Here is a 71,677-nt window from a genome sequence, read left to right as displayed (position 1 = left end):
GTGTTCCCCAGGAGGCCCAGGTGGCCATCTGCCACATTCTTTTTGCGGGAGACGTGGATCCAAGATTGAAAGGGCTGTTTCAAGTTTTCAACCTGGAAAAAAAAAAAATGTGAAAAAGAAGGTATGAAGTTCATCTCTGAAGTAATAGGCTAGACCAAAGTACTAAACACAAACCCGTAACTCAGAAGCTAAGTCTTTAGAAAGTGCAGTGAGTACGAATGAATAGAAATCAGAGCAGCTGATGATCGTTGGAAAATGGTCTAGCATGAGGGGTGGTAATAAAATCATGCCATACCTTTTAACAAAATTAAGTCTTTAGTCCCACTAAAATACTTAAAAACGGATCTTCAAGTTTGTGTGGTATTCTTGGGATCTCTTCTACCCCACCCGTCCCCTCACCGACTTAACCCGAAACTGTCTAATGGTAACGTCTAGGGCTGAGGTCTAGAAATACCCATTTTCCACACCCCAAATGACCAATACAGATGTTTTGCAGAGCACACTCTGAAAAGACGTTCTCCAAGTGTATAGCTGGCTGTAGATCTGATCCCTAGATGGAAGGAAATCTTTCCAAGCATAAGAACAAAATTAAGGGTATATATGTCATTACATGATTTTAACTTTTGTATGTGCAGAACTATGTAATAAACCGTAGAGTTTGGAAAGAAACTGCAGAAAAAATACTTGCCAATAATATGAAAAGGGGGTAAAATACTTCTAACCTTTGAAGAACCTATAATATATTAAGGCCTTAAATGGTAAATGGGTCAAGAACAAATTCATAAGACAGTAAGTACCCAAAACATTTGGGCACATAGAGATTTTTTTTTTTAAGTTAATACTGAATAGTCTACAACTGATAGTGTCTTTAGCAAATTATGTCTTTTTAAATGAGAAAAACCAATTTTAGGAAAAATCATAAAACAGACCCTTTCACAAGGAGCTGGTCAGAGCACAAGTAAACAAAGCCTCCTAGAGGGTATTTTGGCCATATTCAGAACAGTGGAGGGTCCATATCCTATCACCCAGTAACTCCATGTCTGAGAATCAAGTCTCCAGAAATAAATTAAAATTCTGTCATCTCTACAAGTTATCACAACAACAAAGAAATAATCTAGATGTCTGCCAATAGTAGATTAAGTAAATTACAAGGGAAAAAAATAAGTATCAAAATGTTAAGTATTTAAATTGTCTTAACATGCAAAAGGGGTTAATTTCAGAAAACATACAAACAAGTATATACATACATTGTCAATAGAGGGTCTGTCTAGATCACGGTTTTTCAAAATTGAGGGTTGCCACTATTTCTGGGTCACGAAATTCATTTAGGTGGTTGAAATCAATTTAATAGCAAATATGGAGGGCATTATGCCAAGAAAGGATAAGTATGGTTTCATGAAACATGTTTCCCACATACAAATATGCAGATCTTTCTAGGAGTTGTGCTTAACACATATTTTATTTTATATTTTTTTTTAGAAAAACTGTTCTTGTGGGGGGATTACAGACCTTTGACCATTTCTTAATATTTCAAGTTTTCTACAACTGGTATGTAATTTTCTGCTGCCGAGAAAGCCCACTAATTTTCAGATTTAATCGTGAAGGAATTTGGATTAAAGGAAACTTGTGTCCATATACTACACGGAAAAACAGTATTACATGAGATCGTGTAGCTCCTGAGCACTCAGCCAAGTAGTGGAACTACCTATAGAAGAAAAAATTTTTCCAGAATGTTACTGTTGTGATTTTAATCTTTACAGTTTTTTCTGTTTTCCACTTTTACAGAGAACAAATTCTTTTCAGAATTAGAACAGAAAAAAAGACAAAGCGTAGAGAAGAACTGAAACTCACTTTACCTGGTAAATGCTCTTTGGATTGCTCACTTTAGGAATGATCTGCGGGTTTTTGTTACAACTCTCTTCATCCGAGGAATGGCCAGAGTTGTAGTCCAAAGTGGCCCTATTAACAGCACAGCTGATCTGTTGGGAGAGCTCCCATTCCTCCCACCTGCCTTTAAAAGAAGCAATTGTAAATGGATGGTTTTTCTCACCATACCTAAGCAGGAAAAGAAAATGAAGTATTCATTAGGGATTCACAATTTCACAAGGTTTTTTGGGTTTTTTTTTTTTTTTTTACTCTCTACTCTCTTGTACAGACCACTCACTAATCTGCAAAAAGTTATTTAAAAAAAAAAAAACGGAAATGGTTTGACAGCAAAGCAAATTAAGAGACCTTGTGACCTTCAGCTCCCACAGGGTTATAATTAATGGGGGTTATTCTGCAAGGGCTCTCTTGGTGAATTTTTCAGAAAAAGACAAGAACTAGTTTCTTTCATTTCAGCTAATGGACGGCATTGCAACTTCTCGCCCCCTTGATACTGCCTATAATACTTAGTCGTTATAATCTACGGCTGGCAATGAAGTGCAGGTGTTCCAGTCTGATTTCAAATACTGGGTCTAGTCTTCGTGCTTCCAGGCCATCCACTCCTAGCGGAAGTTTGTGCGAATCAAGTTTGCATCGGGAACCTTAACCGGCCGGTGCACTTGGCCGCGGAGGCAGGGCTGTGAGGTACCATCTCTCACAAAAGAATACAGAGCTGACTATGTAACCCACGGTTTCTGGGGTCACAGGCACACCCCCTCCCAGGAGATTACTCACCTGCAGCACACTTCAAAGGGATCCACCCACAGGGTCATCTCCTTTGGAAGTCCCAGGTGAGAAAAATCCACTTTGCTTTCAGCACAAGCTCTTTCTAGAATGGGATCTTTATTCTGAGTATTATTTATCCTGATACACCTTTTAAAAGCAGAGAAAGCAAAACAAAGATGTGGCGACAGGCGCCTTAGTAGAAGAATCATGTGTTGGGCAAACGGCTTCAATACTCACAGCTCCCCCCCCGACCTGTGACCCCCACCCCATCCCTACTCTCCCCAGCTGGATGAGTAGAACCATCGATTTTTTGACGCAGCTACTCAGACTGTGAGTTACATCATTAAGTCACTCAATTAACGGGATGAATGTTCTCTGCGTATCTTTCCTAGCGAACACAGGTTAGAGACTGTGTGATCCACCTCACATAAGAGGGTTTGCCGTGTAAGTCTTCAACCGTATTTAAACCACATAGTGCTCGACTACGGACTGCCAGCCGCTGCATCTCTTTCTTTCAAGCCCACGTTCAAGTCGGTTTGAGCCCATAACACTTCTGTTGCTCAGACTCTGCCACCAGAATCCTCGCCAGTGGCGGCGGCTCGCTTGTGACGGACGTCCCTTGGCCGTCGTCCACAGGGGCTCTCACCTGAAGGCTTGCCCTTTGGAAGGGGAGTCAGAGTGCCAGTGACTTCTGTAGGTTTCGAACAAGATCGTCATCAGCTTGTCTGCGAAGTCTTTTATTTGCTGTTTACTCAGCTTGTCATGTTTCTTCACCAGTCTTGTGACAAAGAAAACGGCTGTTGCAATTTCATCCCTCATGGCTCAGGAGAAAAGGAGGAGGTCTGCAGCCGCCAAAAGGACGAGAGGACGACGACACAGAAACCGGGTCACGCTGGCTCTCAGCATGGAATTGCCATTTGGAAGTTTACAGACCTAACATTTAAAATAGAAACCGTTTGCTTGTCTTTCATGAACGAAATAAGCACATCAATACTGACAATTAGCAAAACAGCCAGGAACACCAGTTCCTCAACTAGTCAGTTTTTAGTGTTTTCAAGGAAGACGGGCTTTTTAAACACTTTTTTTTTAAGATTTTCTTTATAAGACGGGCTTTTTAAAACTTTAATACACTTAAGCAAAAAATGAAACATTATGCAACTTAAGTTTAAAAAAAAAAAAGTCCTGATAAGGGACAGTAAGATATACCCGAGTACTGCTTTTTAAAAAATATGTTTACAGAGAGTAAAACATTTCAGGATACAGTAGTTCTAAAATGTGACTCTCAGGTCACATGCTTTAAGTAAAAGTTTAACTTAATCAAACATACATTATACTTGCCAGAAAAAGTGCTTTAGCCCCAACTGAAAATGAGCCCGTGTTGGAAGACACTCTCCCCTACACGTGTCCTGTTAGATTTAGGCTGAAGTTTATATAAGTCAGAGTCCCGGAGCCTATCAGGTGTTTAACCTTACACAGGTGTAGCCTGTTAGGGTACTTAAATAGCTTCGTCCAGGTCCCCATCAGATTGCTCCCTGGTATATGTAGAGTGAGTCCTTTAAAATCTGAAAATCTAAAAAAAAAAAAAAAATTTCCACCTGGATTTGTCTCTTCTATTTTGCCATTAAAGTCTTGTCTCTTATGACGTAGATTGAGAATCAATCAAGCCTTCTCCTCCTTCCATATCCTAATAGCCTATATTCCAGAAGTTTTGTCTGATATTAACTGTCAACAAAGAATTTTGTCTTGGATCATGTATAAAACTTACGGCAACTTTCTTTGAACAATCGTTGTGTTGACTACACATATTTTTTGCTAGAATGTTTATTTGCAAAATAAGTAGAAGAGAACTTGGAGTTTATCTATTCTCATTGGTTCTCAAAGTGTGGATCACTGACCACCTTGTTAGGACCCACTGGGCTGCTTGTTCAAAATGAAGATTCGTGGACCTTATCCCAGATCAACTGAATCAAGGCTTCTAACGGTGAAGCCTGAGAACCGGCAGTTCACGAGCTCTTCCAGGTGATTCTATACCCACTAAAATTTAAGATCCGCTGCACCTGGCGTTTAAGTCTTTAAACCCACCATAAGCGGTCACTCAGGCTCTTCATCAGTGAGAAAGAATTCACCCTCTTAAAAGGAAGCCCATTTCATTTCTGAAAAGCTCCCAGTCCCAAGCAGGGCTTCCTCGCCTTGAGGCAGCAATCCCTCCTAATGGGAGCCTGGGTTCTTCCCTCTGGGACTGTAGACTAGACTGCATCTTAGGCTCCCCTGCATGAAGACACTTCAAATACCAGCTCGTCAGCCTCTCCTGAGTCTTCTCTTTGGAGGCCGAAGCTCCGCTTTTAACAGTTCTTCCTGTAGACGCGTTCCTCGCGCTTCACCACGCTTGGCGCTCGCCTGGGGAGGAGTTTCAGGTATGTCAGTAATGTTTGCTTACAGTGCGGAGCCCAGGACGACACCCAGCGCCCCAGGTATGCTCTGCCATGGCAGGTCAGAGTGGGACTGTCTCCTCCCTTGCGGCAAATACTGTATTTCTAGAACGCAGCCTCGGGTGGCCCCCACCTTGCTGGCAGTGCGTCCAACCACTGCCTCGCACTCAACTTGCAAGTAGTCTTTTTTACTAATGCTATTGGTTTTCTATCTCTTCCTCTTCCTGTGCATCTTAAGGTTTAAGAATATGGGCTTAAGGGGGCGCCTGGGTGGCTCAGTTGTTAAGGGTCTGCTTTTTGTTTGCCTGGGGGCATGGTCCCAGGTCCTGGGATCCAGCCCCAGTCGGGCTTCTGGCTCAGCGGGGAGCCTGCTTCTCCCTCTCCCACTTACCCTGCTGGTGTTCCCTTTCTCGCCGTGTCTCTGTCAAATAAACTCAAAAATCTTAAAAAATATATATATATATATGTTTATACATATATATGTTTATATATATATTTATATATATCTATATATCTATATAGATATATAGATAGGCTTTGGAGTCTGACAGACCCGGGTGTGAATTGCAACTTTACGACTTGCTTTCTGTGTAGCCTGGAGCAACCTGCTTCCCTCCTGAACTTTCCGTTTCTAATCTGTGAAACGGGAAGGATGAGAGTGACCACCTCTCCAGCCCCTCTCCCCCTCCTGCCGGGTTGTTAACAAGATTACAATCAATAACACATGAACACGTCTTGTCCAGAGAAAAGGCAATACAGCAGAACTGTAAAAAAAAAAAAAAAAATCAGCTTAGAATCAAGTGTCATGGGATTGAATCCCAGTCCTCCGTTTACCAGAATTTAGGGAAAGTTTCTCAGTCTCTCTCATCTTCAAAATCTCATCTGTAAAAACGGGGGTAAAAAGTGTACCTATAGCCTTGGAATCAGAATTCCAGAGCTGGAATGCTTTGGAGGGTTATGGGAATTAAATACAAAATGCCTAGATTAGTACCAAGTACACCGTAAATTCTCTGTAAATGATAAATATTGCCACTACTACTATTGTCTTATGAGGCTCTTGTCCAGATTGAATTATAACGTTGCATGAAGTATTTAGCAGAGCGCCTGGCATATCATAAGTCCTCAAAAAATGGTAACCTTATAATAAAAAGTTTATATTTATCATCTTATTTAAGTCTTTTCTAATGCTTTGTGGATTCAATGGGGTATAAAACAATTGCCTACTGCAGTTTTACCTATCCTGTTGCATTGTGTTAAATTTAGACCATCACTATAAGGAATCAAGATTATTTGTGACCCAATTCTGTCATTCAATACATTCTCATATCGTTTTGACTACCTGTTACCTGTAAATTTGGCAAGAATGTATCCTGCTCATGTAATAAACAAGTTGAATAGAGCAAAGATCAAGCAGGGGCACCTGGGTGGCTCAGTCGGTTAAGTGTCTGTTTTCGATTCAGGTCATGATCCTGGGGTCCTGGAATTGAGCCCTGCGTCGAGCTCCCTGCTCAGTAAGGAGCCTGCTACTCCTTCATCCTCTGCCCCTCTCCCCATTCGTGTTCTCTCTCTCCCTGGAATAAATAAATAAAATCTAAAAAAAAAAAAAAAATCAAGCAAAGGGCTTTGACAAAATCCAAATGACTCTAGAATACATTCCAATCTATTCTAGAGAGACCATCATATCAGTATTACTCTTTTGAAATTTTACATATATAGAGAGAGAATGGACTAGAACAGAGAAATAAAAATATTTACTTTAATGTTGTTATGAACCAAGATTTTCAATGTAAGGGTATAAGGATAAAAGTGTAAAATCAAGGAAATTAGGTAAAAATCCTATAATGTTAAATCTGAAATGGTAGTATTAATATGAACTTGAGGTTTTTTTTTTCCAAAAATCTGTATTTCAGTTCTGTCCACTGAAAGGTCTAGAATCAATAAGCAATCGAAACACCCATTTTGTGGTCTCTAAATACCATTTCTCACTTTAAAAAATTCCTTGGAGAAATGGCTCATTCCAGTTCTAGTTCAGGCAATTTATTAGATGAGCCTGGAATGTATTTTACCAGAAACCAAGAAAGCTATGCAAAACAAGTGGGTCATGTCAAAAGACGTGAGCCTCCATGAAGAGCGCCCATTGGCCAAAGATAAGTCATTCTGAACAGTGTAATAGGTACTGAGGTCCTCCAACCAGTTCCCCTCTTCAGGGTCAGCACCATCATCCCCCAGCTACAGGGACCACCAGACGCTAATGGCTCAAAGCTGCATTTCTCATTGGGGCTCACTCTCGGGAACTACCTCACAGTAAAGATATCCTCCCACCCTCCCATCGCCTGCAAGGTGTGGCCTGCAGTGCAGCCTTTGACTGGCTAATGTGGGGATAAAAAACCTGGCCCCTTACAATTCTGAAGAGCCATCCCATCCCCAGAGCTCCCCATAAAATAGACTGAGTCCTCAATTGCAAAGGTATCATTGGCCCACCTGTCCCTCCGCCTGGTCCTGTCTTTCTTCCTCCCTCGTGAGTATATCTCTCAAGAGGATTCCCTAGTGAACTTTCTGCATCCAGTTCCTGATCTCAGAGTTCGTTTCTAAGGAACCCAGTCCAAGACCATTTGAACCAGGGATGTCTTATTTTTTTATTTTTTTTAATTTTATTTATTTGACAGAGATCACAAGTAGGCAGATTGGCAGGCAGAGAGAGAGGAAGGGAAGCAGGCTCCCCGCTGAGCAGAGAGCTCCATGCAGGGCTCAATACTAGGACCCTGGGATCATGAGCTGAAGGCAGAGGCTTTAACCCACTGAGCCACCCAGGTGCCCCTAGACCAGGGATGTTTTAAGGAAACAGTCTCTAAAATGGAATTTTGGAAATGGATTACTCACTTGCTGGCTGGAATAAAAGCTTCATTGCTGGTGGTAGTAGAATATGGGTAGGCATGGTTCCTGGCAACCTGGGCTGGTATAACTTGAAACTTTCACCAGTGATGGACGGAGATGAAATAGAGATGTTGTTATTGGAAATACACATAGGATTGCGCTGGCTACTGTCGTATCTTTGATGGTCAGGAGGTATGAGAAATGATCACCTAAGGACTATGGAAATGGTGGCTGAGCACCTGGGTGCTCAGCATGATTTTTGGCATGATTTTTAATGAGGCTAGCTCAGTTCAATGTATTAAGTATTTAAGTATCTATTAGATGCCCAAAGCATATAAAAATGAAATTAAGTTGTGATTAGGACCCTAATGACCTTCCACTTTCACAGTATCTTACTGATTTCAACTTTCCACGATACATTTCTTACTTCCTTTACTCCATTACAAGGGTTTCCAAACTGCTGTACTTTGGGGTCACCTGAATATCTTTATTTTTTTAAAGATTTTGTTTATTTGACAGAAAGAGACACAGCGAAAGAGGGAACACAAGCAGCAGGAGAGGGAGAAGCAGGCTTCCCGCCGAGCAGGGAGCCTGATGTGGGGCTCGTTCCCAGGACCCTAGGATCATGACCTGAGCCAAAGGCAGATGTTTAACAACTGAGCCACTCAGGCGCCCCTGAATATCTTTTAAAAATACTGATGCCGGGGGCGCCTGGGTGGCTCAGTGGGTGAAAGCCTCTGCCTTCAGCTCAGGTCACGATCTCAGGGTTCTGGGATCGAGCCCCGCATCGGGCTCTCTGCTCAGCAGGGAGACTGCTTCCTCCTCTCTCTCTCTCTCTGCCTACTTGTGATCTCTGTCTGTCAAATTAAAAAAAAAAAAAAAATACTGATGCCGGACAGGAGTCTACCCCCAGACATTCTGACTGAAGGGGGGCGGAGGGCATTCAGAGCATCGGGACTTTTAAAAGCTTCCTCAAGTGATTTTTATGGGCAGCAAAGATGGAAGAGTATGAAGAGAGCGAGCTCCTAGCCATGAAGGAGATTTCACATTTATCTTACACTCTTGATTGCTTCGTAATGCCTTGAGCTTAGCAAAGATCCTTATCACAGATTTGCATCATTTATCCTCATCTTTTCTAGCCTTTGCAGGGATAACTTCTGCGAAGGTTGTTTTGTTGTTCTTGTTTTTATTTATGTTAGAAGTAAAAAATACTTGGAAATGAGGACAACTAATCATATATTGCTGAAATAAAATTTGTTTGGGAGCTAAAGGCAACATATGCATTAGCATATCCTCAAATTTTTCCTTTTCGAATGGTTAGTGTTTGCATTTATGATACTATAGTGGTGTCAGGTGTTTAATAATGCTTTCATTCGTTCACTTTCCCGGATGACATACTGTTACAGTGCATTTTGAGTTGGTGCAACACATTAGCTGATGAGGCTTTGAACCCTCCCTAGCAATATTTTCTGCAACAGGCCCAGGCAGGCCTTGGATGTTATGAATAGAACAGTAGACCTCCTTAGAGGTCAGGAAAAAACAAATAGAAACTAAACTTCATGCAAGGCTTCCTTCAGTTACTTGTTTGGGTGGTTTTAAACACCTTTGTTAAATCACCTCCTATGCATAATGACAACTAGAACTTCTATTATAATTGAGTTCATTCCACGACTATTTCCTGACCATCCACTGCATGTGAGATGCTTGTAAATGCCATGGGATTAAAACATTTTGTTTCAACTTTCCTTTCAAGGGGTTTATAATCTAGAGAAGGAAACCAGATATGTATCCAAGTGACCATTTGGATGCAGAGTTTCGAGATACAGGATACTCAAAAATCACTCCAAGTTTCCAGCCTCAGTAACAAAGACAATAATGTTTCATTGAAATAACTGATCGGCCGAAGAGTTGGGAGAAGAGGAACAGTGGCTGGTTCAGATCCAGTGTGCAGAGTCTTAGACGGCAATTAAACACTCAGGTACTAATGCTCATTGACAGGACATGGGAATTTCGCAGGTCTAGCTGGGGCCAGCCTGAAACAACCTCATGTTTAAGCAGAATAGAAAGGGGATGCTGAAATTTGAAGACAAACCGCCTTCAGCTCAGGTCATGATCCTGGAGTCCCGGGATGGAGCCCCACATCTGGCTTCCTGTTCAGCTGGGAGCCTGCTCCCCCCCCCCTCCTTCTCTCTCGATCTCATTAGCTTGCTCACTCACCCTCTCTCTCTCTCAAAGAAATTTTAAGACCAAAAAAAAAAAAAAATCTATTTCTACCAGCATTTCTAAATAATGTCTACAATTCCCATTAGAAGGCATTTAGTCCCTTGATTAGATGTTGTCTTTTCAGGATTTCCTTCTGAAAATGCCAAATGAGTTATCCTTAATAGAACAAAAGAATCCTGTTCAGTCTAGAGATGTTTGGAAAAGGGGAGGAAGCCTGAGGGAGGTACCAGAGAAACAGGTGGAAACATGAGGTTTCTTGGCCATTTGGAATGAGGATGAAGAACAGAATGGCGAGGAAGCACATCAAAGATCTATTGAGGGAGGCAAACCATAAGAGACTTTTAACTCTAGGAAACAAACTGAGAGCTGCTGGCACAGAGGTGGGGAGGATGGGGTAACTGGGTGATGGGCATGAAGGGGGGCATGTGATGTGAGGAGCACTGGGTGTTACGTGTCACTGCCGAATCACTGAACTCTACCTCTGAAACTAGTAATACACTCTGTTAATTAAATTGAATTTAAATAAAAAATGCAAAGTGAATAAATAAATAAATTCTCTTTTAAAAAGACATATTTTACCTTCTTATTAAACCTGTAACAGAGAATCAAATGGTAGAAAACACAAAAAGGACCGAAATGATCCTGCACAAGTTAACAGTTTCCCAAATTACATTTCTTCCTTTAACATGAGGGACTTAAGCTCCATCACTAAGGCACCTTCAAGCCCCAAGGCTCGTCAGTAATGGAATAATGGTAAACCTTGAAAATCTGCTTCTACATTTGTCTCCTTGATCTTGGCTAAACTTCAGCATAAAATTGAAAATACTTATTCATTTAATAATTTTTTAAAAATTTTAAAATATACATTGAACATTACATTCATGGGATTTTTTAATATATATTAGAGATTATTATTTTTTTTAGAAGATGATCCTCTCGAGCAGGATCCAACACAAACAGTGCATCTTGGAGTAACGTATTTTATAACGTTCCCTCTGAGTTAAACTTCACAGGACAGCTTTTTGCTCAATTGTCTTTGTTTTTTTGTTTGTTTTTTAACGATTCTCCCTACTATAACATCTGATGCTCAGTAAACATTCACTGAATAAATCAATTCAGTGGTGGGTACTATTTCTTTTGATGCTCCTTTTTTTGTCTTTCGTTTCAGAGGTAGAATTCCGTGGTTCTCAGTGTCATGTAACATCCAATGCTCATTACATCATGTGTCCTCCTTGGCACCCTTCACCCAGTTACTGCTCCTCCCAGGAACCCTCAGTGTATTTCCTATGATTAAGAGCCTCTTACGGATTGTCTCCCTCTCTGATTTCATCTGGTTTTAGTTTTCCTTCCCTTCCCCTATGTTCATCTGTTTTGTTTCTTAAATTCTACGTATGAGTGAGATCGTATGATAATTGACTGTCTTATTTCATTTAGCAAAATACCCTCTAGTTCCCTCTACATCATGGCAAATGGTAAGATTTCATTTTTTTAAAGACTTTATTTATTGACAGAGAGAGACACAGCAAGAGAGGGAACACAAGCAGGGGGAGTGGGGGAGAGAGAGAGAGAGAGAGAAGCAGGCTTCCCGCTGAGCAGGAAGCCAATGAGGGATTCGATCCCAGGACCCTGGGATCATGACATGACTCAGAGGCAGATGCTTAACCACTGAGCTACCCAGGTGCCCCAGTAAGATTTCATTTTTGATGGCTGAGTAATATTCCACAATTATGTACAGCACATCTTTATCCATTCACCTGTTGATGAACATCTGGGCCCTTTCCACAGTTTGGCTACTGTGGACGTTGTTGCTATAAACATTGGGGTGTAGGTGTCCCTTTGAATCACTGTTTGTATCCTCTGGATAAATACCTCGTAGTGCAAATGCTGGGTCGTAGGGTACCTCTATTTTTAACTTTTTGAGGAATCTCCATACTGTTTTCCAGAGTGGCTGTACCAGCTTGCATTCCCACCAACAGTGTAAGACTCTCCCTTGCATATACATTCACTGGATTTTTGATGTGATAGCTGGTCTTACCATCAGACCTATTTGATTTCCTTAGCATCCCTTCCTTAAGTTGCAATATATACATCCATTTGCAAAAGCATATAGTTGTTAATGAGGAAAAAAATACAGATGTTGTAGCAAAAATCCCACTTCTGACAGAAAGTGCATTTTTTAAGTAACTGCAAGAAATCACCATTTTATAAAGCGATGAACTATTCTACAAAGAACTCTTGAGTCCCATTATGTTCAAATCACATATTAAGGAAGTTACACTCATTGTTGAAACAAAATTGCATATGCTAAAATGTTACCTGATAAAATTCTACAGTTATGCAATGTTAATTTGAACCCAAAAGAAATTAAGTTTTGAACTGCCTAATCTATTAAGCGAAACATTTACTGATAACTAAATGAATCAAACTATATGACGCTTCTTTTTCATAAAATTACCATTTTATAAATAAATACCATGCAAGTATATTTACCACAAGCCCTTTTCCTACTTTATTTGTATTTTCTATGTGCATTATTGAGCAATCATAATGTAAGTGGCATTGTGGTACAAGGACCATATATATATAATATAGTCAGTGTAGTCATATATATATATGAAATGCATCAAGTCGAAAACCAAGATAGTCCGCTGCAAACAATTCAGGATGTAAGACAATGTATATACAGTGCTTTGTACTTATATAATAAATGTGTTACATACACCAGTACTCTACTATTATGCTAATTTCAAAAATGCAATTAGAGCACTGGAGAATAATATTCTCTTACTAATGGAAGGTGCTAATTGCAGAGTGACTATATTAAGTGCAGAAGGAGTTAGAGAAGGAAAAGCTCACGTTGAGGCTCTAGGCTCCAAGGAAGATTGTATCCAGGAAATAGGAATGAAGCTTGAGATTTAAACAAGCTACAGATGAGCTAAGAGGGAAAGACAGTATGAACTTGATAAAATGTTTGAACTTGATGAAATCCTTGGTATGTGCTCTATGGATATAGAGGAAATAAAGATAACAAATCAGAATTATATGATTCTTTTCAGAGTTATATAATTCTTTAAAACTAAAGAATATAAACCCCACCTAGAAAAAAGGCTTAAGTGCCAAATGGGAAGAATAGAAATAAAAACAATAAGTAGACTTAAAGGAATGGCATAAAGTATTTTCATGCTGATGAGTGTATTAACAAGACAATCAATTTCCTGCTTTTGGCTTCATATAGTTACAGAACACATTCTAGAGCTCTTTTTTTTTTTTTTTTTTTTTAGATTTTATGTATTTATTTGAGAGAGAATGAGTGAGAGAGAGCATGAGAGGAGAAGGTCAGAGGGAGAAGCAGACTCCCCAAGGAGCTGAGAGCCCGATGTGGGACTCGATCCCGGAAGTCCGGGATCATGACCTGAGCCGAAGGCAGTCGCTCAACCAACTGAGCCACCAAGGCGCCCTCTAGAGCTCTTAAGAACAGATTTTCTTCAACTGTGTACTCTGATGACCTGAAATTACCTCTCAAAACCTGAAAAATCTACATGAGGCTTTTTGGAGAGGAGACAGGGGCTGACCAGTGGTGGGAAGCAATCAGGAAAATTCATCTGTTTCCTAATAGCCCAGAGAAGTGCACGGACCCCTCACTGCCTCCATGGATAAAGCCCTGACACAGACATTCTGGAAGAGCAGGTGCAGTCATCTGGTCAGTGGACACCTAAACTGTCCACTGATTAAACCTCCTGATGTGGTGGTGGCCAGGCAGCTGTTTCCCTTGAATTCACATGTGTATACAACCCCGTTTACAACAGCTTGGCTTCCCCGGGAGTCCTCTCTCCTATTTCTTGTGGGCTGAAGACCTACTTCTTATGCCACCCCTTACAGACTACACGGATACAATCAAAGCTGGTCCCGAGCCTTCTGCTTTCCTCACTCTGTTTTCTATTCAAGAACCCCACCCCCACCCCTCTACTGGTCCCCCGCTCTGTCCTGGGTGGACCAAGCAGATGTCAGATGTTTATTCATCCTCAGACTTCAACGGTTGCCACTTTAGGAAATGACTAAATCTCTCCTTTCAAGGGTTGCAGCCCCCAACATCCAACTCCACCAATGTCCTTTGATCACCTAAACCAAACATGCCTGAACGTAAATAATTAGCCTCTGACTAGGTTTGTCTCTCAGGGTCTTGGTTTGTCGTTGGAACCTGGAGGTTCATCTTGTTGTCTCTTTGCTTTAATCAGTCACCAGGGCCTATGCCATTTCCTTCCCAAAGTCTCTCCTGTTCATACCATTTCTCTACATCACTTCATACCTAGGTCCTTAAAATAATTGCTCAAATGGACACTGAGTCTCCCCCCCTCCCACTTCTAACCCATGCCTCTTTATTAATCTCCACAGAACAACATATCATGTAAGTCATGGGCCCCCACAGTCAAGAGAATGAGATTTAAACTCCGTGGCCTGACACCCATGTTCCTCCATGATCTATCTCCTGTGTACCTACCTCTCTAATCTTATTTCCCTAAGCAGGGACACACTCATAGCTCTCCCAACTGACCAGGTGTTATGGTCTCCATGAACTGGCTGGTATCTTTCCTTCACAAGTCCCTCGTTCTACCAAGAACATCCCCCTCTGTCTTCTTTTATCCGTGTCCTACTTGTCCTTCTAGACCCAGCTTGACCCCACATTTTCCATATGGACTTTCCTGTGTCCCTACCTTCAGTGATTTGTTTTTTCTTTTTTCCTAAATAGTGGCAATAATGAAGCTTACATAAACTGTGCAGCCACTATAAAAAACAGTATGAAGATTCCTCCAAAACATAAAAATTAAAGTACCATATGAAGCAATCATTCTAATTCTGGCTATTTGTCTGAAGAAAACAAAAACACTAATTTGAAGACATACATGCACCGCTATATTTACTGCAGCATTATTTACAATAACCAAGATATGGAAGCAACCCAAGTGTCCATCAACAGATGGATAAATAAAAAAGATGTGTATATATAGATACATAATGGAATATTACTCAGCCATAAAAAAGAAGGAAATCTTGTAATTCATCTCAATAGGGATGGACCTAGAGGGATTATGCTAAGTGTAGTAAGTCCAACAAAGGAAATACCATATGATTTCAGTTATATATGGAATCTAAAAAATGAAACAAAAAACAAAGAGGTTCATAAATACAGAGAACAAGCTGGTAGTTGCCAGAAAGGAGAAGGGTGGGGAAATGGGCAAAATAGGTAAAGGGGATTAAGAGGTACAGATTTCCAATTATAAAATAAGTCACAGGGATGAAAAATACAATATGTTGTATTCCCTAAATATAGGGAAAATATTCAGTAATACTGTGCTAACTCGGTATGGTGGTACATGATAGCTATACTTGAAGTATTTCATAATGTATGTAATTGTCAAATCACTATGTTGTACACCTGAAACTAATACTATATGTCAATAATCTTTTAAGATTTTATTTATTTATTTATTTATTTATTTATTTATTTGAGAGAGAGACCAAGCATGAGAAGGGGGAAGGGGCAGATTCCCTGCTGAGTAGGGAGCCACATGGGGCTCAATCCCAAGACCCTGAGATCATGATCTGAGCCAAAGGCAGACACTTAATGACTAAGCCACCCAGGCGCCCTGTATATGTCAATTATCTTTAATTAAAAATTTAAAAAGTAAAAAAAACTAATTTTAAAACAATAATGAAGCTTAAATTAGTATTTAGAAGTCTTGAAGTATCTATAACAATCTTGCGATTTAATATAATTACATAATATAAATATATAAATAACATATTAGTTATATATTAATATTGATATAATTACTAAACTATAGCTATTTTAATTATATGTGTACGCAAATTGTCTCTCTGTCCAATTAGACCATAAATCCCTAGACTCTGTTCTCTCAAGATGGTAAGTAAGCAACAGGTTTGCTCCTACTGCTGAAGCCTTAAGAGCTCAAGCAACTTTAATTATAAAGCCTATTTTTTAGATTGTTTCTGATTTACTAAAAGATAATTTAACATTTTCATACTGAAAGCAACAGTATTGATTAATCAATAACTACAAGAAACTAATGAAGAATCTGGTACACTCATACTAATAAGAGCACAATGAAATGGAATCAGAAGAATGAAATTATAAAAATTCCTGACAGTTCATTTTAGCTAGAAAGTCTCCTTTCATAATTGAGCAGATTCATTGATTTTTAACTCTTTTTTTTTTTTAAGATTTTATTTATTTATTTGACAGAGAGAGATCACAAGCAGGCAGAGAAGCAGGCAGAGAGAGAGGAGGAAGCAGGCTCCCCGCTGAGCAGAGAGCCCGATGCGGGGCTCGATCCCAGGACCCCGGGATCATGACCTGAGCCGAAGGCAGAGGCTTTAATCCACTGAGCCACCCAGGCACCCCTGATTTTTAACTCTTAAAAAGGCATTAAGTTGACTTCAATCTAGTCTTGTATCAACATATAAACTAGTTCCTAAATATGGTATCATGAATGTTAATAAGGTAGTCTGACATTTATTGATCTATATAAAAATCAAGACATGGTTTTCTATTTCCTGAGAGAAAATATGTATGTAGAAAATAGGTTGGGTTTTTTTTTTGTTTTTTTTTGTTTTTTTATTTATTTATTTGACAGAGAGAAAGCACAAGTGAGCAGAGAGGCAGGCAGAGAGAGAGAGGAGGAAGCAAGCTCTCCTCTGAGCAGAGAGCCCGATGCGGGGCTCAATCCCAGGACCCTGGGATCATGACCTGAGCCGAAGGCAGAGGCTTAACTGCTGAGCCACCCAGGTGCCCCTAGAAAATAGGTTTTAAAAGAAGCTTCTAGGGGTGCCTGGGTGTCTCAGTCGTTAAGGATCTGCCTTGGGCTTGGGTCGTGATCGCAGGGTCCTGGGATCGAGCCCCGCATCGGGCTCCCTGCTCAGCAGGAAGCCTTCTTCTCCCTCTCCCACTCCCCCTGCTTGTGTCCCCTCTCTTGCTGTGTCTCTCTCTGTCAAAGAAATAAATAAAATCTTTTAAAATATATATTTAAAAAGAAGCTGCTAAAGTCCAGTAATTTCTAATCAGTCTGATCCTTCACCTCTTCCTCTGGAAAAACATCCTCCAAAAGCTAGAGAAGATAGAAAATGTCCAGACGGTGTGTCCACGTGTGCTAAGAGGGTAAGTTTGTCTCCATCTTTTGTAATTCCCAATCCCATCACTCTAGTGTTTCTTCAAGGAGTGGTAACTTTAACCAATACAAATTCTCCAAAGCTAAAGCAGAAGGTATGTGTGTTCTCTACTCTTCTGGTTTTGTTCCTAATCATGAACCTCATCTCCCCTCCTTGGCACTCCTTTCCCAACACCCGAATCACCAAAAGCCCAGAAATTCAATAAAACAGTAAACAGTCTCTCTGAAAGGTACCTTCCTGGTTTTGTCTAAAACAAATGCAATCTTCTGTTTGGTCATTTAAAACACCACAAGCATTCTTACTTAGATTAAATCATGGGTCTCCCTGGTCTCCAGGCATGCCTAGACATGAACCATAAAGGGAATGAGATCCTTGGAGTTTCTGTAGTAACTACGGGCCAAATCAACAGCAACCCTAAGAACAAGCATTCTTTTAAAACACACACACACACATAACACACACACACACAGGACAAGGCCACACACAAATTTTTTTCTCGTTATTTTACTTTTTTTAGTCGCACGACCTGCAAAATAGACTGCATTTTAAAAAAATCGATTTCTGGAGGCAATGCATCTTGATGACTTTTACACACATTGTCTTTATTTTTTAAATTATCTTTGAAGAAAATCTTTAAAAATATAAGTTTCAAGGCATCTACTGCAACCACGACCTTGGAAGGCAGCAAACCAGCCCGGGTAAGAAATGCTAAGATGCAACTAATAATCATGAAACGTCCATCAGAAGAGGCATTTAATATCGTATTGGGTAAAGTGACTAACAATTTGAAAAAACAGGATTGTTTTTGTAATTATGGCCTAACCAAAACTTGTAAGTCTGCCTATGGCTAATGGAATGGAAGCTATTGCACTCCTGCATTTATGTATGTATGTCTGTGTAGCTATAAAATACATAATTGGTTCAACAGTTACCTCTAGCGAGCTCTCAGGTTACTTAGGTCTGATTCCAGCATATTGCCTGGTATGGCTTGGTATCCTGTACGTGTTAAGAAGTGAGAGGGATTTCTGTGGTGTGTTTCTCCAACACTGTGCTTCTCCCAAAGATAAGATGAACATGAAAAAATAGTTAGAAATGACCCATCTTTTTCAATTTAACTTTGTAAGTTCATCTTGAGAATTAATGTTTTCTGTACTGTACATTTTATACTTCAATATCTTACTTTTCAGTTTGGTGTTCTCAGAACACAAGCAAGTGGCAAAAAAAAAAAAAAAAAAAAAAAAAGTGCTGTGTTTCATCATGAAGGATAATGCTGTAACCCAAACTCATCCTTGAGAAGTTCTGGGGGTTTGATAATGTGAGTTTGGAATTCGTTTTGAATGATCTAGATTACCGGCCCCTAATTCATGCTACCAGTGGCATCTATGAAACCATTTCCTGGGTTTAGGGAATCAGTCTCTAACTGGGAAATTTTCCTCTGGGGAATGTAATTTAGAACAAAGTTCTTGGGGTCAATAGTGAGTGCTCTATAGCAGATGCATGAAGATAAGACTGGAGGGTACTTCCAACTGAGTTCCACAAAGGGTAGAATTAGACTATTCTTTATCCTCTCTGTACACATTCCCTGAAGGAAGAGGGGAAGCAGTAACTCAAGGAAAGAAGTATTAGTAGAGGTTTCCCAGAAATTCTTTGGAACTGTCCTCTTTTGTCCAATCTAGTCCAAATACACATAAATACATCTACATCAGATGTGGAATTGAGAGAAGAAAATGTAAGTGGTCACGAGACATTGTTTCTCTGGTCTCCCCAACCCTCACCCTGAATACCCCTCATTCAGTCTTGCTTGGAGAACCTACTGGAGCTCCCGGTCCTCGGTGGACCTTCCCTGACCAGTACAGTCCTCGTTGATGCCCCGCCCCCCCTTCTATTTCTCCCCAGTTTAACAACTTATTATATACTGTCTTCAGTGGGAAGTAATGTGTGTTCACATTGTGTGACCACCTAGATTATACATATGGAGGGTAGAGTGAATGACCTTAGGTGCTGAACGTAAAGCAGGTGTTTAAGCGTGTGAGGACCAAGCTTTGATCTACCTCAGGAACGGGCCCACTCACTATTTGATGAGAAGCGCCAACCCTCCACTGGCTGCACGACCCTCCAAGAGTGTAAGAGACCCCCAAGGGGAAGGTGAGAGCGAGATGGGACTCTCCAAGACACTTGGCCCACATGCCAGAGGCCACCCAGGCCTATCTCCGTTTGGAAAATGAGAGCCTACAATTTGGTATCAGACCAAGCTGTCTCCCCTGACCAAGATGGGCATGAAAACTGGGTGGGCGTGTGGGGCTTCTTGGGGAGGGGGAGGGGTAAGGAGCGCTTTGTCCCTCCTGCCCTATAAGGAAGAGAAGCTTCTCAGGAATCTGTGCCTCCGTCTCCAGGGCCTCTTCCCCGCAGAGACCCGCCCTCGCCCCGGCTCGTGGCTTCCTCCCCTCCCCCACCCCGCCCCTCCTCCACCCCGCCCCACCTCGCGCGCGCCCCGCCCCCTCCGCCACGGGGTTCCAAGGGCGGTTGGCCAGCCACGGCCACGGTCACTCGGCCACTCGGAGCTGCGGGGCGCACGGGGTTGAGAAAGCCGGCTTTAGGGTTTGGGCTGGGGACTGAAGAGAAGTTTTCTGGGGCGGAAAGGACGTGGGAGTGAGAAGGTGGGAGCCCGACCCGAGAAAGCCTAGAGGGAAGGACCCGAGAAGGGAACCTGCGGGGGTTGGGCCCTGGAAGGCACGGGGGACCGGCGCGGGGACGGCGGCGGCCGGGATGAACCCGGGAACACCTGGAGTTGGGGGGACGCGGCCCGGGGGTACAGGTCCCCTCCGAGCGCTGCCGGCTGGCCTTGCCACGCCAAGTGTGCGCGGGGGTCCGGCAGGGGCCTGCTCAGCCCGCGGGCCGGGCGAGGATGCCGGCTGGGCCCGGGGCGTCCCCGGGGGCCCCGCGCCCACGTCCTCGCGCCCAGGCACCGCCGGGCATCGCCCGGGGGGGGGGGGGGGAGACGGGGCCCGGAGCCCGCGGTCCCCCCGCTGGGGGCCACGGCTTGGCGCCGCCGACGGTCCGGGAGCTGCAGCCCGCGGGCGCCCGGTGCTCGGTTTGTAGGCAGTGTAATTAGCTGATTGTACTCTGCTGCTTACAATCACTAACTCCACTGCCATCAAAACAAGGCACAGCATCACCCGCCGCCCCGCGGGCAGGAGGACGCCACCCGCGGCAGCAAACGGCCAACCCCAGCGGGCGTTGCGAGGAAGCCGCGCTTGGAGAAGTGATGCGTCGGCGTTCGCTGCCGCCGGGCTGCGCGCCGGGCACGTTGTCCACCTGCGAGGACGCTGGGGCAGACCGGCGCGACGGCCGCTGCTAGATGCGGTTAACGGTCAACCACCCGGGGAGCGAGAGCAGGACGGGGCGACCCGCCTGCAAGGGGAGGGACGCGTGTCAAGTTTAATGGCTTGAACTGTGAGCTGTAATGACAATTCAGACTTCGGGGAGGAGTCCCCTAGGTAACGTTTAATGCCGTACGGGGTGATTCATTGTGCCTTTTCCATTATTTAGTAAGGTATTCGCCAACCCACCAACTAAAGGGAGCTACCATTGAACCACGAACCAGGAAAGTTTGTCTATCACGACGTATGGGGTACCAACTTGGGACTGCAGTGCGTGATGGAAGTAAACCTTTTTTTCCTGTGAGTCTAGTTACTAGGCAGTGTAGTTAGCTGATTGCTAATAGTACCAATCACTAACCACACGGCCAAGTAAAAAGATTTGGGAATCATCCAAATGAGCTGCTGTGCACATCATTGTGTTGGGGCAGTGTGGGGTTTGGAAATGCTCCAATATTACCCATTGCCCATTAACAGGAAAAAATCAGTATTTTAGCAGCTAAATACACGATGTATAACTTATATGTCTTTATAATTTACCAATTTCCTTCAGGCTCTTAACAAAAAAAAAATAAAGATATATTGGGAAATAGGGTTTTTTCCTTCACTGATATATGTCATTGTATAGACTTGTGATTATCCACGTTTGAACTGTGAGACTGTATTAATATTTTGAAAGAATAAAGTGCCATAAGGTCATCAATTGTGGTTACTAACCTTTCCTGAGTCGGCTTTCTGATGTCCATCTCCATTCCTGCCACAGTAATTACCACTTTGCTGTGGCTCGAATGGTTGGACTGTTCCTAGATTAGCGAGATCAACTCTCCTAGGAGCAGGAAAGTTATTTGCTCACACTTATTAATATTTTTATAAGAATACATTAACATTTTTCATAGTTTATTTTTTCAGGAAGGGACTGAGTCCACACATCAGATACAGTCCTTTTAAGGGCCCATTTAGGGACAGAGCAGTAAATGCACTTACGATCTAAATCCAGCCTCTTCCATGAGATTGCTCTTAAAGGATGGGACGGGGGGGCGGGGGGGATACACAACAGACTGTTTATCCACAGGTACTTCTCTGCCAATTCAGCGCCCTGGCTCCCATAGGCTAGGATGTTAGTTGCCCTATTGAATTCTCCAACCACTGTCCACCTAGGGCGTGCTGAGCTGCGGCAGTCTGGTGTGAAAGAAGTGGGTTGGGGTGGTAGGACTAAGGGTTGAAAAGCTTTATTTAGATATATGTATTTGGGGGTAAGGAAGCCGGGTCAGGGGGAGAGGGTGAAGGCTGACTGAGGTGCTGTGAGCTCAAGTGCCCCCTACTAACTCCCAACAGGACAAGAACCACCCCAAACCTGATGTTTTGGCTGTTCCTATCTCGTCGCCGGGGCTTGGACGGGTCCCGAAGCCTGTGAGACCGCAGAAGGGGGCTTCAGGTAGCCCACAGGCACGCGCTGGACCCCAGCATCTCTCCAGGAATCGAAGGGCTTCTGGCTTCTGGCTTCTGGCGGTTGCCAACGGGACGGTTGTCTGCAGGGCGGGGCTGGGAGAAGAGCGAGGGAACTCAGAAGCGTCCGGAGTTGCCATGGAAACGAGGGCGGGCGGAAGGCTTCCGAGCCACCGGGAGTCCGCGGAAATTTGCCCCCAGGGACTACTGGTGTTCACCGGATCTTCGGAACAGGACTCCACCTTGGCCAAGCAGTTCTGGATCGCGGCGTCCCTGTACCCTCCTAACGAATCGCAGCTGGTGCTGCCCCGAGGTAGCAGTCAGCGCCTGCCGGTGGCCCGGCCCTCTAGGCGCCGTCCGCGGGGTGAGTAGCTGCCTCTGGCCGCTGGTTCCTGCCTCCACCAGCAATAACCAGCCTCTGGAAGATACCAGGGCCGCTCCCACACGTCACCGCTAAACCTACTTCTAAAATAGGAATCTTTCTTTCCAAATACCTAAAAAACCTATACAAGCAGTTTTTTTAAAAATTCTCAGCAGTTCTCCCACGCGGAAAGTATCAGTGCTACACTTGTTACATCTAAAACCACATCTGAAAGTAACCCTTGGGTTATGGCATCCGTTTGGCTAAACAGAGAAGCATCTAGGGGAAATGTTATATGTTGACTGAAAGGATGTTAAGGGTGGTTGTTTACATAATCAAGTTCAAGCATGAAAGCCTCGGAGAAAGTTGAAAGCAGAATCAATATTGGGAACCAAGTTCCCAAACCTGTAAAACCTCAGTAACCCAAAGATAGGGAAACTGTTTTTATGCAATTTTAATAGGTATAGAAGGCTCAGATAACTCCCCCTTTTTAAGAAAGCTTAAATAGCTTTAATCCTATGGTCTTTCCAATAATTTCTTCACTTCCCTTTTGTATTTTTTTAAAAGAAAATTTACTTCCAGCCTTTTAGCCTTGAGAAAAACAGTAAGTTCCAAGTCTTAATGCATTTCAACATCTTGATTTCTAGATCCTTCAGAAAATAGGTAAGAAGTATAAGGAGTCATCTTTACATGTTGGTATAACTTTCTGAATTGCATACTAAAACCCTATCTCAAAGACCATCCTACTTATCCAGAGGCGAATGTCGAAATTCCCCTAACATGTTGAATAGAAATGTAGAAATTGGAAACTCTTTTACTGCAAATACGTTCTTTCCAGAGACCTTTTCTTGTCTCTGGACTCAGGCTTACTCCTCTTCTAAAGGGATTAGAGGTTCCCTTTGGCCACAGCTAATTACTTCAGTCTCCAATTATTTAAGAATCTGGTTTGTAAAATTTCAGGACAGTACATATTTGTGTTTCCCTTCCTACTCTGTTACCTTTTAACATTTATCCAAGTTTATATCAACATTATTTTAACATCATGACAACATTATTTCAGATTGAATTCCATTTTATTTCTTTTAGAGACTATGGATGTCACTGCTGAAACCAGAGAGATTGAGGAATCTGAGGAGAAAAAAAAGTATCTCCAAAAGGTAGGCCAATATTTCAGAAGGTAATCTGATTTTCATTAGAAATTCATCATTATTTTCTAAATAATCCCAGTTATTCTTTTTAAACACATATATGTAAAATATTTCTACTTCTGGTACATCAGTTTGAGCGGTTAGAGAACTTTTATTTGAATTTTAATTGAGGGTTAAAAAATTGTATTAAATTTTGGCTGTTCTCACCCCAAGGATATACAGGAATAAGAGAATCAGAGGAAAATGGGGGGAAATGAATTCACACACCTTCCATCCAGTAAAGCCCCAAACCATATACAGTGTTCTAAGAACATTGTAATACCTGGAAAAATCAAAAGGACTGACCATCTTATTAGGTCAAAATTAAAAGATCGGAGGAATGAGCCTGTCACCTAGAACCATTTTGACTAAAGGCTGAAATTCAACAAATTAGTATCATCAAATCAACCGAACAGATCTCTTTTTGGCAACAGCCCTTGTTTGCTTTTCATGACGTAGACACAGACTTAACTCTGCAGTTTATTCAGTGATTTATAGGAACACTTCGTTTGGTTAATGGGTAAGTTCCATCCCTGTAACTGTTCTTATACTATAAAAGCAAAGATAGAAGATTCAGTTGGGCCTAATGTCTTTAATCATTGGATATTCTGGCAAACTCTGAAAGACTTATCGGGAATTCTACATAGATTACGGAACAATGCATTTGTGTTTGCCAATCACATTAATTCACTTTACAGACTATTGGTGATTCCTCCAAACAAATGAAGTAATTATAAATAGCATTTGCTTCATTCTTGAGGATATTGGGAACTATGTATTTGTACTGGGACTTAATGGGTAGGATGGAAACTAATTTTTAGTAATGTAAAAATCATTCCCTTTTTGGAAGAGATTAGAAATAAAAAACTAAAGATACACTATTGTCAATTCTTATCATGTTTTGTCAAACAATTAAGATGATGTGAGTTACAAGTGGCTGTTCTGCTAATGGGCTATTAGAACTGGCTTCCTTGCCCCGGGTTCTTCTATATTAATTACTTAATTCTATAGATATTGATTGAGAAGTACCAAGTGCCAAGTACCATACTAGATGCTGGGAATGCAAAGATAACATGTGGTCCTTGATCTCAAGGAGTTTATAGTCTGGTGGGAAAGACAGTCAATTGAAGTCAAGGATTATGATACTTTATGACGACCGATGTATATGGTCACACTACTATGGAAACACATTGAAGAACATCAAAATGAAACTTAAGGAATCAAGAAATCTTCCCAAAGGAGCTGAGGTTGAAAGAATGTTTTGAGTTGACCAAAGATTATGGAAAGCAGTCCCCCACAGCGCACAAGTTAACTTCCTAAAACCCAAGTCCAGTTATGCCTTCTCTCCTTCTGTATTAGGGTGCTTGGGCTGCAGTTGTGAAATACCACAGCCTGGTTAGCATGAACAACAGAATTTTATCTTCTCCCAGTTCTGAGTGCCGAGAGTCCGCGATCACAATGCCTTCATAGCTGGTTTCTGCTCCTCTCTTCCTAGCCTGTTGATGGCCGGCTTCTCGCTGGGTCTTCACATGGCGCAGGGAGAAAACTCTGATGTCTCTTCCTCCTCTTATAAGGACACTAGTCCTATCATAGTGGAGCCCCACCTTTATGACCTCATTTAACCCTAATTACCCCCCCTAAAGGCCCTATCTCAGAATACAGTTACACATGGAGTTAGGGCTTTAACATAGGAATGGCATCGTGGGGTGTGGGGGACAATTCCGTCCATCCATCTACTTTCATTTCCCCCCGGCTCTCCAGTTCTGCAGGATTGAGACCAAATCCCCCAGCATGGTGTTTAAGTTCCTTTCCATTCTGACCCTAAACTGGCTGACTTCTCCTGCCACCCTTTCCCCAGCCCCAGTGTAGCCCACTCTGTACCACTGGTTCTCAACCACTAGGCGGGGGCACACTGGATCCTCCCTCTATGTGCTGTCGAAGTGATGAGTGGTAAAATAGTCTTTGCTGAACCTCAGTATACACATTGTTCTGTGACACCTGCCAAATTGTACATGAGGTCAAGCGGGTCCTGCCATGCGGTAAAGAAGATTCTGTTTGTTGAGAGTAGAGGAAGCCCAGAAAGCAGCAAGCCAGCAGGACAGAGAGAGAATAATCCCGCTGGTGTGCCTTGTGAGCACCGAGGAGAGCTCAGTCAGTACTACATAGCAGAGTGCCGTTCGGACGCGCCGTGGTGCAAAATGCAAGAGAATCCCACAGTAACTGAATGCTGCTAGAGATACCCTCATGTGACCGTGATGTAGAATTTGCAACGGCCCATTTAGTGAGTGTAAACCTTGTGCTATAAACTCACTTAAGCACTTTACGTATGTATCAATTCATTTTCTCCTTAAAATAGCCTCCTGCTGATTCTCCCCATTTAATCGAACCAGGCTTACGTGATTTTCCAGTTCCGGCAAGGGGCAGAGCCGAGATTCAAAGCCTCTATTCTAACTCCAAAGCCCATGAGACTCATTGTATTACGATGATTGCTGGCCGTGGCACTGTCCGGGTCTGCTGCCAAATAACCTAAAATTCAAAACTGTAGTACGAATAAAACAAGTATGAGAAACTGTTTCCAGCCGTGTGAGACCGTAGCTGTTTCCTCAACCCGCAATGCGCTTGCGTGTCTGTACCTGAACCGCTCCTCCGCGTGTGTCTCCAAGGCCCAGCTCCGGTGCCAGCTTCTCTGGGCCAGGAGAGGCAAGCTGGAGGCTCTCAGGATGAACAGCTTCCTCCTGCGTGCTGCTCCAGGGGGTCCCCTCCGTCTCCCTCGTTGGGTTCGTCCCCGACTCTGGCCTGTGCTATGGGGCCACTGTGCGTGTTTCCAGCTTTCCTGCGGGATGACAGACACTGTGCGGTAGTGGGCTACAGAGACAAAGCGAGTCTGGAGGTCTTAACTCTGCCTACAATTTGCTTACAATTTGCATGACCTCGAACAGCCTCTCTAACTCTGCGAGGCTCGGCTTCCGCAGACGTGAAAGGAGGAATGTAAAAAAAAAACTTGACAGAGTTGACTAAGTTACACGCAGCCCCTGGCCACAGTTTGCCTTCAACAAATGTAAATTCTCTTCTCCTCTAGGAGGTTGGAGATCATTTCTTATTGCTTAAGCCCAGTGCCTTTCTGGTTATTGGAATTTAGTATGTATTTGTGGATTGAATAAATAAATGCATAATTGAATGAATCAATGAGCAAACATATGCTCTATACAATGATATTTTCATTTTGCTTTGCCTTTCCTACATGTATCCATCTGGCACATTTTTCTAGGTTGATAATTTTTGCAAGAGTACTCCTCGGAGCTAATCTGTTTGCGAGTCTGCTTGAGGAGCATGTGAGCCCATCACCTCTCTTCTCAGTTTTGCTTTTGTCTCATGGGTCTTTATGTGCCGGGAGGAACTCTGTGGCTTCGTTATGAAAACGTAGAGTCAGTATTTGGATACCTCTGTTTTTCTAGGTCTGTAGCACTCTACCTGCCCTGCTGCCCTCACCATTCTAGAAGTTTTAGCTTGATGGCAGAAAATAAGTGGCGGTGGAAGGTTCTTTTTAGCTAATAAAAAATTTACAATGCTCTTTTCAATTTCAGAGAATCTTCTACATATTTTGAACATAGACATTGATAAGTAAATACCTAGAATGGTGTTCATCTTAAAATGGGAAAAAGTATTTCCCATCAATTCTCCTGAAGGTTTTTCTTCGACTTTTTCTTAAAACTAACGAAAAATCTAAAAATTTATTTTCCATGTGTCTTAGAAGTATCTTCATAAAAGCTTTTTCTTCCAACTGATATTGATTTTTTTGGGTTGTTGAACTTTTTAAAGCTATAATGTTATCCTCCATTTTGGAATATATTCCAGGTATACACTGTAAATGCTTTTGGTTAGTGGACAAAATGCTATTAATCACAACTACTATTTCTTTGATGGATATCCATGGCAGAAAATCAAAAACAGTTGAGTCTGTCAAGATTAAATGGCTTACTCTGTCCATAAAGGAAACCTTTATAGCACTATACTAGACTATTATTCTTCCTTTGAGAGTTCTAAAGTAGTCTGAAAACATTATAATAAATGAATAGTCAGCTAATTTTTTGAAATCATAAAACTAATTTGCTTTTTAGTTTTGCCACCTTTGAGAAAGCTCTTTAGCTGATTATCTCTTTATGAAAAGAATTATAAATAATTCATTGGCTGGGAGAAGGAAGAAGAGATCAGAGTAGTATTTTAAGGCATATATATAGATGGCATATTGGAAATAGCCATCTGGAATCAAAGTTCTGACATGAGTGCATACAAGCTAAAGATTTTTACAAGAAATTATGCAATCTACAGAAAAACAGCACTGATCTGCTCTGGGAATGGTTTTAATCCATCCTATCACACGACCTGGGCAACCAAGATTGACCATAGTGTAAGTCTTCCTCAAAAGCGAGCTTGCTATATGGAACTTCCATGAACCAGAAGCAAATCGTGCTATGGGAAGATTCTCGAAGGAGAAGCTAAGAAGCTTCACAAGAATTTTTTTTTTAATTTATTTAGCAGACAGAAATCACAAGTAGGCAGAGAGGCAGGCAGAGAGAGAGGAGGAAGCAGGCTTCCTGCTGAGCAGAGAGCCCGATGTGGGACTCAATCCCAGGACCCTGGGATCATGACCCAAGCCAAAGGCAGAGGCTTAACCCACTGAGCCACCCAGGCGCCCCCTTCACAATAATTTTAGTTACTGATTTATGAAACAAAAGGAAACTGGAAAACTTTAATGTTATTCCCCAGTATCCTACACTTTCAAAGTAATAAGAGGGATACTCAGACTCATTGTAAGTCAGTTTCATAGAGCCAAACCAAAGGTGTAGGAAATTTCCTTAGTGTCATTGCCAGGATGCTCAGATAAAATAAAATCCTCTTTGGTGTCAAATTGATCAGAATTAGCTTCCCAGACAAACCTAGATTTTCTCAGTAACACTGTTATCTAGCATTTTATTTTTTTTTTAGCTTTGCTATGCTCTAATGCAATATAAGCAAAGTTCCTTTTCCTCCATAAAGTAAATACCATTAGGAAACAGTAGGTTTCTCCTTCACCAACAAAAGATGGTCATTTAAATTCCTGTTGTTCCTAATTTGTCAAAGAATTCAAGTGGAAGAATATAAAAATAGAATGTGGAATTCACAGTAACAAGCAAATATTTTGGTAGCAAAGGATAATTAGATTACATAAATATGAATTTCTCTTTTATGTTATCTATAGTACACTTTGTTTTCAAACATAATTCAAACTCAGGAAACATTTTCAGTTGGCAGATGAGGTTCCCCTCTTAATCTTCTCTGTCACTTCTGTTGTCCATGAAAATGTTCTTGGGGAAAGGGATCAAGTAGATGAGACTTGGGATCATAGAGGCGAATTCATTGCCCAAGACAGACCCAGCCCCGGAGTTGGACAGGACTATGTCCCCAAAGCACCTTTTCCTCTTTTTTTACAGAGACCTATGTACTTTATTTTCTATATACATTCACCTTAAGAAGAGAATAAAAACATTTTAAACTCTTAAGATACAACGGGTCAAGAACCCATACTAATGATCTCCTTGTAAAACATGATTGAATGAAACTATTGAATGCAGAATGAAGACCAAAAAAATGACATATGTTTCAAAATAAATGACGAGACCATAGTGGAAATACGGTCTACAGGTCACAGAACAAAGTCATAGTCAGTGAGCGTTGTACGTTCTCCGAAGGAACTGATACCAGGGAAAGGCAACAAAGACAAATGTAAGGTCAGGGTGTGAAGGTTCGACAGACCGGGTCAGGGGTGGAAAATAAGGGAGGACCACTATCCCAGAACATCCGGGATACCAGACAAAACAAGAAAGATACTGAACACAGGGGACAAGACAATTTTTCATATACTAGAATTTTGTCCAGAGAGAGGCTTGGCTATGAAAAAGAAAGCAAAGTCCTGGAAACACAAACCTTTCTCCCCAACAATCACATTGCTAAACAGTTGTGTTATTCCCCTACTGCCATACCCCAGAAACTATTTTAAAGCTGTTAATATATAAGATAAAAATTGACCTATGATAGTCTTTCTTGGCCAAGCCAAAAAATGCTCAAAAATCAACTTGGCTCAGTTGATTAAGTGTCTGACTCTTGATTTCAGCTCAGGTCGGGATCTCAGGGTCATGAGATCGAACCCCACATCAGGCTCCACTCTGAGCATGGAGCCTGCTTGGGATTCTCTCTCTCCCTCTGTCCTTCCCACTCACATGAGCCCTCTCTCTCCAAAAAAAAAAAAAAAGAAAGAAAAAAATCAATTTACGAACAGTTGATTCTATTAGATAAATAAAGGTATATTTTCCTTGTTACAGTAATTTAATTTATTAGAAAAAATTTACCTGTTTCTTAGGATAGTATATCTAAACCTTGAAACTTTGGTTATGAAGGACACATTTTTAGAGCACTAAATAACTAAGAACAGAAGAGAGATCATTTTTAATGATGGTTATAATGTTTTATATATTATCTTTGCATTCTCTGAAGTTTATGACCATAAATGCTGCCTGTAGACATAATATAGATGCTTGGTACAGGTCACTCGAGCCTATAATGTGAAGTTGAATTGAACATTGTGTAGGTCTTACTCCATACAGGTACGGCTCCACGTTGAAATGTAGGGCCACGGGGGGCCAAGCTGAGTATTACCCAGTGTTTGCCCAAAGCAGCTGAAAACTGTAGGCGGGGCACCTGGGCGGCTCAGTCAGTTGGGCGTCTGCCTTCAGCTCAGGTCATGATCTCAAGGTCCTGGGATGGACCCCCCCACATCAGGCTCCCTGCTCTGCGGGGAGTCTGCTTCTCCCTCTCTCTCCGTCCCTCCGCACCTGCTCATGCTCTCTGTCTCTCTCTCAAATAAATATATAAAATCTTAAAAAAAAAAAAAAGAGAGAGAGATGTCGGCAAGTTAAGGATCAACGCTGAAGAGGCGATGCTGAGGTCAGGCAAGAAGGCCCAGCAAAGCCACATAGGAAACTGAATCGTGAGACGAAAGTTAGAGGAGGGTCTGATTTGGAAGAATTGGGCACCGAGTCTCTCTCTGTACCTGGCACCGTGCTGGCACCAGGATCCAGTGGTGGAGTCCCAACGTGTTTTAAAGATACAAACTCAAGCCTTATTTGAATTTGCTGTCGGGTCAGGGAGAGAGAGATCTGTGAAAGAATTAAGACAACATTTAATAGGGCAACATTGGCCCGATCAAGGGAACAGGGAGGATTTCGGCAAAGACAAACTGAGATCTGAAGGGGCAGCGGGCATTAGTGAGGCCAGGAGGAGGGGTGGGGGGGCAACGGGCGAGCACCCGGGACAGCAGAGGCGACTCTGCGAAGATCCTAAGCTTCAAAAGCCGAAGGGCGTCTCAGCAGCTGAACGGCCAGCGAGGGACGGCAAAGCTTGGGCCCTGGTAAGAGCAGTAAGGAGCCGCTGAAGGGCTTTGCGTTGGGGGTTCACCGTATCAGATTTATTTGGGAAGGTCAGGAGACTATAATATGGAGAACAAGTTCCACTAAAATATGTATGATGGAGCGGAGAGTGGATTGGAAGTGGCCAGAGCAGAAGGGGGCAAACGAGAGTGGAGGCACTGCGGTCATCCCGCCGGGGTGGTGGTGGCGAGCTTGGATTAGGAGAGGCTGCGTTAGACAGAGAATTAGGAAGTAAAACAACTAAGGCTTGAACTATATATTGGATATGAAAGATGAGGCCGAGCAAATTGTCAAAGGTGACTCCCAGAACTCTGGATCGTACGAAGGTGCCAGTATCTGACACAGGGACGCTGGGTAGATCAAGGTCGGGGTTGCGTTTGTGTCTTGTCTTGTCTTGTTGGAGAGCAGAGGGTTAAAAACTCAGCTGAGACTTAAGGAGTTTGAGGTGCCTCAGAGATAGGCAAGTAGAGCCATAAGGACTGAAATTCAGGGAAGTAGGGCCGGGGATCAGATTTGGGCATTATCTGATGGGGAGTCCCCCACCCCCTCCTTCTTACAGCCTAATGGGCAGGACAGGAAAGACACACTTGAAAGGAGCAGGTCAGTGCTATTAACCCCTTCATCTTATCTACATGCATCAATATGATGAAAACCTTAAAGACTCAGTAATTATGTGTTTGTGTGGAAGACAAGCCTTGGTAATTAGACTGAATCATAATAATATATCATTCAGTCGTCTATACTCTATTGAACTGTAAAGTATAATGTTCATTTTGGGCTCCTATTTTCTTCAACCTTAAAATTCAAATCTCTTAACTGCTTTTTAAAAAGTAAGTGCCTTTTAAAACCACCTTAGTCCATTTAAAAATCACTCTTGCTTTCATGCATTTATTTTGTGTGAATGTTTTAAAACAAGAGCAACACTCTTCGGGCAATTATTATTGGTTTCCATTAAAAGGTGTGTACAGAACTAAGAAAAAATATGTCACAGAACCAAGAAAAAATATTTTTTATTCTTCACAACAGATGAGTTAACATTTTATTGAAACCTACATTTAAGGAAAATTGTATTGACTCCCTCTTGTGTAATGACTGATATGTTTTTCTCATTTTAGTAAGCTGTCATTTTTAAATGAAAATTATAAATGTCAGAGCTGGGACTTGAGCCAGGAACGAGCAGTTTCCAGGAGGTATGGAAAGGTGCTTAAATACGCATCTTTTTCCTGCCAGTCAGCATTCTGGCTGTAATCAATAATGCTCCGACGTCCGCCGGGCACTCTCACAGATTGCTGCTCTTAGGTTTGCCTCGGAAAACTCATGCTGGAGAAAGCCTTTTCACGGATTATTCAGGCTATCTTTTAAGGTGGATAGTAGATCATTCGAGGTCCAGCCGTTCTGTATCTCACTATATCGTAGGTATAAATTTACTCTCTGGAAACTGTAGCATCTGTGTAGCAGATTTCAATGAATAGGCACAGGGAATGCGAGTAAAGTCATGGGGGAAATTCATCGTTGAAGCGTTATCAAAATCAGCGCTAGCAGGTCCATCCTGCCATTTGGAATCAAGCCCAGATGTGAGACTTTTTATTGATGATACAGGGTTTTACCTAAAGCCAAAGAGAATTGTCACCCTCCTCGAGTTGGCACTTGTAACGTGGAAGAGGAACAGAACCTGCTGAGGAGTACGTCTGTGGGACCAAGAACTGAAATTCCCTCGTGCTCCTATTGGACTCCCAATCATAGGCATAGAATTAAAAATTAAATTTAAGAGCCTCGAGAAAAAAAAAATCAGATAATGTTCTTAACCGCTGTTAAACCATAGAGCCTTGGCTCTGCCTCGATGATAGTCTGAATCTGGAATGTAATTCCTATTTAATAGTTAACTTTAGTCAAAAAATCCCATCCTATTTAGTTTATATTAAATAAGATCTTAAAAAGCTCATCAGTTTAAAGGTACTACTATTGGGACACCTAACTGGCTCAATTGGTTAACCATCTGGCTCTTGGTCTCAGCTGAGGCCTTGATCTCAGGGTTGTGAGTTCTGGCCCCACATTGGGCTCCATGAACATGGAGCCTACTTGGAAAAAAAAAAAAAAAAGTACTACTATAATTCAACTATTCTTTACCCTTTAACACACTTTTTGCAAAGTGTGCTACATGATACCATAAAATAAACTTTGATCAAAGCTGACCTCAACCTCTCCTCTCTGTGTATTCCCATAACACTCATCTTCTACTAGAATATAATTCTTTTGGAGATTAGACTAAACTTGTCTTATCCACCATGGTTAATCCCAATTATTAATTTTTCACTTTCAAAATGAAGATTGCATGAAGAAACCATCTATTACTGTGTGTGTGTATGTGTATGTGTAAGTGTTCCAAAATCTCTAGGATGTGTTTGAAGGAGTCTAGCCAAAGCAGCATGGGATCATGCTTTGATCGGAGTCAAACAGTACTGGGAATGAATCTGAATACTTGGTCCTGCCACTTACTAGTTAGTTAAGTGACCCTGAGAGAAGTGGTTGCTTTAATGTGGTTGAGTTCTTTCCATATGTAAAGCGGTGATAATAATAATAATACCCACTTCCCTGTGTCATGAGGACTCAGTGAGTGATTCCCCACACAAGGCCTGTTACCCAGCAGTTACTCAGTGAAAGTCTACCTTCTCTGCTCCCTTTCTGTTTTCTTCTAACCCATAATTGAAAGATAAAATTGTTGCGGGTATAGAGTAAGCTTCAGTATTAAACAAAATGCTTTGATAAAGGGGTAAAAGAATAATGAAATAGATTTTGGAATGTTGTAGACTACTATTAAAAGATGATGAATGGGGCACCTGGGTGGCCGGGTTAAGCCGCTGCCTTCGGCTCAGGTCATGATCTCAGGGTCCTGGGATCAAGTCCCGCATCGGGCTCTCTGCTCAGCAGGGAGCCTGCTTCCCTCCCTCTCTCTGCCTGCCTCTCTGTCTACTTGTGATCTCTCTCTGTCAAATGAATAAATAAAAATCTTTAAAAAAAGATGATGAATGGATCACAAAAGGCACGGTCCCCCAGATTTCCACATCCTGAATGAAAGACACAATCAAGACTGGCTTGCCCATAGTGTTAAGGAAGGAGACTTCCCTAATATTTCCCCGTAATCCTATATTTATTTATCACCTGCAAAAATAAAAAATTAAAATTAAAATTAAAAAATATATATATATATCACTGAAAATATATTTTGAAATTTCAACTATGGAGCCAAAATGTGTGGGCAGAACTGGTTAACCCTTGCAGGTAAATAAATTTAAATTTATCGTAATACCTCGCTCTGTGCAAATCATGATAAAGGTCTGGATAAGTGATTCCCAACCAGAACCCTATCAAAAATCCACTCGAAAAGGACTGTTTTCACCTATACAGACCCTTTGCAGTAGTTCCTAGAAATCTAGAAAAAAAAAGTCTCGTGTGGAAGCTGATTTACTGACGCTACGGCGCTAGCAGACGTGGCGAAGAGCTGCGCAGTTCAGACCCGATTCGGTCCAAGGCAAACCCAACTGACGAGCTACGTGGTGGCTAAAACTAGAGTCACCGTTAAAATTAAAGTGACAAATAGGACCCTAACCTGAATAAGTAGCACAGGTTTGGTTTGCTTGTTTGTTTTGCTTTTGTGTTTTAGATGGATGAGCCTGTTTGTTATTTCTTAAATCAGTTTGCTATTTTTCCCTAGCAAATTGTCCATTTCATCTTTATTTCCAAATGTATTGGCATAAAGGATTCAGTGGGGTTTTTTTAAAGATTTTATTTCTTTATTTGAGAGAGAGAGAGAGAGGATGAGAAAGAGAGAGCATGAGAGGAGAGAGGTCAGCGGGAGAAGCAGACTCCTTGCCGAGCAGGGAGCCCAATGTGGGACTCGATCCCGGGACTCCAGGATCATGACCTGAGTCGAAGGCAGTTGCTTAACCAACTGAGCCACCCAGCTGCCCTGGATTCAGTGTTTTTAATCATCTTTTTAATCCTGCCATAGCTGTAGCTATTACTCCTTTTCATTTCTAATCATTTGTGTTTTTTCTTAATAATTATGCCAAAGGATTATCTATTTTAATAGTCTTCAAAAAACCAGTGTTCGGCTTTGTTATTCTCCATCATGTTTTTGGCCTCTGTGGCACTGGTTACTGATTTTTTATTACTTCTTCCTTCAATATTGAATTAGTTTATTTTCCTTCTACCTCTCTTGACTTTTCAGTTTGTTTCTTAATTTTCCATCCTCTCTCTTTTCTAAGAGAAGTATTTACAGCTATAAATATCCCTCAAAATACTATTTTAGGTGCATCTCACAAACTATATAGTATTTTCATTATTATTTCATTTCTAAGTATTTCTAAACTTCTACTTTGATTTCTAATTTGTCCCAAGAATTATTCAGAAGTATGCTTTTTAATTTCCAAGTGTATGAAGTCTTCTTAAGACATTTGGTTTTTTAATTTCTAGAGCATATTGTGGTCAGGAACATAGTTCCTGTTTTCTACTAAACCGGGTTAAAAGAGTCATCTTTATGTCAAACTCTTCAATATGATGCTACCCAATATCTCTCCCTTTATATTCCTTTTCCCCAAAACACACATCTTGTCCCAGGCGAGCGAGGCTTATCATCATCTTTAAGCATCTTTCAGCTCATTCCTATTTCCGTGACTCTATTTTTAATTGGACTGTTAATCTTCTTTCCAGCACTGAGCACGCTTTTTGTGTTATGATCATTAAGTTAGCCTGCTGCTTATCTAGCTGCCTTTCTCCCATTGGTGCATGAATTTAAATTCTTAGGTTGCTTATTTTGGAGCTCCTTTAATGTTCTTCTGAACTTTCTACAGGTTTTAAAATTATAAACTTATATTAAGATTTAGATTTAAAAAAAATTTAGATTCAGAGTGGATGTGTTTAAATATTATTATTTAAAGATTTTATTTATTTATTTATTTGACAGAAAGAGAGATCACAAGGAGGCAGAGAGGCAGGCAGAGAGAGGAGGAAGCAGGCCCCCCCGCTGAGCAGAGAGCCCGATGCAGGGCTCAATCCCAGGACCCTGAGATCGTGACCTGAGCCAAAGGCAGAGACCCAACCCACTGAGCCACTCAGGCGCCCCTAAATATTATTTTTATGTGTTTTTTTTTCATTTACTGGTATTTGTGCCATAACCATATATTGCATTTATATTCAATGGAAAGAAAAAAGAATTTCTTTAAATTTCCATGTGAATTAATATATTTCCTCTAGTATTTTTTAGTCAATTTTCTTCATGGTTTTTTCCTTTTAGATCATCTGCTCCTCTTGTTATATAATAATAACATTTTGAGAACTAACTACATAGCACATACACTGTAAGTCCTTTACTCCCATTCTTATTTAATCCTCAGAACAACTCTGAGGAGTACCATAACTACCCCTGGTAAAACCTGAGGAAGCTGAGGTTGAAACACCTAAGTGGCTTCTTCTTTTTCTTTTTTTTTTTTTTAAGATTTTATTTATTTATTTGACAGACAGAGATCACAAGTAGGCAGAGAGGCAGACAGAGAGAGAGGAGGAAGCAGGCTCCCCGCTGAGCAGAGAGCCCGATGCGGGGCTCGACCCCAGGACCCTGAGATCATGACCTGAGCCAAAAGCAGAGGCTTTAACCCACTGAGCCACCCAGGCACCCCATAAGTGGCTTTTTCAAAAGCATGTAGCTAAAATATAGTAAAGACTGAGTCTGGGTGTATCTGACAATGGACCAAGGTGCTTAACTACTAAACCAAATTAGTTCCAAGAATTTCTAGATTCTCTGAGTATTTGGAGGGTTGCCAGGTGTCTAGGCAAAGAATTGGTTTTGAAATCACTCCAATACTCTTCTAAGATAGTTTTAAGATTAAATTTGGTAGTTCTGCTTGTGCTGTGGTAGTCCAGAGAAAATTTCTTTTGGTAATGTAGATAAGTAATCAGAGGAATAGACACATATGCTATTTCTGGTTAATGTTTCACTCAAAAAATTACAATCATAAGCCAAAGAAAAAAATGGATTTTCCATAGGAGAACTAGGTCTTGTGAAGAAAGGACCTTTCTTTTAAAGTCCAGTGTTTTAATTATTAACAGTCTCTTTAATAACTGAAGATTACCTAGGGAGAACGTCTATAATGCGCTGGGGAATTTGTGGACGGAGGCCTTTGCATTGCGTAATCAAGGGCAGATAATCTCTTGGGTATCCCTCGTCGTCGTCTTCCCTCGTCCTCTCCCCTCTCCTTCCACCCAGCTCTCTTCGGCAGCTCACCTGTAGGCCAGAGGTGTAGTCGTCAGTATCCTCCGCACCTGTCCACAGAGGGCAGGCAACCTATCCTTCTCCTCTTTCTCCCTCTCTTCCGCATTTTGAAAACGCTGGAAGAAAAATTTTCTCTGATAATAATAATAGCTACCATTATTAAATATTTAACATTAAGCAGTGTTGGCATGATCTCCAGTTTTCACAACAACCTTCCTTAAAAATGAGAAATCCAAGGCTCAGAGAGTAGCTTTTTGATTGACTCTGGATCATAAGCCTCTAACCTGTGGGTTAGTGATGACAGTTAGAGGGAAGAAAGGAGGAGCCAGGGGGGATAGGGAAGGTATTACTTGCCATTAAGCACACAGCAGAACTGAGATTCAAACCCAAATGCTTGGCTCTGTAATATATGTTGTGACCCAAGTCATTTGGCTCTGAAAAGCCAAAGAGCGAGAACTAAGCAATTTAATTCTTGATGTGACACTAAAATTCATTAACCACCTATGAGATATTAAATCTATATATTACCATATCTTAATTTCCTGGAATCAATTTTTATTCCATAACATATTTTTCAAGAATAGTATATAATATAAATTAAATTTATAAATCTAGAAGAAAATATTATGTTAAAATATTATAAATTCTGATTTCCCTATATCATTTGAAGAATTAATAAATTTTATGACCAAAATGCCTTATAAATACAATATTCCGTTATTGAACACAACCAAAATACTGTGATTAGAAATTATTATTCTGTTGTTGTTATAAAATTAACAAGTAAATTATTTATCCCTACTGCTAAGGTAAATTGTAAGGATTTTCCCTCACCACTGAATTTATTTAACTATCAAGGCAGAGATCTATTAGACTACCTGGCTGTGTTTTTGTTCTGATGACACTGTTGTCCACAGTAATTTTCTTATTCATTCCCAGGAAACATGTCCAGGAAGCAGAAATCAAATCATATTTGAAAGCTTTGTTTCTGGTGCATTATATTATAAAACTGATTTGGTACTAAAGTCCATTAAAATAAAAGAGGACCTGAAATCAAAAGAAAAAATACATCTGCTTTTTAACATAAAATCTGTGCGAGCTATTTTTCACCAAGAAAGGAAGGGCCAGGGGATGATGTGAGCAGGGGTTGGGAGCAGCAGACTGAGGCAGGTAGAGGCTCCCTAGCCAACGGCTCCTTCCCCCACTTTTAAAATAAAATTCTGTAGTTGGAGCCCTTGGCCAGGTTACACAAGCCATGAGAACTCACGCTACACCATGATGCTGGTAGCTCCGTGCTGGCTGGCGGCACTCTCCTACCGTGAACATGCACCTGGTCTGGACCAATCCTAGAATAAACACCTCTCTCTCTTTAAGACAAATGAATTTTTAATTTTACAATTTCTTTTAGATCTTGTAACTAAATACGTGTCTATGTGTATATGAGAAGTGTTACGACTGTCTAATTTGCCTATGGCTACATATACATATATAGTCATGTAGTTTTGTTCATAAGGGATTTTAAGAACTATCAATGGATCGATTGTTTAATTTCACTTACTAAAACGTGTTTCTTCTTCTTTTTGTTTTTGCTTGGGCTAATAATTGTGTATCAGTGCAATGATTTCATTCAGACATTATGACTCAATCAATTCAGTTCAACAAAAATTCATTGACTGTCATCTGCAAGGCACTGCTTAGCTCTAAGGAAGGTTAAAAAGACGAACAGACTCTGAAACAGTCATGGTCGCGACTATGAGATAAAAGAATGAAAGTAAGATCAGTACCTTAGTAAAGGTATAAAGGCCTATATAATCACAGTATGGGGACAGCTAATTGCAGCCAAGTAGCACGTGCCTAATGGAAAAGCTGGAAAAGAAACCAGCTTTAAATACCTACATCGAAAACATGCTAAGTCCTTACCTACAGACATTATTTAATTCAGTCTCCAGCAAGTCGACGGGTATCATGAAACTTAGTGTTTGCAAGCACCCTGGATTATTTTTCTTTCAATGATTGTGGTATATGAGGCCTAAAACTCAAGTAAAAAAGTGGAAACCCTATCCCAACGTAAAAATGTCACGGGTCATAAAAGGCAAGATTCATGTGACACAAACAGAAGGAGGGAAAGCCCAGGCACAGGTGCCCCGGCCCCAGCTGCTGACTGCTCGAGCCCTGCATGGGCTCCCCCTCCCAAGAGTCTCTGTGGAGCACTCGCGGGGCTGGTAGCTTCTCCTGGAGGCGTCTGGGCCGAGGACTCCTCCAGAGGAACGACTTGGCCATGCAGCGGCCTCTGGGACTTTGCACACCCTGCTTCTGCTGCCTCAAAACTTTCAGCCCCATCCTGTGTCTGTTGTGATCTGGCGACTCCCACTTGCAGGCACCAGCTTGTCTCCTCTGGGACATCTTTGAGGCTCCCCGTACATACATCCCCACCCTAGTCTGAATTAAGGGTCTCTTTTGAGGTCTCTGATCGCACCCTAGACTACCCGCATCGTAGCACATTTGAAACTATTCTCTGCAATGCCCTTGCAGGCAGGGAATGCCTTGTTCAGCCCCTAGCACAGCCACGGTACATCACAGGGGCTCTTTATGGATTGAAACGTGTCTCTGCTTAAAAAGGATACGTTGGGGGTGCCTGGGTGGCTCAGTGGGTTAAAGCCTCTGCCTTCAGCTCAGGTCATGATCTCAGGGTCCTGGGATCATTGGGCTCTCTGCTCGGCGGGAAGCCTGCTTCCCTTCCTCTCTCTCTGCCTGCTTGTGATCTCTGTCTGTCAAATAAATAAATAAAAATCTTTAAAAAAAAAAAAAAAGGATACGTTGAAGTCCAAAACATTAGTACCTCCAGTTGTGACCTTATTTGGAAATAGAGCCACTATAGATGGAATTAGTTAAGTTAGTTAATTCTTACTGGATTAGGGTGGGGTGTCCTTATGAGACAGCCAGGAGAGGGCAGGGATTCACAGGGAGAAAGCAATGTGCCTGTGCAGGCCGGGTTCGTGTTCGGAGTTGCACAGTTGCAAGCAGGGAGTGACACAAATTGCCAGCGACCACCAGATGCTAGGCGAAGGGAAGGGAGGAGTCCCCTCCGGGTCTCGGGGGGGCGTGGCCCTGCCTACACCTTGATTTTGGACTCTTAGCATCCGGAATTGTGAGACAATAAATATCTGTTGTTTTAAGCCAGCCAATTTATGGTTGCCCTAGGAGAACAGTGCAGTGCTCAGTACATTTGAATGGATGGCTGACTTTGATTTTGTACCTATGACAAATCTGTGTCTCTTCTGTTATTTCTTGCTTCTAGTCTTGATCTAAACAGAGCTTCTTTCATTTTATTTGGCCATTTAAAGTTGCAAATTTTATTTGTCTGATTTTCAGGTTTTTCTTTTGTTCTCAAATAGTCGCAATGGCGATTTTCTGCCTCGATGTCTCCAAAACGGAACATAACTGGATTTTCTGAAAGAATTTTTGTACCTGTATTTGCCTCTCGTTTATAGTCTATATCTTGATAAATCTTCATGCCTACACTAAATTAGTTTTGTACACTTAGGAAAATTTCCCTGAGAGTCTGGGTCTCAAAATCAAAGGCAGAGGAGAGATGAATGAGATTCCATATGTGACCAACTAAGAACCTTCTTGTCATGGGCTTGGGTTGTGGGCTGCTGCTTGAGTTTGCTGACCTCACTATTTAATGGAGGTTTAGTGGAGTGTCAGAGGCTGGGGTTTGTTGTCAAACAGAGCTGGGATCAACCACAGTTCGCCACTGTGGGCAAGTTTTTTAACCTTAGTGTCCTCCTTTGTAAAATGGGGTCATAGTAGTGTCAAACTTCTGAGTTATTACAAGAAAATAATGGCATAATGTACATACAGTTCTTAGCATAGTTTAAGTAGTAAAGTCTTAATAAAAGTTATTTTTAGATTATTTAGATGGGCACCAAAAAATACCCTTCCACTGAGTATCAAAACCACATTATTTTATAAAGCAGTGGCCTCTGGAATCAACTGTGTTACAAAGGGAAAGTATAAATCTATCATGGAAAACAAATATTTTGAAATTCTACCAAAGATGCCAGAAAGGAAATGCAAAAAAAAAAAAAAAATCTATCCTTTACAGACAAAAGCTTGATTATTGAGTCAAAAAACTCACCCACTTTTTTTTTTCCTCTAAGCAGGCTAAAAGGAGAGATGAGATTCTCCAACTCTTAAGAAAACAAAGAGAAGAAAGGATCTCGGTGAGACTGAGAGGCATTCAGATGAATCTGTGTGGGGTGGGGGGACCTATGGCAAATTCTCAGAGGTTTTATGGATTGTCCCCATAAACCTAAATACTCATAATACAGAGCCTTCTGTCTACTGGTGTGGGGGCAGGGGATAAACATCAGGCAGTCTTGTCATCCTTGAGAAATCAGAGTTCTCCAGAGTGTACAGCTCTGCTAGGAGAGAAAGGAGGTGGCCGTGACAGCAGGTTTGTCATCCCATATGTTCAAGCTGTAGGACAGTCACACGGGGCTCTGTCACTTGGGCTACCGCTATGCTCATCTTTGTTTTACAATGACTAATCTTGCTTAGATCATACAAAAACAAATGCTTAATGAAGAGAAACACAGTAAAAATAGTAAAACAAATAACAACACCCTATAAACTTACAGATGTACCAACACCCGCGCTACTGACTAACCCCTAAATACCCTTCATCTGGAATGTTTCTAATCCCAGTGTCTCCAGGTTTAAGAAGCTAGTCTGTACAGACTCTGATAATTAGACCTTAAGTTTGGTTTTTTTCCCCAGTAAGGAAATGTCAGTCAGTGCAAGAAGTAAAAATTACGCTTTTTGAGTTCTGTCTTGTTTTGTTTTCAGAAAGAACTGGTTTCCCTTCCTTATAAGCCAAAGGCCAAAGTACACAAAGCAAAGTAAGTTTACGTCTGTCAAAAATGTTCTTACCTTTCTAGTTCCCCCTTTAGAGAAGCACTTTTTTTGGTACTCCCTTTGCCTCCTACCCTCAAATCTTCTAAAAACCCATCTGCTGTATTCATAGATTTCTTCCCTTGAATAAACCTTCTCCTCACCCACAGTCAAGCGTGCGTGCCCATTTGCATCTCTGTGCGGTAGGCCTGTGTGCAACGGTCAGACAGGACAGCCGATCAAGCCGGAGTCCCTGCACACGTTCCCTACGCTGCCCTTCCCAATCTGGCTACGAATTCACACATGGCCCCCCAGCTCCCCTCCCCACTCCCCACACTTAGCTCCCTCATCTGTAGCAACTCAGCAGGCCTCTTAGATTACCAGCTCCCATACCACCAAAGGCATCCCTAAGGTTGTTAAATCTTGGTTCGGGTAGCAAGGGCTGGAGCCCCACAGGGAGGGGTTAATAGCCTTATTATCCCCAGAATAATGTTAGAGCAGGAGGAGGCCCACAGCCCAGAAGAGCTGAAACCACCTATCACCAGTCGATCATTAGAGAAGCTCTAACAAAACAATCTTCCCACCTTTTGTATTATGACTGAAAGTCCATGTGGCTAATTCATTAATTTGGCAAATACGTATTTGCATGCTGTGTTCAGGGAAGAACAGAGAGTAAGAGAATGTAGATTCTTATCTCATTGAGGCTGGCTCCCTTTAATGTTATCAAAGTAATACTCTTAAAAAATAAACAAGTCCATAGCAATTTTAAAAAGTTTTGAACGAAATGCAAACATCGTTTAGTCACCTGGCTGTGTTGTCTCCGTAATACTCAGCAGTATAACTTCTTCCTTCTTAGATTATTTGAACCAGCTTCTAAGAGTAGAGCAAAACTCGCCAATGGAAAGATGCACTTATCTGATTCAAATAATGGGTGAAAGCTGGTACTTACACAGTATCAGCAATAAGTCTGGGCCCTTGGGTTTCTGGGCATATTTGTATAGGAATCCTCAGGACATTCCTGGTACCATCTCTATTGATTGGCCTAAGAGCAAAACATTATTTCACAGCTTGAATGGATGATTCCGTGTGTGTTTGCCTAATTCCTTTTGTATTCAACTTGCACATTTTCCCTCCTCTGCCCTGAAGCCTTAGATCTCACTCCATGTCACTGGGACATCTTCCTCCTCTGAGCGTCTTATAAAGTTACCATCTGTACCATTCTTTCTGCAAATAACCGTACACTACGAGTAGCCATATTTTATAATCATTCAACTCATTAACTCTTATATTATTTAACTCTTTGTTTTTTTTTTGTTTTTTTTTTTTTGTTTTTTTTTTTTTTGAGAGAGAGAGAAAGAGAGCACGAGTGAGGGGGGCAGGGCGATGGCCGAGAAGGAGGGAGAGCATCGTAAGCAGGCGCCACGTTCAGCACGGAGCCTGACGTGGGGCTCAGTCTCACCACCCTGAGATCGTGACCTGAGCCAAAAGCAAGAGTCAGACACTTAACCAACTGAGCCACTCAGAAGCCCCTCAGGTGTTTTTCACCTGCCTATCAGCTATATGGCAAGCTCATTGAGAAACCGAGTCACCCAAAGTGCCTAGCACACTGACTACGGGTAGGAATTCAGAAAATACTGGTAACAAAAAAATTTTAGTTCAAAAAGATCGTGTAGTTCAGTATTAGCTAATCTAGAAGGTGATGCTTTTATACTATACATGATAAGCCTTTTTAAGTTTTTGAAATATTTTAAACACTTTTGTAAAATACTTAACTTTTGCCCTCTTTTTCCTCCCTCCGTCCTTTCTTACTTGCCCAACTCCCCCTGCACAGAGATACACACTTTACCATCCTCCCCCAACAGATCTTCTTAGGATAATCCAGATCCCCTTTTGTCAGAAAGAACTAGAAATAGAAAGTGTGTTCATAGTAAGGTTTTGGTATTAAAATGTTTATTGATTGATTATTCCTGTCTACCACAGGAATACTTGCATTTTAACTAAAATTTTGTTACCAGTATTTCCTACCCGTAGTCAGTGTGCTAGGCGAATACTTGCATTTTAAAAGAGGTCTGACTGGAAGGAAAGAAGGACCAGTGGGTAATCCAAAGAAATCAATCATCTGCGATAATCACAAGTGTGACTTGTGAGCAAAATACATTGAGTGTAGGCAGTCTTCTCCCGAACGCTTTACATCACACTTCACAGCATAACGACCGTTCTTCCCACTTGCACGTTTATACTTGGCTACAAAATCTGATGCATGGTCAGGATCCAAGACAGTAAATCTTCACTGGGGAAACTTTCAGAAGTTGTTTCCCTGCTGCATGGCCTTCACAACTACAGAACTCTGTGTCTTAAAACAGATTCATGTTACTGCCAACAGGAAAGTGATGTCAGAGTCAGATAAGCAAGACCAAGAAGAGGTCAAAGCCTTGGACTAATGTGATCAGCGCATGGGTGAGGATGGCTCACTTAGATCTTGACTTTTTTGAAACAACCTTCTCTAATATCAGGACCATTGGGATCACTTTGTTAAAACAGACAAAGAAATAAAAGTTACATATGCAGACTTCTAGGAATTTTACCAGTTACTGAATACTTGCATCTACTTCACCTGGTGGGTACTGCTGGATGTGACACCACACAATTATCTCTCTCATCTCCCACTTCCGAAACTCCTATTTATCTTATTTTCATGGGAAGGGTATGTCCAGAACTACTGTATTTGATCTATATTATGGATATCAGATAAAACGGGGGTTTATATGCCCCAACAGGGGTTTTATATGCCCCAACTTGAGACAGTTAGTAAAAAAAAATCCTAAAAACGCTAAAGTCTTCTCGCTGTAAAAAAAAAAAAAACTATATAAAATTTGTTTTCCAAAATTTGGTTTATTCAGTTTCTGAAACATGTCTGAAATCAGAAATTAATTACTTCTAGTTCTGCAAGTAGCTGGCTTACTGTTCCTATATCTTAGACACATGTGCACAACCCCATTGCCAACCTCCCTCACTTTCAAAGGTCATTCCCTTTGGTATATATCAGGAAGGAGAAGGTTAAACGTTTGTCCGTTCGGCGCTGTGGAACCCGCAGTCTTACTCAGGGTCGTGTGCTCTGCTCCAGGGCTCCACTGACGCACCAGCTCCACTGAGGACCACGGTTTACTGCGCTCTTGGCCCCCCTGCCGCTGGACTAACCCCCACCAGATGCAGCTCCCGCCCACAGAGCCGTGGGTGACCCACCGGTCAGAACGGCATCACAGGGATAAACCAAATTACAAGGGAGGGGGGAGTAGTTTTTAAATGGAAGAGCGTCTGCCTCGGTAACATTCAGGACTCTCGCTGAAAGAAATGGACAGCGGGTATCAGTGGACGACTAGTAGTTTTGCCCACAACACTCTTTGGAGAAAAATGTTTGAACAGAGGGCAGTAGTCAGGCCTAGAAAAGGGTAATTTGGAAAATTATAAATTGGCAGTCTCACATCAGCACTATGAGGAGTAAAAGGCACCCTGATATTGTTATCTGCCAGACAGATAAATCTCTTTTGTAAAGATGGGTAGAGCAGACTGTCAAAGCCTAACCTTTCAAATCCGATAACTAACTCCCTTTGTTCTGATTGCACGCTCACTGGGAAATCTCTTGCCCAGAAGCAGAGCATGCGCTCAACAGACTAATACAAACATCAGTTTGGTTGACAATAATATTTCTCAATGTATAAATATATTAGTCTCTTAATTGGGTTTAGGCTTGTCAAATTAAGGATGGGACCATGGACCATGATAATTTTACCAGGAAAACTGGACTGTGTAAGCTACCCAGCCTTCCCCAGTGCACACCTGTCCACACCTGGACACCTGCGTTACCAGGTATAATGGTTGCACTGCTGCCACAGCTAACAAGGTGATCTAAAACATTTATTACTGCTCACACACCTGGGGGTGTGGCTGGGGGGTCGGCTGATCCAGGCTGGGCCAGGCAGCTCTGCTTCAAGCTACGGCACCTTGGGCGAGTGTGCGTCTCACTCTGTGTCTGGTGATTGAGGCAGCTCTGTTGCATGTGTCCTGCTCTTTGGGACGTACGTGGTCCAGTGGGGTACGAGTTATGTTCCTCTCAGACAGTGACAGAGAAGCAAAAGAACGGATGAGGACATGTGAGGCCTTTTCCACTGTAGGCTCAGATACCTCTGACTTGCCCCATTGGCCAAACAAGTGAAATAACCAAATACAGAGAAAAGGGGTGGGGATATACACTTAGCCCCTTTAGTAAGAAGAATTGCAAAGTCACACGGTGCAGGGTGTGGACCCAGGACCTGTGCAGGATTGGAGCTGCTATTATAATTAGCACATGAGGTTGACCATGTGCCTTAACAAAGGCAATGAATGTGCGTCAACAGCCAGAGTATCAAAGGGAGAATTCAGGACACGATCTGATTCTTTGGCCCAAGGTGACAGCTTCCCTAAGTTGTAATAGGTGTTGTAATATTGGAAATACATCCTTTTCAATTGGCATTTAGTAGCCAGCTCTCGGCACCCTACATGTCTGTTTGCACCGATCAGACCTTCACAAAACTCTTAAGGTAACACTAGACGAAGGAGTTGCTGGAATTCCACATAGACTTTAAGCAAAGAAAAGCAGAATATCACATGCCAACTCGTGCTTCCCTCCACATGGCAGTCCTTGCTTTGTCTTGAGAACCAGGAGTTTCTAGAAGGAGTGCGTGTTGGATGTGAGCTATTCTAATTCAGACATAAAGACGGACTGTAAAGCAGCTTGCCCTAAAGGTCAGTCCTCACCCGGCCAAGACTGCTTCGTTCTGCAGTAGCCATCCTTCCCTCTATCATCCGCTGATACGGAAACAGATTTCCCAGCCCCAAGCTATATTCATTCAGTCCTCCCCCTGGAGAACTGCAGCGGCTCAAGCTGAGCCCCAAACCCAGGAAGTCAGACAGGGCTTCTGCGGGGATTCATAGCAACCGGGTATTGGGGGGGGAGGGGGCAAGGAAATCAGACCCACCTTTTGCCACTTAGTCTTCAGCTTTGGGACAGGAGGCTCACTTTATTATTTGTGGATATTTGAAAACATTGAGCTCACTGTAAGAAGCAGATGGAAACAGGAGTATTGTGGCCGTTTCAAAGACGGAGGAGCCCACACTGACGGCTGAGCTGGTGAGGAAGGCTTTTTCACAGAGAGGGAGCATTCTTTCCTAGGGAGACCCTCCTTCCTACCAGCAGCCCAAGCCTGAAAAATTACCCCCACCTCCCAACAGGTGTCCTGCCAAGGGGGAGGATTATTTCCTTGCTGCGTTCAAAGACCCCCTCTGGCTTCGGGTGGACCTACTCTCTTCTCAGGCAGAACTCCAGCTCAGCCACCTGGGCGGCACACTACCCACACTGTCCCACAGCTTGCCGGCCGGGGGCACACTGCCCGCTTGAGCATCTCTTCTCTGTATCCGCCACTCCTTTCTCAGGGGAGGCCCTGAGCGCCCAGACTGCAGCCTGTCGAGCCCCAGGGAGGTCTCAGCGCCTCGACTTTCCCGCTGCCCCCCACTGCAGAGCCTAGGGCTCTGGGTGAACTTGGCCATGTCTGCGAGGCATGGGGTGGAGATGTGGCCCTGTCTTGAGCCACAGCGCTCTCTTCATCAGATTCCAGAGAAGCCAGACTGGGCTATCACTCGGGCCCGCGCCCTGGGCAAACGCAGGGTCTCCGTGGGAAGCTCGGAGGTGGCGGGGACGCGAGGGCGGCCGGCGGGGAGCTGGCTGCCCTCCTCTGCGCGCTGCCCTCCTCTGCGCGCTCCCCTCGCGAGGGCCAGGTCTCTGGCGCCGAGCACGCCAGAGGAGGCCATCGGGGGCGGGCCCGCGGCAGGGCTGCCCTCCCCTCGGTGACGTCCCAGAGGGCGGAGGACCGCGCGCTGGCTCCGCGCCCTCCCCGCCTCCTCCGGGTGCCGGGTCCGACGGTCCTCGGGAGATGCTGCGGCCGCCTTTGCATTTGCTGTGCACGCTGCTACGGGTCCGTCCGCTCCACCGCCGTGGCGCCGCGGGGTGCGAGGTCGCAGCCGAGCCGGGCCATGCCGCCGGGAGCCGCGCTGCAGGCCATGCTGTTGGCCGCGCTGCTGGCGGGGCCCCGGGGCGCCACCGGCCGCCTGCTAAGCGGTGAGTGAGCGCGCTGGGGCGGGGGCTGGTTCCCGGTCGGGCTCCGCACGTGCACCCACTGCACCCCAGCTGCTGCGGGCCGTCCTCAAGGCCTCCGCGACTCTTTGGCCCACTGCAGAGGCGAGGGGCGTCCCCGCCTCTGCTGGTGGACCCAGGGCTCCTGCGCCCCCTGCTTGCAGGGGAGCCGTCGCCCCGCGGCTCTCGGCAGCGCGGGTCTTCGAGATTCCTGGAATCTCAAAGTCCGTTCCCCGCCCAGAGTTCCGGGAGTTGGGGCGCATAGGCTTGGTGGGGCGGTGGGCAAATCTGCCCCAGGAGGCGCCCCCTCGGCCCGCCCCACTCCCCCCGCGCAGGGGCAGGCTCACCAGCTCTCCTCCAGCCAGTGGGGTTGCGGTTGGGGCGGGGTGGGGGGCTCTCCCGTTCCCGGAGACGGCGTCTACGGTGGGGATTCTGGATCCCCTACGCGGTGGGAACCCAGCCAGTTACTCCTGGTCTCTTCTGGGGGGAGGATGGCGGGATCCAGCTCTGTTACCAGAGCGCTTGGAGACGGAGAAAGAAGCCTAGTTAGCGCGGGACAAGCCCTGCCTGACTCAGGGGAATGACTGTCTGCTTCCTTCCTCCTGTCGCGTCCCTGCAGCCTCGGACTTGGACCTCAGAGGAGGTACAGTGCTCTGGCTTCTTGCCTCTTCTGTTTGTTCTGCATGTCGAGGGGGGATGTCCATGCCTCTTTCTCAGGTCTTCGGGGCGCGGACAGATTGGCCGTGGCGGGGCGGAGAAAGACAGCCTCTACTCCGTTATCCCGGCTTGCAGAGCGGATGGAAAGGATCTGAAGTGTGTCTCGGGATGGGGCTGGGCTGCGAGGAGGCGGCGGGGTGGGGGGGTGCGGTGTGCATCTGAATTAAGCTGCCTGGGTTAGGGCTGCGTGGGCTTTGTCCTAGGTCGTGGGGAACAGAAGCCCCCGCCCTTCCCCTTCCTGCAAACGAGAAGAGAAAGACACTTCCTGAAGGCAGGGTAACCAGATGCGCCTCAGGCATCCTTCCAGCTCGGGCTCTCTCTGGCACTCACCCGCAGACTTGCGATGTGTGGCCAGGCTGGACCATACAGGAAACCCGTTTAAGGTGTGATGTTTTCCCTTGATAAACAAATGGTAGAAAAAGGAGGACTGCCAGTAAATTTAACGCCACCTCCCGTTATGCCTGTGGCCAGGCGGGAGGTACCTGGAGCTCGTTTTCCTTCTGCTGCCTCATTTGGAGCCACCTTGAAGGAATCACAAGAGCTGCGCTGGCCCAGTCTTCTCCCCAGGCAGCACGCCAGCCACAGCCTCTCTGGCCAGTGGCCCCCATTCTCTCTGGAACAACGTCATTGTGAAAATGTCCTGCTTTTGAGGCCTCCTAATTTGCTGATGGGCCAGTCCTGTTAGAGTTCTAGCAATAGCACAATAGCAAAGGAAGGGGGAAGACGCAAAACTCTTCGAACCTGTTGCTTATTGAGACTTTCCTTATAAAAGCAGGAAAAGAAGCAGTAGAAACAAGACTTCCCAGGAGTCTCCCGGATCGGCTGCATGTGCTCTGGTCCCATTTAGCCCTGAAAATGCAGTCCACGGTCTGTAGCTTTTGCACCGGATTCTGGTCAGTGTTGGGAACGATGAAGGCTCTCTGGTTCCCTGCACGGCTGCAAAACAAATTAGGAAAATGAGAACATCCCTTGGGGGCTGGGAAGAGGTTCCCAAACCAAAATCCTTCATCCTTTCTCGGTGGTAGCAGTTCACAGCCACAGCCCACAATCTGGCTCTCGCCTTGCAAGGGACTTCCCTTGTTGAGATTTGGTTTTCACTTGTGCTTTTGGGTCCAGAAGCATATGCCGCGTGCTTCTGCAGGCTAGGAATTGGCGTTTGTTTCTGTATTCCCAGCACCTAGCACAGTGCCAGGCACAGAGCGTCTACGCAGTGCATGTTGATGGAAGGAAGTTCGCACACAGTAAGGCTTCCCGCAGTTGCCAGCAAGGGGGGCTATGTACTGGTGAACAGTTTGTCCCTTCTTAATAGAATCCCATCCATTTGTCTAAGATGGCATTCAGCCCTTCGGGTGCCAATTCCATAAGACACGTTACACAGGCTCCCAGTGCAGCCTGAAACTGAGGCGAAGTTGGAACTGGGCAGCATAGTTCAGCAGTTATGGGCTTTGTTTTCTAATCAGAACCATGTTCGGACTCAGGCAATGCTACCGATAGCTGTGTGACCTTAGCCAAATTACTTAATTTCTCTGAGCCTTAGTTTTCTCCTCTGTAAAATGAGGCATAAACAAGAGCTACATCAGGGGATTACTATGAGAGTTCAAAGAGAGAAAGAATAGATAAAAATGTAAATGCAATTAGCATAGTTTATGCCCCATAGTAAGAGTTGAAGAAACCTTAGCTGTGTCTTTAGGCAAGATCCATCACAGCAGAAAACCCCATCGACCTGATGCTCTTAGCTTCTGCTTACACCACAGCCTGGGCAAAATCTCAGTCTTACTCAACAAGCAAAGGGTTCCAGGATAGAGAAGCCTACCCCCAACTTCAGAACGTATCTCTTAACTGAAGGAAGCACCAAACAGAGAAACCTCCCTCTCAACCACACTGTCCCCTGAGACTTCCCGATGAAATGAAAGAGTTCTATGTGTGTGGCTTTAAGTGGAACCATAAATCTTCACCTACCTCTCTTTTAAAGGATTGTCAAAAATCTCTGCTTTTCAAGACCCGCAATGGAACAAACAAAACATGGAGTCCCTACACAATGCAGGCATCAGAGTTTAATCACCGCATCTCCATGCCAAGCGGGTATTAAAGTGCTCTGAGAAGCTAAATGACATTATAGAGTCCACAGATGAGTCATGGGCTTCATGCCCATGCCGCCGAGCATCCCTGTCCTGGGATACTTTGCGGAGTACTGAAATAGGTTGCCTTTTTTTTTTTTTTTTCCCCTCCAGGACAACCAGTCTGCCGAGGAGGGACACAGAGGCCTTGTTATAAAGTCATTTACTTCCACGATGCTTCTCGAAGACTGAACTTTGAGGAAGCCAATGCAGCCTGCAGGAGGGATGGGGGCCAGCTAGTCAGCATTGAGTCTGAGGATGAACAGAGACTGATAGAAAAGTTCATTGAAAACCTCCTGGCGTCTGATGGTGATTTCTGGGTTGGGCTCAGGAGGCGTGAAGAGAAGCAAAGCAATAGCACAGCCTGCCAGGACCTTTATGCGTGGACGGATGGTAGCACGGCAACATTCAGGTAAGTGTGGAGAACCCGCAGCAGCTCATCCACTTGACGTAACTCAACAAGGAGTTAGGCTGAACCCACGGTGCCCAGTGCAGGGGGAAGAGGAGAAGGCCCAGCCAGGCAGAGCCCGGAGAGGATAGCACTGGCCAAAGCAGGGAGGCGAAGGGTGTCAGTCAGTCAGCCTGGTTCTGTGTCCAACTCCTGTCCCAAGAGCTCTGTCAGGTAGATGTGGCCCAGAAGCATTGTTTGAACAGCACGTGATGCTTGAAGTCAGGGCTTCTGGCTACCAGCCTTTTGAATTCGAACCCCGACCAGAGATTGAGGGTCTGCGGAGCTAAGACTCTGTAAAGGGCTCCAGATCACAGGAAGTGGGCCTGGGTGGACCAAAGGGGGACTTAAGGAAGCCTGCATTTTGGAGGACCCTCCTAAGCCCAAGGCATCAGGACTCATTCATTTCACACCTTACACTGGCACCACAGTGGCCTTGCCATCGTCCCTCCCAAAGAAACCCAGCGACAGGGACAAACATCAAAAGATAGCAAAGTTAAAAGGCAGACATAAGACCAGAAAAATGTAACGAATTAGGGAGTAATTATTTTCTTATAATAGAGTTGATATAAGTCATTAAGACACTGAAAGTTTATGTAAGTTAATAAACCCCAAAAGATAAAGAGGCGAAAGACCTGAGCAGTTGAAAAATAGAAAATCTAACTGATAAGTGATCCCATGCGGGAAAAGTTTAAACTCATTATCAACCAAAAGAATGTTGATTAAAATATGTTATTTTACCCATATCTACTGATTATGCCAGTCAGATCCACGTCTTCCTTCTACGTGCCAGGGGTGGCCCCTCCAGGGTTCTCATGGGCTTCTCTTCCTGGAAAAAACCTTAAAAAGGAAAGGGAGTGGGGCACCCAAGTGGCTCAGTCAGTTAAGCGTCCCACTCTTGATTTCAGCTCAGGTCTTGATCTCAGGATTGTGAGATCGAGCACTGTGTCAGGCTGCATTTGGGCATGGAACCCATTTAGGATTCTCCTTCTCCCTCTCTGTCTGTGGGCCCCCTCTCTAATTAAAAAACAAAAAACAAAAAACAAAAAAGGGGCGCCTGGGTGGCTCAGTGGGTTAAAGCCTCTGCCTTTGGCTCAGGTCATGATCTCAGGGTCCTGGGATCGAGCCCTGCATCGGGCTCTCTGCTCAGTGGGGAGCCTGCTTCCTCCTCTCTCTCTGCCTGCCTCTCTGCCTACTTGTGATCTCTGTCTGTTAAATAAATAAAAATCTTTATTTTTAAAAAAAAAAAAAAAAGGAAGTTTAGTGGGATGAACTACAATGCCCACCACTCTAGCTGGTCCCTGGACCCCAGCTGATATTCGCTGACCTCCCTCCTCTACTATCCAGTCTAGATTCCCCTCTCTCTCTGCTCAGGGAGCCTCAGTGTCTGACCTTGTGGCAGGACCCAGACCCTCAGCCCTGAGGAATGTGAGGACCCAGTCAGTTTGTACTTCTCGGGCTACAGTGATAGCACTTTCCCGTTTACCATTGAAATTGGGTATGTGAAGACCCACAGGAACCCTAGTAGATAACCTCGATGGCAAACATATTTCTTCCTGCCCCAAATGGGGGACAGCATAGCTTCTTCCTCCTGTGCCGGTTACCTCCTACAAAGATAATCACTGCTCTTCTTGCCTGCTGGTCTCTGGACACAAGGATCCCAGAGTGCCCGAGTGGCAGCCATCACTCATAGTTTAATAAGTCTTTTCCTATATCTTCCGGTGGAAGTGTTTCACCTTTGGGTAGCGGGACATCTAAAACTTACAGAGCCCGGCATCGCAGAGACAAGAAGCACAAATTCCCCGAGTGGGTCACTACTAGTGATGGTGAGCAAAGCTACTCCTGTTTCCACCCATTGGCTCCCAGACCCACGTGTTCTCACTCTTGGGGACACGGGATGATACAAAGGTCATTGATTGAAAGTGTGCACTGAGTCTTGAAGGGTAATGCCTCCTCCTTGCAAGTATTCCCTCTCAGCTGGGGCTTCAGCTATGTTGTCAACAAATTCTTCCATCATTCTGTCAGGCTAGCAACTTCCAGATGGTGCAACATGTGACATGCCTAGTAAACCCAGCTAGATGACCAGTCCACTCCCACACCTCCTTTGCGATGAAGTAGGTCCCTTGGTCTGATGAGGTGTTACTTGGGATTCTGTGCCAGTAGATCAAATAATGGGTAGTGGTCCTGACTGAGGCCCCGAGGCAGGAAAGGCAAATCCACACCCACACTGTAGGTCTATTCCGTCAAAGGGAATCATTGCCCCTTTCAGAACAGAAGGAGTCCAGTGTAGTCAACTTGCTCCCCAGTGCCAGGTTGGTGTCCTGAGGCTGGTGTTCCTTCAGGGACTTAGCTTTGGTCTCTGCTGCTGGCAGGTTCGATGTTTGACAGGAGCTTGATGAGCCTTGGTGAGAGGAGATGAACACTGTCGAGCCCACGCAGAGCCTCCATCCTTGCCACCATGGCTACCCCGGTCCGTAGCTGTTGTGCGAGCACTGGGGCGGCCAGTTCCAAGCTAGCTGACATCCACTAGCCAAGATATTTGTCTCCTTGCCTGTGTAGTGCCTCTCCCGTGTTAGATGCTCTCTGGTGGGTTTTAACTTGTGATAGAGCCTCACACTTCCTGCCTATTCCCATATGTCTGTTTGCATCACATCACTCTGTCCAAGAGCTCCTCATCCCCAGTCTTCTCCTCTTTCTCCATTTAGACTCCTGATCAGCTGGCCAAGCTCTTGCTTTACCCTGAGTCCGTATAGAGTCTAACCTCCAGGAACTTCTCTTTCCATGCAAGCTGGTTCACTGGGCGCACCATCTAAGCTGTATCCGTGGGGAGGATGTCCCCTGACCCCTTGATGTTTCAAGGCCAACTCTGAGTGGGGTCGGCGTGCAGCTACTTCCCTGTGGAGCTGCACTCCCATACTCGACTGACCTATCCATGAAGCGAACTTGGGCAGCCTTTGTCAGGCGTCATAAGGGATTCCCTTGTGCAGGGATAGGTGGACACTGCGGGAGAGGCCTTGGAGCGACAGTGGGAGATGCCGTGCAGTGCTCTGCCTGCTCGTACAGCGCTCTCTGGTCCTGGATAGACCCCTTCCACCTTAGAATGGCTCGCTCCTGGGCCTGCCCAGCCCGGGACTAGGTGTGTCTGACAGCACCTCACTCACGATGGGCAACTTGGATTGCACGGTTTTTTGATGCTCCTCGCCTAGTAGCAAGCCAGGATTGTTTTGCAAAAGGTGATTATTTCTCACCTACAGTTAACATGACCTTGCTATAGAATCCTAGGGGTCTACATTGTGATTCTCTCTTTGGGGCTTGCCGCAAATTCTCTGTGGTGTTTCTTCCCATCCCTGATACCTCTGCTAATAGGATCTCCTCGATCATAGGCGCAACTGGCAAATCCGCTTACACCACAGCCCAGAACCTGCGTCAGGGTCCTTTGTAGCTCTGGACCTCACTCAGAACTGGCTGTCCTTCGTGCCGGCTGAAATAGGGGCCAGAACAGTACCCCCGAGTGTGAAATACGCCGCCTCCAGAACCCGGAGAGACCCACGGGGTGCTATGCCTCCTCCTTTACATTTTTGTGAGATGCTTCCAGATGCAGCTTTTGTCCTTTAATATGAAAAGGAGGCTCTGGCATTCCCTAGATCACTAGAAACCTACCATTTTCATGAAGCGGCAGGCTCTTGAATCTTCACGGAGTTTATCTCTAACCCCCTGGACACATGAGTGTGTTCCTAAGCTTACCCGGTTCAATAGCATGTCAGAAATACGGGAGACCCGGGTGATCTTCTGCGAGATGTCTAGGGAGTCCAGGTCTCCTCACACCCCACTATGACAGAGGGTTCGAAAATTAGTATAGGCCCGAGGCAAAACCACAAATGTATACCGTTGTCTATTCCAAAGGAACGCAAATTATTTCTGATTCTCTTTCTGATGGAAAATATTATGTTCCCTGGACCTGCATATTAAGTAGCATGTTAACCTGCTCGAGCAAAGACACCGCATATGGCGCAGCAGCTGTAATTAAGGCTTCTACCTAGTTGTGTTTATACTACTCTGGTATCATCCTTCAGGGTCTGCGCGGTGTTTGCAGGAGCCAGTCCAGTGAACTAACGAGAGATACGGTGGAGACTCCCCAACCCTTGCATGCTCCAGATCTTCAAGGGTGGTACTACTTTCTGTCATCTTCCCCTGGATAAGATATTGGTTTTTATTTATTACTTTGGAAAGGGTGGGGGAGAGTGCAGTTTCAGAAACTTGCACTTGACCTCATCCACTATGACGGCTCTTACCTCATAGGCTAAGGAACCCATGTGGGACCAAATACTAAATATGGCTGTTCAAGTCATGTATTGGGGGACTGGGGAAATGACCGCTGGATGGGCCCCACCATCAGCTGGTCCTGGGCCAGAATTCCATATGGAGGACTCCCTGACCTCCATATGCTCCCACTCAAATGGGTAGCCCCGATGACATTCCAAGTCTTCAAATTTCAGTGTCACCTTGCATCCTGTGCCCAACAGAAGGAAGTGGCTCAGGTAACCACGCAGACTCTGAAGCCCAGCCTCGAGTCAGTGCATGCAGTGAGCGTTCACAGCACCGGGCTCTCTATGGAATCCAAGGCCTTGCCCTGGCATCCTTAGAGCCAACTGGGTGGTAGCACCATTTATTCCAGGTGTCACTGGATAGTGCAGCTTGGGCTGCACCCCATCCAGGAGCGAGGACGACAAAGACGAGGAATCTGGTAGCAGAGGCAGAAGGAGGGACCCACCTGCCTGATGAAGTGGAAACAACTTAAAAACTGACAAAGACTATGTGGGCCTTCTGCGCCAGTCCCCCCGCCCCCCCCCCCCACCTGCGTTCACAGCCTCTGCATTTTGGAAAGTCCTGCTCAGATTGCTGGCATTTTCCATTTACTTCCCCGGGGCTAGAAAGGCAGTCATGACGCTTGAAAAGCACAAAGAGTCGTGAGCCGGGCAAGCTCTGGCTGAGATAAGCCAGGCCTCTTGTTAGTGCATCTGATTTCTGCAACAAAGGGAAACAAAAGCCAGTTAGGAAAAGGCAAGGAATAAGATCTCCCAGACGGGCCCTGCTAGCTGCTTTTTCTCATAATTACTCTGCAGATTTCGTACGGTAATATATTCCTCCCTACAAAGAGGTTGTGGTGAATGTCAGATGATTGATGGTGATGCCCATGTTAGAAAGCACGTGATTCTACTTATTGGCAGGACTTCAGTTCCTGCCTCTCTCTGTGTTGTCTTCTGAAGCAGAGTCCTAAGTTCGTGGCTTAGCGGAGCTTGATAGGAAAACAAAGGTTTTGCAGTCTTGGGTTTCCTCCTCCAGTGGTCTCATGGTTGACCCCTTTCTTCCAGGAACTGGTACGTGGATGAACCTTCGTGCGGCAGCGAGGTCTGCGTGGTCATGTACCATCAGCCGTCGGCACCTGCTGGCGTCGGGGGCCCCTACATGTTCCAGTGGAATGACGACCGGTGCAACATGAAGAACAATTTTGTTTGCAAATATTCTGATGGTAACGAATCCCTTCCCAAGTGATATGGCTGAATTCTCAGCTTCCTCTCTTCCTTCATGCGCACCTACTAGTTCCCAGAATTTGTTACGTGGTCTCTGAGAAAGCTTGTTGCAAATGCACAGCTGGGGAATGCAGTCACAATTCCTTACTGAGGTGTACTCCTAGCAAGGGAGAGGGGGGTCTGATGCCAAGAGAAGGGATAAAGAAAGGAAAGGGCCTAATTTATGTATGACAAAGTGAGAATCATGAGAAGCGCAGGAAACAGAAATCCTTCTAAGTGGACGATCACAGATTCTTATTCTTACCACATGTGAGGTTGGCTGTAGGAACTTGGGGAAAAGAAGGAATGTGAAAGGAATCTGGCCATTGTTCTTGGGTTTTCTAGCAGCCACATGACATGATTTTCTGAGGCTTCAAGGAGATGACGGAGTCCCTCAGTTTCACTGGTAGTGAACCGATGGCAGTCACCTTAAGGAACAGGCTTGAACCACCCTCTAGCTATGCCTTGCAGGCAGCTGGCATTCGCTTCTAGATCCGTTCAGTGTTCTGAATTGGCTACAAGCCTGCAGTCTCACTCCGCTGAGGTTCCCCAAATGCCTCCTCATCACTGAATTAGAGCTAACCTTGAAGTGAGTTTTGATCTGCCCCTGAAGTTTCTCCGATCCCCAAGCCAACTGCTGGGTCCCAGACCTGCGCCATTTCCTGGCCAGAATAAAATGACTTGTTAGTTATATCTAGCCAAAGACTAAGTAGTCCTAAAATTGTTTGAATTTAACTGTTTTTTGCTATGATTTTTGCTGCTACAAGGTGCCCCCCCACTTCATCCTTCCCTTGTGTGCACCGTGAGTTGCCCAACTGCTGTTCCCTGTGCTTGGAACTGCTCTACTCTTTCCCGGACAACTCATTCTTACCTTTGGGGTTCGCTCTGAACGTCATCTCCTCTCATAACGCAGCTAAGTGCAACAGGGATTTTGGATTGGAACCTGGACGACGATGATGGTTTCCGATAAAGGGCAGTGTTGGGGCGATTGGCAGAGTTTGAATAAGGTCTGTAGATTAGGTAACAGACTATCAATGTTGAGTTCTTGGTCCTGATCCCTCTACTGTGGTCGCATAAGAACCCGCCCCCCACATCTTTTGAAAAATATATTGAAGTAATTAGAAGTAAAAAGTAACCATGTCTGCAAATTTTTCTCAGAAAAAAATTTACACATGTGTCTGTATGTATTTTTCATACATATGTGTGTGTATACATAGATATTAATAAAAATATAGATGCATTGACCTAAATAGAGATACAGAGAAAGAATAAATAAATGAAATATGATAAAATGGTAACATTTGGGTGAAATGTATGGGCATTCTTTGTACTATTTTAGCAAATTTTCCTAAATCTGAAATTTTTCAAAATAAGAAGTTAAGAAAATTTCCTTTGGGAAACCTCCCAGGGGCCCCTCAAAAACAAGTTAGGTTTTCCTTCTAGGAGGATTTTAGCACTGAACGCACACAGTAACTTAACTCCCTGTTTATAAGTTTGTCCCTTTCACTACATGGTTGGCCTGAGGTCTAGAGACATACATGTTTGGCCAGTTCATGCCTGCACTTCCTGGACAAGGAGAGGGACATCCAGTGCCGTTCCAACAAGATGGCACACCATCTGTAATGCCAGATACGCTGTTATCTATGATAGCATACATAATAGCATTTATTATATATATATTTTTAAAAAAAAAATATATATATATATGGCATAATAGAGGGCAGGTCTGTCTGGCCAGGGACTGGTTGAATAACATCTAAAATTGGACTTGACAACGTGACTGCATGGAGTAAGCACATGCTGGCCAGATCTGAACCCCTGCTTACTTCTGGGATCTGCTAGGGGCGTAGGTGTCTTCAGTGAAAATCAGAGACAAATCTGCTGAGGCAGAACAATGCAGGACATCGCAGGGGCTGATGGTGATGCCGCATTAATGTGCCATGTTCAGTGCAGTATTCACGGTGGATTGAACCATGGAGGGACAAGAAAATGAATAGGTCATGTCATGTTGTTGAATATACTACATGTTATAATGTCCTATGGCAAAGTTACTCTTTGTGATTCTTAGCCTGTATTTCCGTATGTTCTGGCCATCCTGCAGAGCCTAAGAGCCAGAGGGTGCCAGGGCTATTCTCATTTGCTATTATATTGCCACAACCTAGCACAATCTGTCTCCTTGCAATGTTAGTTTTCACTTGAATTGATTGGGTTCCGATTCCAGCTCAGCTACTCACTAACTGTGAGATTTGGACAAGTTATTTAATCTCCTGGTACCTGGGATACGTGGCATACAAAACCACCAGAATGATTGCCACTGGCTCATCAGGCTGTTAGCAGGGCAAATAGTGTTCGTTTTTAGAAAACACTTAGAACATGATGATGTTCTGTCATATAGAAGGCACTATATAGGTGGGCTTTTAAAAATAGAGAAATAGATTTGCATCACCTTTGCACGTGCACACGCATGCACGCATGCACATTCTTATGGGAAAAGGATTGAAAATTTCCTTCAGAAGCTTCAGAATAGCCTTAACATCCTGGCCTAAGGACTGGGAATTCCAAAACCATGCCCTTTAAGGACCCCAACCCTATGAAGCCCAGAACATCCGATGAGCACGAGAGATTTGCTACCAGTGCCTTAGGGGAACGCTCTCCCAGCCCAAGGGGAAAACATTCAATGTAGATTCTCCGTGCAGCCTGACGGTCCTCAGGCTCTTCAAGACATTTGAAATGACTCAGGTTCTAGAACTCCCGTGTCCACCATGGGCAGGTGGTTGTCTGTCTCCCCCTCCCACCACAACCATGTCCACTTCGGGGAGATCAGTGTTTGTTACTCTCTGAAACATCCCCAGTGGGAATTGTTAACATGTCTTTGATTGCTTTAAAATAATCCAGGCCTGAGTGTAGCTGGGAAAGGGTAGGGGTTGCTTTGGACCTAGATTAGCCCTATGTCGAGAAGGGTTAAAACTGAGTGAGGGCACATGGGGATTCATACCACTCTTTCTATTTTTGTGTATATTTTGAAATTCCCGTATTTAAAATTTTAAAATACTTAAAAAAAAAAATACCCAAATGAAGCTGGGGGAAGGCTAGTCTTGCTGCAGAAATGATTCTTTTGACTTACTAACCCAGATCTTGGCATCTAGCAACACTAAATAAAGTTTATCAGATGACTGAGTGAGTAAATAAGGGGAGGCCATCATCTGGCCAATTTCATCCAGATGGCATGGAAATTTAGTTACTATTTTCATGTTTGTTTCTTTCTCCTGCAGAGAAACCAACAGCTCCTTCTACAAAGCCTGGAGGTAAGCCTATCATTTGAGATTTGGGCTAATTTGGGCTGTTTCTCAGGCCCCTTTTATGGGTTTAGAACTGTATGTTCTTCAGATTTTCCAGCAGGAAGAGGGCTGGTGGGAAGTCAGACCATTTGGAGGGGTGTATGCCACACCCGGCCCCGCCAAGTAGTTCATTAATCTCTCTCTCCGGAGTTGCCCGTTTCTCCCAAAGCTGAAAAGCAACAACCACAAATTCAGTTGGGGATGAGACTTGTCATTATTGACAGTATGAAAGGCATAACTCGATCTAATGAGAAAAGAAGTGAGCCACGTGGATAATTTATGGGCCTAGAAGTGAGTCATTGGCCCTGCCCTTTGGCATCTCTGCGTTCTGTGTGCTTTGATGCCAGGCGCCTGCTGTCTGTTTCAGGAAAGGATTCTTGGCAGTGAGAATCTCACCAGGAAGATGAAGACGGTTAAACCTGGAGGCCAGCAAATTCAACCCTTTACTTTTCTATGTTTATAAATGGCCTTGGTCAAATTGCTGCTGCTTTCTGGCGTCCCCCCTACAACCTGGTGGAACCTCAGCGACCATCTGGATCGTGAGGTCTTCTACCGGGTTCTCAAGTGCATGTGTCTGTTTCCAGATGAAAGAACAGAGCCAGCAACACCCATGCTTCCGGAAGATACGGGGAAAGAAGATGCCAGAGAGACATTTAAAGGAAACGACGGTATGGACAGAACCTTCCCAGGGAAAGTAGATGATGGGACCCTCTTGATCACAAATTACAGAGGGTTACGTTCTCTACTTTGTTCTTTCCCGCAGTTATTTTTTTTAAAAATGAACTAAACGGGGCATCCGAGGCTTTGCAGAAAGTGCATGCAGAGTTGGGGACCATCTGGGAAGCCTGGGGAGAGTAGACCAGCCAGGAGGTGAAATGGCTGCATGAGGATGGGGAGTGGGGGCCGGGCACCCAGCAGTCCTGGGTGGGGGCAGGGTCCTGGGAGAGCGGCTGTAGAGAAACAGGCACAGAAAACCCCAGGTGGGATGTGGGACACAGGACATCCCAGCTTGATATTCACGTGAAAAAAAAAGAGGTGGGCAAAAACATTTTACAACTCAAATCATAAAGGATCAAAGAAAATGGGTGATAAACTGGAGTGCTAGTGGAATTTCAGCCCCGACCCTCCCACCTGGAGCATTAAGAGGGAGATTTGGGATTGTGTCCCTGGACAACATTAAAAAACCACGTCATTTCTCTGGGCTATAGTGTCCTCTTTTGCATAACAGAAGTAATGGGGCATTCCTCACCTCTCTGAGAGCATCACCCGTGGCCCTGAAATGAGATAGAATATTGTAAAGCTGCATTTCTGACACCAGCTACCCCAACTTAGGGCAGACCCCACAGGGAAAGAGCTCCGTCCAGATGAGACTGTCCTCCCTACAGACATCAGTCACAAGTTCAGGGGTCCCCAGACCATTCCCACTTCTGATCAGCTGGTTGCAAATCCAGAGCATGCCCACAACCCCCTCAGTTTTGATAACTCACTAGAACAACTCACAGAATTCAGGAAAACGCTCTATTTCGGACTACATTTCATTGTAAATCAACTAAATCAGGAGCGGCCGCCTGACAAAACAGATTGGGTAATGTCCGGAAAGGTCCCATATGGGGAGTTCCTGCGTCCTCTCCCTATGGACTCAGGCAGCAGCATCACCCTCCTGGCACATGACTGTGTCCACCACCCAGAAAGTCCCATTGAGCTTGGTGTGCAAAGACTTGGTGTAAGGATACAGCGTATAATACATATAACATTGAGGTGTTCTTACACAGGCATCATTGATACGGTCATTGGCCATGTAATTGAACTCAATCCCTAGCGCCCCCCCCGCCCCCCTCCTGGGACATCTCCTCAGCATAGACTCTGATGTGGTCTGATGGGGCTCGTGAATAACAGTTACTCCTATTACCTTAGAAATTCCAAAGATTTAGAGCCTCTTTTCCAGGAACCAAGGACAAAGGCCAGTCAAATATTTTTTTTTTATTATACAACAGATAAAATGTATTGAAAATGCTTTGGAAAAAGTACAAAAATGCTGTGCAGAGATGGGTGGTGTTTTCATTGTTCATTGTTGTCATGGCGGCATTTAAAGTGGGTTTTGTTTTGGGCCCTTATGGTGTGGGGGTGGTTGTCAGGTTTGCAGCCTCACAGGAAAACAAAACAACAACTTCTAGAAGGTTGGGAACCTTGGCCCAGGGAAGTAAGGAAGGGGTCAGTCGCCAGTCCTTGGTTCTTCCTAAAGGCAACCATGACAGAAAATTCTTTGGTTGTAAGTCCTGGAGGACAGGAAAGGTCAGGATAGCAGGCTCTGAATGCCCTCCACAGTCACCGCTCTTGGCCCCAACTGGATCCAATTAGCCTTAGTCAGATTTGTTGGGAAGGTTACAGTCTGATTCATGTGTTTCATGTGACCTTCTCTTTCCTGGTAATGGCCCTGAGACTAGCTTCTCTCTCCCTCCCTCCCTCTCCTCCCCCCACACCTTGGGAACTACCATTTCTGTCCTTAGAGCCAAAGACATCAACACTGCCCAAGCAGCCCCTGCTTTTTTAAGGGAGAACAAAGACAAGAAACGAGAGAGTCTCTTTCTCCTGGGAAAAAAAATACGGCTAAATCAGTGCCCTTCTGATATTTTGCAAGAAACCCCGACATGTAAACTTCTTTTCTCTATCACGTAGGGTCGTAGGACAGGTAGAAGATGCTCGCTCACAGATTGGCCGACTGTACACATATCTCCTTCCAGGAACACGCTCTTTGCAATACTCTGTGTTGACTATGCTTTTTTTAAGCCGGTTTTGATATTCATAAAAACATCACTAATACTGATATTAATATGGTTTTCTTTTCAGAAGCCGCCTTGAATCTTGCTTACATTCTAATCCCCAGCACCGTCTTTCTCCTCGTGGTCATCACGGTTGTCTTTTGGGTTTGGATCTCTAGAAGGAGGCAAGTAAAACCTTCATTGTGTCAACCTGTGTGTCTTCTGGACTCTTTGAGATTTGGACATTGGTCTTTTTCCTTCATGAAAGACCACAGCAGCTCCAAGAGAATTCCCGTTGCAGATTGGAAAGTAAATTCTCTGGTGGCCTCCTGGCATTCAGAAGTACTAGGCATTTGTGCTTAGTTGTGATTAGGAGAGTGATCTTATAGTCTTTAATTGCTGTGTGTGGAAGCTTGCAAATGATTTGAGGGGTGAAACGGTTATTCCCCTCCTTTGTAGCCACACATCAGTCAGCAAGGTGCTTTCGTGACTGTAGGCTCTCACTCCAAAAATGTTTGTTAGCTGGGTGAAGGAATAGTGAGCCACTGAAAAATGACTGTCCCAGAGCCTTCTGGCAAAGATCTGAAACGGAATCCCTTTGTTCAAAACGAAATAGCTAAAGCCTTTTAGTTGACTTTGCTTTTCATTGAATATACAAATACAGATTGCTGCAAAACAGCCACACTAGGTGGCCTAGAGCATTTCTGCTTATGGATCATGTGCCACCATTTTTGAGGTGACACAGCTCTTCTCAGTTGCCTTTTTACTCCCTGGCGTCATACAGACATGGAAGCACGTATGTGCCACACACAGAAAGAAGCTGGTCCGCCCATTTTACAACAGGAAAACTGAGTTCCAGTTGAAGATTTGATTCCCTTTGATGACCATTTTATGATGAATTAGTAAGATTCAATGCACAGCTGATCCTGGAACAACACGGGTTTGAAGTATGTGGGTCCACTTATACATGTTTTGGGTCTTTTTTCATAAATACAGTATAAATCTGTAAATGTCCTTTCTCTCCATTATGACTTTCTTAATAACGTTTTCTTTTCCCTCACTTACTTTATTGTAAGGACACAGCATATAAGACATATAACATATGAAATATGTGTTAGGCTTCTCATCAGCAGTAGGCTGTTAATGGTTCCGTTTGGGGTCAAAGTTACAGATTTTCAACTGCACGGGGTGCGGGGGGAGAGGGTTGCTACCCGTAATCTCCTCACTGTTCAAGGGTCAGTAGTAGAACCTGCTTCATTTAATTCTATCTTCCTTATAGGATTATCAGAAGAATTAAAACATTCATGCAGAATGGGCACATAGGAAGCACTCAAAAATGTTAGTTCTTACTATGATCCTTTTTATCAGTTAATTCATTTTGATCTAAAAATAGAATTCAGGGGCGCCTGGGTGGCTCAGTGGGTTACGCCTCTGCCTTCGGCTCAGGTCATGGTCCCAGGGTCCTCAGATCGAGTCCCGCATCAGGGGTCTCTGCTCAGCGGGGAGCCTGCATTTCCCCCTCTCTCTCTGCCTGCCTCTCTGCTTACTTGTGATCTCTGTCTGTCAAATAAATAAATAAAATCTTCAAAAAAATAAAAATAAAAATAGAATTCAGTTTTAAAAATAGGAATATATTTCCCACCTACTTACTCTGCAGTTGTTTTCAGTTTTTTTGTTTTTTGTTTTTCCCTTTCTTAGTCTATTTGGCACCTCACCAGGATTTGGGAATTGTGACTCTGAAGCTGGAGTCTATCTCGGGGATTTTTTCAGGGGTTTTTAACCTTTTTGTGCCACAGACCTCTGTAGCAGTTGGGTAAATCCTATGGACCCCTTCCCAGAACAGTATCTCTAAATATATAAAACGAAATAATTCTGGATTGCAAGGGAAACAATTGTACTGATAAAACAATTTAGCAGAATATTTCCAAAAAATAAATGTGGTTCGGTAATACATGTGTTTCTTTACTAATGTTTCTTGATTTAGTGGTGGGTATAGTTAGCATAATTTTGCAGTAGAGATGAGTATATCTATGATAACTGTGATGTGATGTGAAAAATCGGTGATTCTGTTGGCGATCAAGTCAAAGATATTGCTAATTCTACTCCAATATATTACCTACATTTAGAATTGAAGGCAGACTAACTTCGACTTGGAGATGAATTTTTAAAAATGTGTTATCGTTCCCCATCCAGTTCGATCCGTGGATGCCATGGGAGCTCTGGGGATCCCAGGGCAACCCCCGCTGTTCTATGCTGTGGCAGAAGCGGATGGTAGATTGGCAACCTCTTTCCTGTTTTGGTACCCGCCCCCCCCACCCCACCCCAGAGCCCTGACCTATAAGTTCCTGCAGGTGAGAAGGGCAGAGTCATGATTCCCCCGATGACCTCCTCGTCCCGAGCAGGAGATGCGGGGATTTTCTCAATCCCCTCGTCTGTCTAAACTACTCAACCCGCTTTTCTTTCCTTCTAGGAAACCGAGGGAGCAGCCAGGCCCCAGCACGAGGGAGCAGCACACCATCTGGCCCTCTCCGCACCACGGGAACAGCCCAGACCTCGAGGTGTACAACGTCATACGAAAACAAAGTGAAGCCGATTTAGCTGAGACCCGGCCAGACCTGAAGAACATTTCATTTCGAGTGTGTTCGGGCGAAGCCACTCCCGATGACATGTCTTGTGACTATGACAACATAGCTGTGGACCCCTCCGAAAGCGGATTCGTGACTCTGGCGAGCGTGGAGAGCGGCTTTGTGACCAATGACATTTACGAGTTCTCCCCGGACAGAACGGGGAGGAGCAAGGAGTCTGGATGGGTGGAAAATGAAATATATGGTTATTAGGACACATGAGAAACACTTGAACGAACGGGAATGGGAAAGAAAAGGGGAGAAACTTCTCCTGTTTTCTCTGAGAAACAGACTCAGAAAGTCTATGAAAATCTCTGATCAGGTCATGGGGATGAGCATGTGATCTCCATTAGCCCCTGTTGGATCCCCAAGCTTGGCCGTATCCCCATCCCCGCTTCTCCCCCAGATCAACCTTATGAGAAAGCCTTGCCCGTGGTCAGGCACGTAGTAGAAAATACCAGTTGATGGGTTACTTCTGACTTTCAAAGGACCACGCTTTCCTTGGCAGGGAGAAGGTTGTGGCTGCGGGACTCAGGAGTCCCACCTCTGGGTTCTCTGTTTCTTACTCTGTACAGCAGCATGTATAATCACAACGAGACAGAAATTACTGACTCTTTGCAAAGCCCACGTCCTCTGGCATCGGACTGGCCTGTGCGTCGGTAATTCTAAGGTCCGTTTTTTTCAAAGAATCAAATCAAATCAAAAGCAGGAAGCAGAATGTTAGTCTGTCTGTGTCTACAGCCCTTCCTCTGCCTGTGGCCTCAGGGGACCTCTTTTTCTTTCTCCTCACATCCAAACTTGGAAATAGCCAACTTGGAAATATTTGACAAGCTGGGACTGAAATCCCCAGTCTCGGCTTCCAGGCGCCGCCGCGCGCCCAGCCCCGCAGTACTCGTTCGACCGAAGCACCAGCACAGCGCTGCCGGTGACGGTCCCCACTCCTCCTGTTTGTCGTAGGGACCGGCTTGAACACTCTGGAACTCAGGTCCGCAGCAGAGTTTCCTGGCCCAACACCAGTTGTTTACATGTTGAAGGTCTGAGGGCTTCTATCTTGTTATTTTAGGCTTTCATCTCTATCTCATCTTCTCACAGTTTGTCCTTTTGCCCAGAACGAGAGAGAGTGAGCTGGTCTGGGTCCCAGCAGTATCACGTGCCCAAATACCTGCCACAGTGGGGCGGAGAGAGGGGTGGACGACAAACACGTCACTTAGGCCTGCTTCCGGGAAGTGCATTTTGTGGACTTAGATTTTTAAAAGATTTTATTTATTTGACAGAGAGAGCACAAGCAGAGGGAGCAGCAGAGGGAAAGGGAGAAGCAGGCTCCCCGATGAGTGGGGAGCCTGATGTGGGACTCGATCTCAGGACCCTGAGATCATGCCCTGAGCTGAAGGCAGACGCTTAACCAACTGAGCCACCCATGTGCCCCGACTTACAACACTTAAAGCAAAAAGAGTGACCCCATGGTCTGAAGGACTGACTTGTTGCTCCAAAACATCGAAGTTCCCATTCGGCTTCAGATGTCCCGACTCTATAATCTGTCCGTTTATCCCCACCCCCACCCCGTGTCACCTTCCTCAGGCCCCTATGAGGCTGCACCTCCACCAGGATAGGGATCCTGTCTGTCCCGTCAGCAACGTGCCACCTACACCCAAGACCGCATTTGGCACAGAGTAGACAATGTTTGTGGAATGCATGAACAATTCATTTTCAGATCAATGTAAATTGGCCTAGATCTGTCAGCCTAAAAGTTTGTAGGACCCGTTGATCACATTCTGCCTGAGTCGGGGAGGTCAGGGAGTTAATATTAGTTTAAAAAGCTTTCCTTTCGCCTGGGAAGAGGGAAGCGTGGTAACAAACAGAAGCTGGTAAATTAACAACATCCTTTATGTCACTGAAGCTGGTAACCAAAGGGTTAATGGGGCTAACAAGCCCAGCTGCAACTTTTTACCCAGGCCCCTTTTATTTGCCTTTAAATTTCCTGGCTCTGACCCTCCTTTGGGGAAGGTAGAGCTGAGGCTGGTCGGTTGGGCTCCTCATCTGGTCGCTTCTCAGATAAGCCGCTTCCTTGTTGCCAGCTCGATGTCTCAGTGATTATCTTAGCTCTGCCTCAGGCAGACAAACGGGGGTTTGGGTACAAAGTTGGCGAAGCAGCCTGGAGCTCCCGCTCGTGGTTCCTCGGGCCCCAGCTGGGAAGGGAAGTCCAGTGACTGTCCAAGCGGCTGCCAAGCCTCTCGGTCCTCGGGCATCGCGGGGGCCGCACCCCAACTGGGTACCTTTCGGCGCCAAATGTAACTCCTGCCGCAGGCGGCTAGTCTGGGGCTTGGTTTGGATGCACGTCTCTGGGTGAGTACTTCGTGTGCGGTGGCACGTGACCCTGTTTCTTCCGTTTGGTTCATTCGGTGAGGCTCTGACTTACGGGCTGGCACCGATGCTCACAGAGGTACCCTGGGGCTTCCTTCGGTTTGTTTGTTGCTGCAGCTTTTGGTATCTTTGAGTAAGAGTAGCCGTGTTCTGACTGGGATATGCGAAATGACCATTTGATCCCCATACGCAGCCCTTTGGGTTGTATCCTCTTAAACTGGGTAATTTCTTTCTTTTTTTTTTTTTTTTTTTTTTGGCAACACCACTTGGCCACAATATTTATTAGACTCCTAAGAAAAATGACCAATTAAAGGATCCATAAATCATAACCCCTCTTGCAATGGATTTGTTTTGTACAAAGATGATACTTGGAGATTGGGGCTTGAAGATTTTTTTGCGTCTTGTTTGTGTATTTGTGTGCGCGTCCGTGGATGTTGTGGATGTGAGAGGTTTTCCTCTGTCTCTGGACGGTCTTGCTAAAACTCGTTTGTAAAAGAGCTCCATTTAGTTGGCTTAAAGGCTAACACTTGTTTGTAATAATTGGGCATTCTAAAACTCCCAAAAATGGAAACTCAACCAAACATTTCTCAAGTTTATGTGCCCTAGGAAGATGTTTGATATTAAAGCTAATTTCAGCTTGCTGGTTTCATTAAAACGGAGCTGTCTTCAGAGCTGTCAGCAGTAGATGTAGAGTTTCTGTTCTACCCGTGTTTACTGAATGTCAGGCAGGTTTGTGTTCTCTCTGTTGCAAAATTTGTCAGAAAAGAAAAAGCGTATGGTATTTTTCTTCCCACCAATTCCTCGTTTTTGAGTTTGTTTCTGTTTAGTTTGTTCGTTTTTGTTTCAGAGAAAAAGTACTTTGATGCCTCATGAAGATTTATGGGTGTTCTAAGAACCAATAAACAAATGTAAATGATAATAAATGTAATTAAGACTACTGGAAATAATAAGGGAAACAGCTCTTTGCAGGGAAAGCAGGACTGGAAGTTCAAAGAGGGAACACTTACGACAAACTAGGATGTGAAAAGGAAACTTGTAGAAGGTTGTAAGCGGGGATCTTTGGAAAGGAATTTTGGGCGTGGTCAGGACTGATGAAGAGTATGGAATATATATGGAAAAGCCTGTCTGGGAGTGATCAACACTTGGGGAAGAAAAGGCAAAGTCAGAGCAGATCAGGCAGATGTTTGGGCAGTGATACCATATCAACCGAAGACTTAACTGATTCTCTGAGGAGTTCCAAAGTGGGATTACTCTTCAAACCATCCCCAATGAGGCCAAAAGGTTGGGGCTTCTATAATAGTCATTGGATGTGACCAGCTGGGAAGAGGGCATGACCTTGGCAAGGCAGCTGTCTTCAGTTAAGGCAGTTTCGAATGGCCTGAGAGTTGAGGGCTGTTGGCTGCATTCCCACAGCTGAGAGCCCTTCATTCCTGATGGCGATTCTGATCAGAACCTCAATCAACATGGGAGATGACAGGGAGGGGGAGAGAGACTGCATAAGCTGTTTTCATTCCTCTTGTTGGAATGCATGAGTTTTAATGTCAGAAGTACACTGCTAAAAATTGGAGCTTGGTTTTTCTCCCTGTGGAAATGACCGTTTTCTTAGATTATTGGCCTAAGCTGTAAACAAAGTTTTCTCTTTATTTTCCATCGGCCTAGGAAAACTAAGTTTCTATTAAAGTTGAATCTTCTCAATATTAAAAGAGCTAAGTCTCGTTAACTATATAACTCTCTACCGTTGCTTTTAGAAACTTACTGCCACCTTGGCAAATAGATAACTAAGTTTTGTAATGACCTATAATCTTATTTAGGCTGTGCTTTAAAACCTTCTGGTATTTCAGAAGTACTTTCCAAAATTCAACTTCGTGACTGCTCTAGTTACTTCCAAGCGAAGATCAGGGTTAGAGGAATGGAACATTTCTGCGCCCATTCAGAAATACGCCTTCGTTCCAGGTTGAAACCTCACATTCTGCAGTATCCCGATTTGTGAGTTCTTGTGTTGGACTTTATCTAGGGCCTTTAGGGGAGGTTGGTTGTAAAATTTCTTCAGACAAGCTCTCCCCTAAGTAGTGGTTTCAGGTCCATCAGAAGCTCGCTGGCCCAAGCAGCGTTCTTTTTGGCATTCTCCTTGCTAACGGAGTGTGGGGAACCTGTGGATTCTTGTGGGACCACCGGATGGCAGCATCTCCCCCATAATGGGTGCATTGGTGAATACGGAATCATTTCTTCCATAAATTGTTCTGGGATAAGGATTTGTTGTATTTCCAGTTGCCGTTAGGGGCAGCACATGTTTAAATCCCCATTCCTTCGCTCTTCTAAGGTCCTCCCATCCTTCGAGGAATATTGGGTTTGATATTTAGTTCATGGGTTTTGGAGGCTTTGTATGGGCTGCCAATTTGGTGGCTTGATCTGCCCAGCTGCTCCCTTGGGCAATCAACCAGCAGCAATCAACGAGCTCCTCCCTGTCCTTGATCCGTAGAACTCCCATCTGTGGACATCTGTGGACATCTCAAGGTTGAATTCATTTATTGCTTCTAGTGGTTGTTACTTCCTTTTCATTTTTTATTTGTTTGGGTCCTTTCTCTTTTTCTTGAGTCTGGATAAGGGTATGTCAGATTTGTTTGTCTTTTCAAAGAACCAGCTCTTGGTTTCATTGTTCTTTTTTTTCCCCCTACTACCTTTTTTTCCCCCCTCTTTTTCACTTACTTTTGTTCTGATCTTTATTTCCTTTCCTGTACTCACCTTGGGCTTTCTTTGTTCTTCTTTTTCTAGTTCCTTTAGGTATAAGATTAGATTGGTTTTTTTGTTTTGTTTTTGGTTTGGATTTTGGTTTTTTGCCCTGTTTCTTGAGGTAGGTCTGTATTGCCATGTACTTCACTCTGAGAACTGCTTTCTGTGTGCCCCAGAGATTGTGGACCATTATGTTTTCCTCTTCATCTGGCCCCATGTATTTTTTTTATTACTTCAAAGACCCATTGGCTGGTTGTTTAGTCTCCACATGTTCGTGTTTTTTTCCAATTTTTTTCCTGTGCCTGATTTCTAATTTTGTACTGTTGTGGTTGGAAAAGCTATATGGTTCGATTTCAATCTAAAATTTAGCAAGGCTTGTTTTATGGCCTACTATGTGATCTACTCTGGAGAATGTTCCTTTTGCATTTGCAAAGAATATGTATTCTCTTGGTTTTGGATGGAATGTTCTATAAATATGTTATGTCCATC

The 71,677-nt window shown here is 44.1% G+C and overlaps 3 protein-coding genes across 4 annotated transcripts in view; 2 read left to right on the top strand and 1 right to left on the bottom strand.

The window, feature by feature from the left end:
• The window catches only part of BTG4 (BTG anti-proliferation factor 4), a gene marked incomplete at its 5' end in the record, with an annotated part of 4,257 nt that extends 789 nt beyond the window's left edge, over window positions 1–3,468 (bottom strand). The window contains 4 exons of the mRNA XM_080816904.1: window positions 1–92; window positions 1,857–2,055; window positions 2,659–2,796; window positions 3,296–3,468. The exon at window positions 1–92 is cut by the window's left edge and continues 789 nt beyond it. Coding sequence (XP_080673030.1) covers window positions 1–92; window positions 1,857–2,055; window positions 2,659–2,796; window positions 3,296–3,468 — 602 coding nt within the window. The remainder of the gene's footprint in view (window positions 93–1,856; window positions 2,056–2,658; window positions 2,797–3,295) is intronic.
• Window positions 3,469–22,321: 18,853 nt separating this feature from the next.
• On the top strand, window positions 22,322–44,799 carry HOATZ (HOATZ cilia and flagella associated protein; the record flags this gene model as incomplete). Its single annotated transcript, XM_080816399.1, is given in 7 exon segments — window positions 22,322–22,533; window positions 22,535–22,547; window positions 23,112–23,148; window positions 23,631–23,701; window positions 41,629–41,688; window positions 42,314–42,366; window positions 44,742–44,799. Coding segments are annotated over 7 exon segments (504 nt in total).
• A 3,625-nt stretch (window positions 44,800–48,424) lies between these two features.
• Window positions 48,425–66,811, top strand: LAYN (layilin; the record flags this gene model as incomplete). 2 transcript variants are annotated; one of them, XM_080815257.1, is made up of 7 exons in its annotated part: window positions 48,425–48,509; window positions 51,473–51,770; window positions 57,179–57,336; window positions 60,649–60,681; window positions 61,299–61,382; window positions 63,562–63,688; window positions 65,944–66,805. In XM_080815257.1, the coding sequence occupies 7 exons, from the start codon at window positions 48,425–48,427 to the stop codon at window positions 66,308–66,310; spliced, it is 1,152 nt and encodes a 383-aa protein (XP_080671383.1). In that variant the 3' UTR covers window positions 66,311–66,805. The 2 variants fall into 2 exon arrangements, with proteins under 2 accessions (XP_080671383.1, XP_080671382.1); XM_080815256.1 differs by lacking the exon at window positions 48,425–48,509 and having other exon boundaries at window positions 51,479–51,770; window positions 63,562–63,658; window positions 65,944–66,811.
• Between the last annotated feature and the right edge of the window lie 4,866 nt (window positions 66,812–71,677).

The sequence above is a fragment of the Martes martes genome (genome assembly GCF_963455335.1).
Source record: "Martes martes genome assembly, chromosome: 10".
Taxonomy (NCBI): domain Eukaryota; kingdom Metazoa; phylum Chordata; class Mammalia; order Carnivora; family Mustelidae; genus Martes; species Martes martes.
This window is presented reverse-complemented; position numbering and strand designations above follow the sequence as displayed.